The sequence below is a fragment of the Mobula birostris genome, chromosome 10, assembly GCF_030028105.1.
Source record: "Mobula birostris isolate sMobBir1 chromosome 10, sMobBir1.hap1, whole genome shotgun sequence".
Lineage (NCBI taxonomy): Eukaryota > Metazoa > Chordata > Chondrichthyes > Myliobatiformes > Myliobatidae > Mobula > Mobula birostris.
Genome location: NC_092379.1, coordinates 34566563 through 34638651, shown reverse-complemented (window position 1 = coordinate 34638651; position 72089 = coordinate 34566563). Strand labels below are relative to the sequence as shown.

General features: G+C 43.7%; 1 protein-coding gene and 1 long non-coding RNA gene across 2 annotated transcripts; one reads left to right on the top strand and one right to left on the bottom strand.

The window, feature by feature from the left end:
• Nucleotides 1-20811: 20811 nt before the first annotated feature.
• Nucleotides 20812-41667, bottom strand: LOC140203953 (uncharacterized). The gene is made up of 3 exons (XR_011887461.1): nt 41034-41667; nt 38742-38899; nt 20812-22374 (listed from the first exon to the last, which is right to left on the bottom strand). It is a non-coding gene; the product is annotated as an uncharacterized lncRNA (long non-coding RNA).
• An 11482-nt stretch (nt 41668-53149) lies between these two features.
• LOC140203565 (uncharacterized) lies at nt 53150-53935 on the top strand. Its single transcript, XM_072269610.1, has one exon. It carries the CDS (start codon nt 53150-53152, stop codon nt 53933-53935), a length of 786 nt encoding a protein of 261 aa, XP_072125711.1.
• The last annotated feature ends 18154 nt before the right edge of the window (nt 53936-72089 follow it).

The window sequence follows — 72089 nt, the reverse complement described above, 5'->3', positions numbered from 1 at the left end:
TCCCCTCTTCCCTCTCTCACCTTATCTCGTTGCCTGCCCATTGCCTACCCCTTTTTCTCTTCCATGGTCTTCTGTCCTCTCCTATCAGACTCCCCCTTCTCCAGCCCTGTATCCCTTTCACCAATCAACTTCCCAGCTCTTTACTTCACCCCTCTCCCTCCCAGTTTCACCTATCACCTTGTGTTTCTCCCTTCCCTCCCTCCACCTTTTATCTCTATTCCTCATCTTTTTTGCTCCAGTTCTGCTGAAGGGTCTCGGCCCAAAACGTCAACTGTACTTTTTTTCCATAGATGCTGTCTGGCCTGCTGAGTTCCTCCAGTATTTTCTGTGTGTTGCTTGGATTTCCAGCATCTGCAGATTATCTCTTGTTTGTGAATGGCTCTGTCTATGGCATGGTTTCTCAGCCCTTTTTTTATGTTACCTGCCCTTGCCATTAACCAAGGGGTCCGTGGATCCCAGGTTGGGATCCCCTGGTCTGGGGCAGTATCCTTGTAAATCTCCTCTTCAATCTTTCCAGTTTAGGGGCAACTTTCTTATAGCAGGATAACCACAACTGAACACAATATTCCAAATGCAGCCTCATCAATGTCTTGGGCAACAGCAATATAACATACCAACTTCCATACTCAGTGTCCTGACTATAGAAGGTCAGAGTGCCAAAAAACTTCTCCACTGCCCTGTCTACCTGTGAGAATACTTCCAAGGAAATGTACTTGTACTTTGTTTTACAACCACACGATCCCTCCCAGTCTACCCACCCTCTTCCCCAGTGCCTCATTATTCACTGTGAAAGTCTTACTCTCAACTGTCTTCCCAAAGTGAACCCCTCACAGTTAGCCATAGTCATAGTCATACTTTATTGATCCCAGGAGAAATTGGTTTTCGTTACAGTTGCACCATAAATAATAAATAGTAATAAAACCATAAATAGTTAAATAGTAATATGTAAATTATGCCAGGAAATAAGTCCAGGGCCAGCCTATTGGCTCAGGGTGTCTGACCCTCCAAGGGAGGAGTTGTAAAGTTTGATGGCCACAGGCAGGAATGACTTCCTATGACGCTCTGTGTTGCATCTCAGTGGAATGAGTCTCTGGCTGAATGTACTCCTGTGCCCAACCAGTACATTATGTAGTGGATGGGAGACATTGTCCAAGATGGCATGCAACTTGGACAGCATCCTCTTTTCAGACACCACTGTCAGAGAGTCCAGTTCCATCCCCACAGCATCACTGGCCTTACGAATGAGTTTGTTGATTCTGTTGGTGTCTGCTACCCTCAGCCTGCTGCCCCAGCACACAACAGCAAACATGATAGCACTGGCCACCACAGACTCGTAGAACATCCTCAGCATCGTCCGGCAGATGTTAAAGGACCTCAGTCTCCTCAGGAAATAGAGACGGCTCTGACCCTTCTTGTAGACAGCCTCAGTGTTCTTTGACCAGTCCAGTTTATTGTCAATTCGTATCCCCAGGTATTTGTAATCCTCCACCATGTCCACCCTGACCCCCTGCAAGGAAACAGGGGTCACCGGTACCTTAGCTCTCCTCAGGTCTACCACCAGCTCCTTAGCCTTTTTCACATTAAGCTGCAGATAATTCTGCTCACACCATGCGACAAAATTTCCTACCATATCCCTGTACTCAGCCTCATCTCCCTTGCTGATGCATCCAACTATGGCAGAGTCATCAGAAAACTTCTGAAGATGACAAGACTCTGTGCAGTAGTTGAAGTCCGAGGTGTAAATGGTGAAGAGAAAGGGAGACAAGACAGTCCCCTGTGGAGCCCCAGTGCTGCTGATCACTCTGTCGGACACATCCAAATTAATACTACTTGCCAGTGTTCGGCCCATTTACCCAACTGATGATCACTCTGTAATTCTGATTACTATCTTAACTATCAATAACTCCACTTATTTTAGAGGTATTCTCATACAAATCATTGATATAGATGACAAATAGCACTATTCTCTAGGAAACACCACTAGTCATGGGCCTCCAGTCCAAACATCAATCAAATAAAGGCACAACATGAACTATCCTCAAGTCTTTCAGCACTTCACTTGTCACTAACGATAAAGCATATATTACAATTTCTTCTCTAACTTAGCAGTGTCCTTGCATACATGTAATCTGCCTCCAGATATTTATCTCCTTCCAACATTTTAAGACATTCAGCATGTCCTTGCTGTATAACAGACTATCTCCAAGACATCCCCATTAACCATTTCAAGTTCTGAAGTTTTCATGCCTTTCTGCATGGAAAAAATGGAGGAGGAATATTCACTGGGGGCAATGCCCCACACACTGAGGGAGTAGGATTAATGTTATCAAAACAAGCAAAGGGATCACTTTTGGCTTGGGAAACATCAGGACCCAGGATCATGTCTGCATCCTTCCACACCAGTAACAGGAGAATAAAGCTAAACATTGTGTTAGCCTATGCCCCTACAAATGACAAGGATACCATTGTCAAGGAGACTGCAAGTACTCCTGGAGAAGCTGAAAAGAAAAGACATCACCATCCTCATGGGACATTTTAACACTAAAATTGGAAATGACAACACAGGATTTGAAGAAATAATGGGGCAGCATGGACTTGGAGACAAAAATGGAAATGGAGAGCTATTTGTAGACTTCTGTGCATTCAACAAAATATTAAGCAGTGGAAGCATATTTCCTCACAAGCAGATCCACAAGGCAACATGGATTTCACCAGATCATCGAACAGGAAACCAGATTGACCATATCTGTATTAGTAAGAAGTTCAGAAGATCCATGCAGGACGTCAGACTCCTCAGAGGTGCAGACGTGGCATCAGATCATCATCTTGTTATTGGTAAGCTTCAGCTCAAACTTAAAAGGAACTATGCTGCAACAAGCAAAATGAAAAGCTATGCAACACAATTTCTGAAGGACCAGGGGGAAAAACAACAATTCAACTGAGTATTGCAGAACAGATTTCAAGCCTTGGAGAACCTAAATGAAGAATCAAGTGTGGAGGGGATCTGGGAACAAGCCAAAGATGTCTGGGCCAGTACATGTGAAGAAGTAAGAAAGACCGCCAACATAAACCATAGATTTCTGCAGAAACACTCAGAAAAATAGAGCAAAGAAAAGCAAAAAAGATGCACTTAACAAAAGCAAAACAAGAGCATCAAAGACTGTTGCACAGAAAAACTATATAGAAGCAAATAAGAAAGTGAAAGCAAGCATCAGAATGGACAAAATAAACTATATTAAAGACCTAGCAAAAGAAGCAGAGCAGGAAGCATCAAAAGGGAACATGAAGGGACTGTACAACACAACCAAGAAACTCTTTGGCAAATTTCAACCAGTGGAAAGACCAATTAAGGATAAAGAAGGACAAGTTCTGACAGGAGTTGAGGACCAGACCAAAAGATGGGCCGAACACTTTGAGCAACACACATCAAAGTTGCTGGTGAACGCAGCAGGCCAGGCAGCATCTCTAGGAAGAGGTACAGTCGACATATCGGGCCGAGACCCTTCGTCAGGACTAACTGAAGGAAGAGATAGTAAGAGATTTGAAAGTGGGAGGGGGAGGGGAAGATCCAAAATGATAGGAGAAGACAGGAGGGGGAGGGATGGAGCCAAGAGCTGGCCAGGTGATTGGCAAAAGGGATATGAGAGGATCATGGAACAGGAGGCCCAGGGAGAAGGAAAAGAGGGAGGGGGGGAAAAAACCCAGAGGATGGGCAAGGGGTATAGTCAGAGGGACAGAGGGAGAAAAAGGAGAGAGAGAGAGAAAGAATGTGTGCATATAAATAAATAACGGATGGGGTACGAGGGGGAGGTGGGGCATTAGCGGAAGTTAGAGAAGTCAATGTTCATGCCATCAGGTTGGAGGCTACCCAGACGGAATATAAGGTGTTGTTCCTCCAATATGAATATGGCTTCATGTTTACAGTAGAGGGGGCCGTGGACAGACATATCAGAATGGGAATGGGATGTGGAACTAAAATGTGTGGCCACTGGGAGATCCTGCTTTCTCTGCCGGTTCATATCACCTGTCCAGCTCTTGGCTCCATCCCTCCCCCTCCTGTCTTCTCCTATCATTTTGGATCTCCCCCTCCCACTTTCAAATCTCTTACTAGCTTTTCCTTCAGTTAGTCCTGAAGAAGGGTCTCAGCCCGAAACGTCAACTGTACCTCTTCCTAGAGATGCTGCCTGGCCTGCTGCGTTCACCAGCAACTTTGATGCGTGTTGCTTGAATTTCCAGCATCTGTAGAATTCCTCGTGTTTGCCGAACACTTTGAACAGCTTCTAAACAGACCATCACCACCAGAACCACCTGTCATCCCACAAGCAGAGAACAACCTAGAGATAGACCGTGGCACTCCTACCAAAGAGGAGATTAGAATGACAATCAAGCTCCTAAAGGATAGTAAAGCTGCAGGACTTGATGGTATGCCTCCAGAGGCATTCAAGAGCGGTATAGACATCTCTATTGAAATGATGCACAACATCATAAAAAAGGTCTGGGAAGCAGAAGAAGTACCCAAGGACTGGAGAACAGGACATCTAGTTAACATCCCTAAGAAAGGAGATCTCCAGGAATGCAAAAACTACAGAGGGATAATGTTGCTTTCAGTGCCAGGGAAAGTTCTGAGCAGAATCATTTTAGAGAGATTGAAAAGTGTAGTGGATGAGAAGCTCAGAGATGAACAAGCAGGATCTCGACAAAACTGATCAGTTTACAACTCTTAGGATCATCATTGAACAGTCGCTGGAATGGAACACATCACTGTACATTATTTTGTAGATTATGAAAAAGAATTTGACAGCCTGGACAGGGAGAGATTGTGGAAACTAATGAGGAATTTTGGGATTCCAGAGAAGTTAACTAACTTGGTAAAGAAGATCTATGAAGATATGGAATGCAGAGTAATCCATATAAGTCAGTTGTCAGACACTTTCAAGGTGAACACTGGGGTACGACAGGGGTGCTTACTGTCCCCTTTTCTCTTCCTGCTAGCAGTGGGCTGGATTATGAAGCAAACAACAGATGGCAAGAAGGATGGAATACAGTGGACATTTTTCAGACAGCTACATGATATTGACTTTGCTGATGATTTGGCTCTACTGTCACAGAGCCATGCCCAGATGCAAGAGAAAACAGACATTCTGGACTCCATATCGCAGAAAATAGGGCTACACATCCATGCAGGAAACAACACAGTTATCCTGAGAAATGCTCCTCTGGAAGAAGTTGAGTCATTTGTCTATCTGGGAAACATTGTCAACAAGGAAAGAGGTACACATGAGGATGTAAAGACCAGGATCCAAAAAGCCAGAGGAGCCTTCACAATACTACGTCCAGATTGGACGGCAAAAGAACTAAGGTTAAGAACCAAACAACAGGAATTCTGCAGATGCTGGAAATTCAAGCAACACACATCAAAGTTGCTGGTGAACGCAGCAGGCCAGGCAGCATCTCTAGGAAGAGGTGCAGTCGACATTTCAGGCTGAGACCCTTCGTCAGGACCAAATTAAGAACCAAGTTGAGAATCCCCCGATTATGAGAACACTCAGTCCTTTTTTATTGTCATGTAGAAATGCATACATGCATTAAGAAATGACACAGTATTTCTCCGGAGTGACATCGCAGAAAACAGGGCAAACCAAAGACTAACAGACAGAACCACATAATTATTACAGTGGTTTGTCCTGTTCTGGTTGTGCAGATGCTGGAAATTCAAGCAACACACACACAAAATGCTGGTGAATGCAGCAGGCCAGGCAGCTTCTATAGGAAGAGGTACAGTCGACATTTCGGGAATCACCTTATATTCCGTCTGGGTAGCCTCCAACGTGATGGCATGAACATTGACTTCTCTGACTTCTGTTAATGCCCCACCTCCCCTTCGTACCCCATCCCCTATTTATTTATTTATTATTTTTCTTTTTCCCCCCCCCCCTTTTTTCTCCCTCTGTCCCTCTCACTATAACTCCTTGCCCACCCTCTGGGCTCCCCTCCTCCTTTCTTTCTCCCCAGGCCTCCCGTCCCATGATCCTCCCCCTTCTCCAGCCTCGTATCCCTTTTGCCAATCAACTTTCCAGCTCTTGGCTCCATCCCTCCCCCTCCTGTCTTCTCCTATCATTTCAGATCTCCCCCTCCCACTCTCAATTCTCTTACTATCTCTTCTTTCAGTTAGTTCTGACCAAGGGTCTTGGCCCAAAATGTCGACTGTACCTCTTCCTATAGATGCTGCCTGGCCTGCTGCGTTCACCAGCATTTTTTGTGTGTGTCAAAGAAACCCTAATTGGCTACGAGGTGTGCATTCACAGGTGCGTGTCTGCAGCCGTTTCTCAGCTGCCCGGCTGTGAGAGCACCCAGACTCAGTGGCAGTATCCAGGTTTAGACAACTCCCAATTCCCCATTTGGCGCAGCTCCCAAGGTGCCAGAAGCCTGTGCCCACTGGAAGTCCCAGATGAGTGACTTGTCCAGGATATGTCAAGCCAGAACCCAAGAACATTCCTCTGGGCCGTACCCCTTTGAATGAACAAGGTGCTAGACACTATCTTGCATCCAGCAAGATGCCAGGGAGCATCACACAGAATAGATCGGGGCCCATCCACCAAGTGAGATGGGGGGGGGGTGGAGTTGACTAGAGGAAGGGGAAAAGGGGAAAGTAAGTCACCAGCTTGAGTTGGGAAACATAGAACACTGGGTGAATCTTCATGGACGATGGTAAGTGCAGCATATAGGAGGCTCTGTTGATAGCCTTCTCCATTATAAACAGCCCTGTTTAGCGTGGGGCCAATTTGCAGATCTCCACTCTCAAAAAAAGATCTCTAGAGTCAGCCAGACTTTTTTTCTTTTGCTTGACAGGACCCGACTACCAGTGGAGATGATCAGTCCGCTGGGCATATTGTTTCTGGGTGTGCAACAGAGAAGCCCTGGCCTGTCTCCACATGCGTTTGCAGTGTTGGACCAACTGTCGAACAGCAGGGTGGCCCAAATCAATCTCTTTATCAGAGTGGTGGTTCATTTTGGCATTCATAGGGGAATAATGCCAGTGGAGGAGGATAGAGATTATTGTGGATGATCTCTGCCCAAAGAGATGACATAGGGTCGAAGGTGTTGAATCATTGTTATAGAGCTAAGGAACTACAAGGGTTAAAAAAACCCTGACGGGATTTATACACAGATCCCCAAACAGCAGTGTGGTCCACAAATTACAACGGGAGATAGAAAATGCATGCCAAAAGGGTAGTTACACTAGTTATGGGAGATTTCAATATAGAGGTAGACTGGGAAAATCAGGTTGCTGCTGGATTCCAAAAGAGGGAGTTTCTGGAATGCATACGAGAGGGCTTTTTAGAGCAATTCATAGCTGGGCCCACAAGGGTATCAGCTATTCTGGACTGAGTGCTGTGCAATGAATCGGAATTGATTAGAGGGCTTAAGGTAAAAGAACCCTTAGGAGAAAGTGATCATATAATGATTGAATTCACCATGAAATTTGAGGAGAAGTTGAAGTCAGATGTATCAGTATTACAGTGGAGTAAAGGGAATTATAGAGGCATGAGAGAAGAGTTGGCCAGAATTGATTGGAAAAGAACACTGGCAAAGGATGATGGCAGAGCAGCAATGGCTGGAATTTCTGGAAGGAACATATAAATCCCAAAGAGGAAGAAATAGGCAGGATTTCACTACCGTGGTTAACAAGAGAAGTCAAAGCCAACACTAAAGTCAAAGCAAGGGTATATGATAAAGCAAAAATTAATGGGAAGTTAGAGGATTGGGAAACTTTTAAAAACCACAGAAAGCAACTAAAAATGTCATTAACAAGGTAAAAATGGAATATGAAAGTAGGCTAGCCAATAATACAAAAGATGATACCAAAGGTTTCTTTAGATACATAAAGTGTAAAAGAGAGACCGGAGTGGATACTGGAATGCTGAAAAACAATGCTGGAGAGGTAGTAATAGCATTGGTAGGAAATAGCAGATGAACTGAAAAAGTATTTTGCATCAGTCTTCACTGTGGAAGCAGTATGGTGTAAGTTCCAGGTGTCAGAGTCATGAAGTTACCATAACTAGAGAGAAAGTTCTTGGGAAACTGAAAGGTCTGAAGGTAGATAAGTCACCTGGACAGATGGTGTGCACCAAGGTTCTGAAAGAGGTGGCTGAAGAGACTGTGGAGGTATTAGTAATGATCTTTCAAGAATTCCTAGATTCTGGAATGGTTCTGGAAGACTGGAAAATTGCAAATGTCACTCCAAGAAGGGAGAGAGGGAGAGGAAAAGAAATTATAGGCTAGTTAGTCTGATGTCAGTTGTGGGAAGATGTTGGAGTCCATTGTTAAGGTTGAGGTCTTGGAGGCATATAATAATATAGGCCATGATCAGCATGGTTTCCTCAAGGGAAAGTCTTGCCTGTTGGAATTCTTTGAAGAAATAACAAGCAAGATAGACAAAGGTTGATGTTGTGTACTTGGAATTCCAGTAGGCCTTTGACAAGGTGCCACACCTGAGGCCACTTTATAAGCTATGAGCCCATGGCATTACAGGAAAGATTCTAGCATGGATAAAGCAGTGGCTGATTGGCAGGAGGCAAAGAGTGGGAAGAAAGGGAGCCCTTTCTGGTTGGCTGCCAGTGACTACTGATGTTCCACGGGGGTCTGTTTTGGGATTGATACTTTTTACATTTTACTTCAATGATTTGGATGATGCAAATGATGGCTTTGTTGCAAAGTTTGCAGACAATATGAAGATAGGTGGAAGGGCAGATAGTTGGTTCAGTGAACTTGGCCTTTTCTCCTTGGAGTGACAGAGGGTGAGAGGTGACCTGATAGAGGTGTATAAGATGATGAGAGGCATTGATCTTGTGGATAGCCAAAAGCTTCTTTTCCAGGGCTGAAAAAGCTAACACGAGGGGGCATAGTTTTAAGGTGCTTGAAAGTAGGTAAAAGGGGGATGTCAGAGGTAAGTTTTTCCACACAGACAGTGGTGAGTGCATGGAATGCACGCCACAAAGGTGGTAGAGGCAGATACAATACAATCTTTTAAAAGACTCTTAGATAGGTACATGGAGCTTAGAAAAATAGGGGACTATGCAGTACGGAAATTCTAGGCAGTTTCTAGAGTAGGTTACAGGGTCGGCACAACATTGTGGGCCAAAGGGCCTGTAATGTGCTGTAGATTTCTATGTTTCTATGAATATTTCTTTACTCAGTTATTTAATTTTCCCATTCCTTAGTCTTCTTTTATTGCATTTGAAACATTTCCTATCCCGAGACCCTCTACAATGTTACAAAACTTTTCTTTAATCTACTGCTGCATTTAACTTTTCTGCCTAATCCCCATAGTTTCCTGTTAGATTGTTGTGCCTTAAAATATTGTGTTGTCTATATGGACCTCAGTAAAGCCTTTGACAAGGTTCCACACGGAAGGTTCAATCATTAGATATTAATATTGAAGTAGTAAAATGGATTCAGCAGTGGCTGGATGGGAGATGCCAGACAGTAGTGGTGGATAACTGTGTGTCAGATTGGAGGCCAGTGACTAGTGGTGTGCCTCAGGGATCTGTACTGAGTCCAATGTTGTTTGCCATATACGTTAATGATCTGGATGATGGGGTGGTAAATTGGATGAGTAAGTATGCAGATGATACTAAGATAGGTGGAGTTGTGGATAATGAAGTAGGTTTTCAAAGCTTGCAGAGAGATTTAGGCTAGTTAGGAGAGTGGGCTGAAAGATGGCAGTTGGAGTTTAATGCTGATAAATGTGAGGTGCTACATTTTGGTAGGACTAATCAAAATACGGCATACATGGTAAATGGTAGGGCATGGAAGAATGCAGTAGGACAGAGGGATCTAGGAATAGCGGTGCTAGTTCCCTGAAGGTGGAATCTCATGAGGATAGGGTGGTGAAGAAAGCTTTTGGTATGCTGGCCTTTATAAATCAGAGCATTGCGTATAGGAGTTGGGATGTACTGTTGAAATTGTACAAGGCATTGGTGAGGCCAAATTTGAAGTATTGTGTACAGTTTTGGTCACCGAATTATAGGAAAGATGTCAACAAAATAGAGTACAGAGAAGATTTACTAGAATGTTACCTGGGTTTCATCACCTAAGTTACAGAGAAAGGTTGAACAAGTTGGGTCTTTATTCTTTGGAACGTAGAAGGTTGAGGAGGGACTTGATAGAGGTATTTAAAATTAAGAGGGGGTAGATAGAGTTGACGTGGATAGGCTTTTTCCATTGAGAGTGGGGAAGATTCAAACAAGAGGACATGAGTTGAGAGTTAAAGGGCAAAAGTTTAGGGGTAACATGAGGGGGAACTTCTTTACTCAGAGAGTGGTAGCTGTGTGGAACGAGCTTCCAGCAGAAGTGGTTGAGGCAGGTTCGATGTTATCGTTTAAAGTTAAATTGGACAGCTATATGGACAGGAAAGGAATGGAGGGTTATGGGCTGAGTGCAGGTCAGTGGGACTAGGTGAGAGTAAGAGTTCGGCATGGACTAGAAGGGCCCAGATGGCCTGTTTCCATGCTGTAATTGTTATATGCTTATATGGTTATATGCACCGTAGAAAGCATTCTTCTTGGGTGCTTCACAACTTGGTATGGAAGTTGTCCTGTCCAAGACCGGAAGAAGCTGCAGAAGATTGTGAACACAGCCCAGCACATCACACAAACCAATCTTCCGTCCTTGGACTCACTTTACACCGCACGCTGTCGGAGCAGTGCTGCCAGGATAATCAAGGCCACGACCCACCCAGAAAACACACTTTTTGTCCTTCTTCCCTCCAGGAGAAGGCTCAGGAGCTTGAAGACTCGTATGGCCAGATTTGGGAACAGCTTCTTTCCAACTGTGATAAGACTGCTGAACGGATCCTGATCCAGACCTGCCTCTTGGTTTTTTTTTGCACTACCTTACTTTCCCTTTTCTATTTGCTATTTATGATTTATAATTTAAATTTTTACTATTTACTATCGATTTGTACTCCAGGGAGTACGAAACGCAGGATCAAATATCGGAGTGATGATTATACGCTCTAGTACCAATTGTTTGGTGACAATAAAGTAAAGATCCCACAATGCACAAGTGAGGTGTGGTGCCCAGCTTCTTTCATGTGACTAATTCAACTGAGAAACCAGTTGTCAGCCAAAATGATGTCACAAAACGGGCAAGGGTACTGGATGTAGCAGAAGATGTAGGAGCAGGCAACATCCCAGACGTAGTACTGAAGATTGCTACTGCAGAACTAACTATGCCTCTACCCAAGCTATTCCGGAAGAGTTAAAACTCTGGGATCCACCTGACAACATGGAAAATTGCCTAGGTATACCCTGCTCACAAATAGCAGGACAAATCTAATTCTATTTGTGTGCAGAAGAGGTTAACCAGAATGCTGTCCAGATTGGGGTATTACCAATAGGGAAGAGATTGGACAAACTTGGATTATCTTCTCTGGAATGTCAGAGGCTGAGGGGAAAACTGACAGTGGCTCATAAAATTTCAAAACACAGCTAGGAAAGAAAATCCTTTTTCCCACTGTAGAAATTCAAATATTAGAGGACATGGCTTTAAAATGTGTGGGTAAAATGTAAATGAGATGTGTAGGGTTAGATTTTATTAAAGTAGGGGATGATCAGAGCCTGGAATGTACTGTTGGTGTGGTAAGGGAAACATATATACATGAAAGTGTGATTTAAAAGGCATTCAGACCAGCACATGAACGCGCAGACAATGAAGGAACATAGATAAAAGTTATAGTTAATAAAAGGATTGAGTTACATTTGAATTGATGAGGGATAATGTCCCTGTGGGCAGATTAGCTACAGCTGTTGGGGAGTGTTTAAAATAGGTTCACAGGGATTGGGATCCAGAGTGATTGGTTAAATAATGGTTTGTGTAGAGAGACTGTGAGGAAGGATAGGCAGTAGATAAAAGATAAATGCAGGCACATAGTTTTAGTTTAACTTGGTATCATAGTTGGCACAGACATCATGGGCTGAAAGGGCCTATCCTGTGCTGTACTTCTCTATATTCTATGTACCATCTAAGTAGTTCACTCTTAGTCACAAAAGGTGTCATTCACAGTGCTCTCAAGTGACACATTCTCAACCAATTCATTTAAGCCCTTGACATCAAAGAAACATAAAGAAAACATTCCACACAAAGAAAGATGGTGAGTTGTTATTGTTGTTGTTCAAAGTCAATCATCCTAGCCCCAGATCATCACCTTAGGATTTCATCAGGGCGATCTCTCATTTCCGAACATCCTCAGTACTGACTTGTCTTCTAGAGGGTGAAAAACAAATCCTCCATATCTCTGTTCTAGAGATGAGGATATGTATTCTGAGGCTATGACCTCCAGTCCTAGACTCTGCCACTATTGGAAACATACGGACAGTAGTTTTTTTGATGGACTCTAGATCAATGTCTCTTTGGGGCTTTTGATATTGCTTGCATGGTGGGAGGTTGGGGGTCAGTGTTTTTGCTGGAGCAAGTGAGGCTGGGGGAGGGGAGTGTCAATACTTCTGCTGATGCTTGTGCGTGGAGGTACAGATGTTGGGGGAGGGGTCTAATGTTTCTGTCATTCATTATTTTCTGTTTCATGAATGCCTGCGAAGAGTAATAATTTCAGGTTGTATGTTGAATACATTCTCTGTTAGTAAATTGAACCATTTGAATCCTCCCCAGATCCACTCTATCGAGGCTTTTCAATATTCGATAGGTTTCAAAGAGATTGCTCCTTATTCTTCTGACCAGTGTACACAGCCCAGCACCATCAAATGCTCATTAAAGTGCATAACTAGGCAGCCTTTCTCACTAAATTAACTCCCCAGAATGGGTCAGTCCTAATATTTTGAATTCTTTGCATTAAGCCCAGAAAATGCTGCATCAATATATGGACAGCTATGGAGGCCAAGTCATTGGATATTTCTAAAGCAGAGGTAAGTTTCTTGTTTAGTCTGTCTGTTCAGGTACCATATTCGATGCGGACTTTGATGACCATGGTTTTCCATATAGATCTATCCTTCGTTTTTTGGCTGATTTCCATCTCCTCGATGTGTAGCCACCTGGCTATGCTTTTGATGTACGTAAGCCGAGGTCTTCCTCTAGGTTTACTCCCCTCAATCTTTCCAGAGAGTATGAGTTTTTCTAGTTCATCTTTCCACATGATGTGTCCTAGTAAGGGCATCAAAAATTACAGGGAGAAGGCAGAAGAATGAAGTTAAGAGGGATAATAAATCAGCCGTGATTGAATGGTGGAGCAGACTCGATGGGCCAAATGGCATAATTCTGCTCCTATGTCTTGTGGTCTGAAATGGAGATATTCATTAATAACTGCAGGATGTTAATTTCTATTCACAAATCCACCCCAACATGCATCAGTCCTTGATGTTATTCAAACATGGGCTGCAAAGTTACCAGTAGATTTCTATCACAAAAGTGCCAGGTGATAACCAATCCTAATTTGTTATATTCGCTATATCCCATATTGAATGATGTAGGTGACCATGGACTTTCATGACCATGTTTGTACTTGGCAAATTTTTCTACAGAAGTGGTTTACCATTGCCTTCTTCTGGTTAGTGTCTTTACAAGACAGGCAACCCCAGCCATTATCAGTATTCTTCAGAGAATGTTTGCCTGGCGTCAGTGATCACATAACCAGGACTGTGATATGATCATCCACCATCTGCTCCATGGCATCATGTGACCCTGATCAGAAGGAGTGGGTGGTACTCCTTTCCCAAGGGCGACCTGCAGGCTAGCAGAGAGAAGGAGCACCTTATACCTCCATTGGTAGAGACGCATTTCCACCTTGCCACCCTAAATAGGTGAAAACTTAATCATCTCCCTTTGACATTCATTCAAAAGTTTAAAGTTCAAGTTCAACATTCAAAGTACGTTTATTATCAAAGTACATATACAGCATACATCATTGGAATTCATCTTCTTGCAGGCAGCCACAAAACAAAGAAACAGAACAGAACTATCAAAGAAAACTCCCACACACAACCATCAACACACAATGTGTGAAAAAAGGAATTGAACAAACAATAACAAGTAAACGAATAACATTAACCACAGAGTCCCCAAAAGTGAGTCCTCAGCACTGTGCAAGTGGCCACAGGCGCAATGTTAGTTCAGCACTGAAATGTCCTGATCAAATCACACAAATACTACAAAAAGAAGTAAAGAAGAACACAAGGAACATGAACTGCGGAGTCCCTGAAGCATGTCCACAACTGCGGAGCTTGTTCAATGCTGATGCAAACCTGTCCAGAAGACTGATGGTTGCAGGAACCCAAGACTCCTGCAGACAGCAGCAAGAGGGACTGGTCAAATGCCGGCAGATGGCGCTATTCTCACCTTTGATCATTTTAATCTTGCTCAACACTTAGTCAGCGTGGAGTAATGGAGCCCACCACAGGTTTGTTTTCCGCCTTTAGGAATAGACGTAGAATCTCACCCTCAGGAGACCGCAGAAGTGCCAGGTCATTCAGTTGGCCCAAAAATAGATTCTTAAAAGGGAAATCAAAGGCTGCAATCAATCTCAGTTTGGAAGAAGAAGAAATACAATATCCAGTAGTTTTGTAAGCTGTCTGAAAGATGGTGCAGTTGTTCACTGGTGTCTTCTTGCCAGAAGTATAATTAACATCTTGGGTATTATCATTGACAAGGAACTCATCTGGACCAGCCACCTAAATATTATGTTACAGAAGCAGGTCTGAAGCAAATACACTGCAGTGGCTCATAACATAACACCCGAAATCCTTTTTACCAGTTACTAGGGGCAAGTTATTAGTGTGTTGCAATACTTTCTACTTGTCTGCATGAGTATAGCTGCAACAACAGTCAAGAAGCTCAACAACCCCCAGAACAGAGCAGCCAAATTAAATGGTACCCATCAACAACTTTATGTAGTTATTCTGCATAAAGTCATGCAGTTATGCAGTGAGTACCATCTACAAAACACCCAGCAGTACTCATCTCAATTCATCTAGCTGCACCTACCACAGGATAAAATATTTAAGAAATTTTGTAGAAGCAAATATTTAAGAATTTTATAGATGAGTACTTTAAATGTCACAGCATATAAAGCTATGGACTGAATGCTTGCTGGCCATGGGACAAGTTGCTGTGCTGCATGGATCTATGTCCAGACACCAAGTCACACACAGTCCTGATCTGGTAATAGTTGCCAATAGATCTAAATCCTGGAACTACCTACATTAACCTAAAGGACATTAGCAAATCAAGAATGTGGTTTACTTTCAATATCTCACACACATCTAGTGATGGGAAAAAACAAGTACTTAGCTGAACTACTTCTCGCAGCTATTACAGCCAGTAGTCTTTTTGGATATGATTTTATTAGTTTTGCACAACATGATGATGCTTCACAATTTTGGTTTTTAATTCTTAGTAAATCGTTGACAGGTTTTGGAATTTTTCTTTTGATTTAACATTATGCATAACCGTTTGTACATTAGCTCAAAAAATCCTACTTCTATATAGTTTAAATTTAGAAAATGAGACAGTAAAATGTGAAAGCAGTTGTGGGGGCAGAATGCGTTTTCACAGCACTGTATATGAACTGATTTTCTTATCGTTACCTTCTTTCAATTAATGTATTTATAATTTCTTGAGATTCTCCTTTACTTTTTCTGCAAACAATATAAAACCGCAAGACATTAAGAGCAGAATTAGGCCATTTGACCCACTGAGTCTGCTCCACAATTCCATCATGCCTAATTTATTAACCCTCTCAACCCCATTATCTTGCATTCTCCTCATAACCTTTGACACCCTGACTAATCAAGAAGCTCTCAATAGTGTGCGCCTCTGACAACAAAGTCCAACTGCACATGGTTACTAAGCCCAGTGGAACCATTTCTACTGAGGGGTAAAGGTGGGTTACTGGTGCCTTAAAACCAGTCACTTTGGGTGGATGGGGCTCGTCAACAGTGATTAGCCACTCATGTAGAAGAAAACCTATAATCTCAAGCTTCTTACGATGATCTCAGAGCTAGTGTGTTGATTCAAAGGGACATTAGGACCACGTGTGTCCTTTGTTTCATGGAATCCTGGTTAACCCCTTCTGTACACAATGTAGTGATTCAGATCGACGGGTTTACTAAGAACCAAGGACATCATTGTGGACTTCAGGCATGCCAGGGGTCACACTCACGTCCCCATCTACATCAACGGAACTGTAGTGGAACGTGTATCAAGCTTCAAATTCCTTTGTGTCCACATTTCCGAGGATCCCACCTGGTCCCAGAACTCCTCCATCCTGATCAAAAAGGCGCAACAGTGCCTTTATTTCCTGCGGAGCATGAAGAAAGCTCACCTCTGTCTCAGGATACTGACGGACTTTTACCGCTGTACCATTGAGAGCATACTCACCAACTGCATCTCAGTGTGGTATGGCAATTGTCCCATATCGGACCGCAAAGCACTCCAGCGTGTGGTGAAAACTGCCCAGCGGATTATCGGCACCCAATTGCCAACCATTGAGAACATCTACCATAAACGCTGCCTGGGCAGGGCAAAAAGCATTATCAGGGATGCATCTCACCCTAACCATGGACTTTTTACTCTCCTCCCATCCGGTAGGCGCTACAGGAGCCTCCACTCCCGCACCAGCAGGCACAGGAAGAGCTTCTTCCCTGAGGCTGTGACACTGCTGAACCTCTCATCACAGCACTAAGCAGTATTGCACCCATATTGTACTGTCTCAGTACTTTTCTATTTGTGTGCTGTAGCACTTTTTTTATTCGCAGTTATTTTGTAAATAGCACTATTCTTTGCATTTCTGGTCAGATGCTGAATGTATTTCATTGGCTTTGTATCTGTACTCGGCACAATGACAATAAAGTTGAATCTAATCTAATCTAATACATGGTCAGGATAGATCAAAAGCAGAGGCAGAGGAGTATGCCTCATTATCAACTTCTATTGGTGCACAATTACATCAGTGCTGCCCAATTCTGCTCACCAGACCTGGAATATCTTGAAGTTAAGTGCCATCCATTTCACCTACCATGGGAGATTTCCATGATCACTCTGGTAGCAGTATACATTCCACCTCAGGCCAATGTCAATCAGGTTTTAGATGATCTGAGAATGGGATCAACATGCATGAAACAGCACAACCCAATGCCTTCATCATCATTTTGGGGTATTTTAACCAGGCCAGTCTGAAAATTACCATCAACAGATCTCTTGTAATACCAGAGGAAACAACACACTGGACCATTGCTACACTAACATCAAGAATGCCTACCGTGCTATTCCATGCCCTCACTTCGGGAAGTCTGATCACCTGGCTGTACTTCTACTCCCTGAGTATAGCCAGAAACTGAAGACTGCAGCACCAGTAGTGAGGACCAAAAAGGTATGGACAAGAGCAACACAGGAGTGCCTACAGAACTGCTTTGAATCGATGGTCTGGACCGTATTCAAAGATTAATCTTTGAATCTGGATGAGTATGCTGCAGTTGTTACTGACTTCATTAAAACCTGTGTGGATGAGTGTGTGCCTACAAAGACCTGCTGTACATTCTCAAACTAGGAGGATGAACTAGGAGGTACGCCATCTGCTGAAGGCTAAATCTGTGGCATTCAAGGCTGGCAACCCAGGTCTGTACCAGAAAACTAGGTATGACTTGTAGAGGACTACTCCAAGGGCGAAGAGACAATTTTGAACAAGGTTGGAAATGGATGTACGACAACTCTGGCAAGGTTTGCAAGACATTGCTTCCTTTAAAGCAAAACCCAATAGTATGACTGGCAGCGATGTTTCACTACCAGATGAACTCAACACCTTCTATGCCAGCTTCGAAAGGGAGAATATAACTACAGACGTGTAGATCCCTGCTGCACATGGTGATCCTGTAGTCTCTGTCTCGGAGGCCAATGTTAGGCCGTCTTTAAAGAGGGTGAACCCTCGCAAGGTGGAAGGCCCCGACAGAGAACCTGGTAAGGCTCTGAAAACCTGTGCCAACCAACTGGCATTCAAGGACATTTTCAACCTCCCACTGCTACGGGCGGAAGATCCCATCTGCTTCAAAAAGGCAACAATAATACCAGTGCCTAAGAATAATATGAGCTGCCTTAATGATTATCGCCCAATAGCACTCACATCTACAGTGATGAAATAACTTGAGAGGTTGGTAATGACTGGACTGAACTCCTGCCTCAGCAAGGACCTGGACCCACTGCAATTTGCCTATCGCCACAATAGGTCAACAGCAGACGCAATCTGGATAGCTTTTCATATGGCCCTAGACCACCTGGAAAATACAAACACCTATGTCAGGATGCTGTTCATCAGCTATAGCTCAGCATTTAACACCATCATTCCCATAATCCTGATTGAGGTTACGGAACCTGGGCCTCTGTACCTTCCTCTGCATTGGATCCTGGACTTCCTAACCGGAAGACCACAATCTGTGAGCATTGGTGATAATATCTCCTCCTCGCTGATGATCAACACTGGTGCACCTCAGGGGTGTGTGCTTGGCCCACTGCTCTATTCTCTCTATGCCCATGACAGTGTGGCTAGGCATAGCTCAAATACCATCTATAAATTTGCTGATGATGCAACCACTGTTGGTAGAATCTCAGATGGAGATGAGAGGGCAGACAGGAGCAAGATATGCCAACTAGTGGAGTGGTGTTGCAGCAACAACCTGGCACTCAATGTCAGTAAGACGAAAGAGCTGATTGTGCACTTCAGGAACAGTAAGACAAAGGAACACATATCAATCCTCAGAGGGATCAGAAGTGGAGAGAGTGAGCAGTTTCAAGTTCCTGGGTGTCAAGATCTCTGGACACCTAACTTGGTCCCAACATATCAAGCAACACACACAAAATGCTGGAGGAACTCAGCAGGCCAGGCAGCATCTATGGAAAAAGTACAGTTGATGTTTCAGGCCAAAACCCTTTGGCAGGACTGAAGGAAAAAAGCTGAGGAGAAGATTTGAAAGGTGTGGATGGGGAGAGAGAAATGCCAGGCGATAGGTGAAACTTGGAGGGAGAGAGATGAAGCAAAGAGCTAGGAAGTTGATTGATGAAAGAGAAAGATGCCATGGAAGAAAGAAGAAGTGGGGGGGGAGCACCAGAACGAGATGATGGGTGGGCAAGGAGATGAGGTGAGAAAGGGACAAAGGGATGGGAGATGGTGAAGTGGGGTTGGGGGGGGGGGGTTTAGGTATTACTGGAAGTTTGAGAAATTGATGTTCGTGCTACTCAAATGGAATATAAGGTGTTATCTCTCCAACCTAAATATGGCCTTATTCCGACAGTTATCGATGCAGCTATAAATAAGTTAAGACAGTGACTATACTTCATGAAATTTGAAGAGATTTGGTATATTAACAAAAACACTCCAAAACTTATTTTGATGTGCCGTGGAGAGCATCCTGACAGGCTGCATCACTGTCTGGTATAGAGGGGCTACTGCACAGGACCGAAAGAAGCTGCAGAGGGTCATAAATTTAGTTGGCTCCATCTTGAGTACTAGCTTACAAAGTACCCAGGTCATATTCAAGGAGCAGTGTCTCAGAAAGGCAGCGTCCATTATTAAGGACCCCCAGCACCCAGGGCATGTTCTTCTCTCATTTTTACCATCAGGAAGGAGGTACAGAAGCCTGAAGGCACACACTCAGTGATTCAGGAACAGCTTCCCCTTTGCTATCCGATTCCTAAATGGACATTGAAACCGTGAACACGACCTCACTTTTTAAATATATATCATTTCTGTGATTGCACAATTTTTAATCTATTCAATATACATATATAGTAATTGATTTATTTATTTTTTTCTTCTATATTACATATTGCATTGAACTGCTGCTAAGTTAACAAATTTCATGACACATGCCAATGATAATAAACCTGATTCTGCTGCCTTGCAGCTATACTCACTCATGGGGAAGGCCTTGGGAGTAAATCCCAAGGAAAAATCCGGAGCGGAGACCCTAAGTAAGAACTACAATTGAGTTAAACACTGACTAGCTACTCCTGTGACGCCACTGGTGACGTCTCTGCCATTCTTCTGGATCCATCAGTTGTGTGTGGGGGGCGAGGGCAGCAGCTTGCTCTTCGTATCGTACTGCTCTGGCTTGCGTTTCACATAGACAGCTTGGACGCAATAACCATGGTCCACTCTGACCAACGGAGGGCCTCACTATCGTCTGGCTAAAGAAATTCCTCCTCATCTCTGGACATCTCTCTAGTCTGAGGCTGTGCCCTCTGGTCATAGATTCACCTACTACAGGAAAAATCCTCACCACATGCACTGTATCCAGAGCATTCAATAGGTTTCAATGAAGTACCCTCTCATTCTTCTAAATTCCAGTGAGTACAGGCCCAGAGCCATCATACACTACTCACACATTAACGTTTTCATTCCCAGAATAACTCTCGTGAATCTTCTCTGGACCCTCTCCGATGCCAGCACATTGTTTCTTAGATAAAGGGCCTAAAACTTCTCACAATACTCCAACTACAGCTTGATCAATGCCTTATAAAGCCTCAGAATTACATCCTTTCTCTTATATTCTAGCTCTCGCGGAAGGATTGTTGGCTTTGCATTTGCCTTCTGCTCTGTAATGTAACTTCAGAAACTAATAAATAGAAAAACACAGGACCCTGGGGATGTGTGTACTTAATTTCTCTTTCAGTGAGGCACTCACATATGACCTGATGGCGTAATGATGTATGCCATTCAAGTACTTTTACATAAAACCCACAATAAATTATGGAAACATAGAATGCTCAATCAAACAATATATTTACAATATTAATCATTTATTACTCAAATGTTATATACACTACACTCCCCCTTGTTTAGCATCTCAACTACAAACACTTATATAGTATACTATATAACTACAATATACACATCAGCAGCATAGTAAATTTTAAACTGTCCCAATCAGGCCTAAAGATTTAAACACTGTACAGGATTTCTTACTCTTGTGGGATACCTTTCGAGACGGGGGTCACTCTGCTTGGCGGGTAAGACTTGCGGCTGTGAAACCATTTCAGGTTCTGGGGCTTTCTCCCTGGTGGTTGTAGGAGTTGACACTGAGACTGCAGGAAGATGTTCTGACAGCTCTGGACATCTTTTTTCTCTTTGCTCTCCTCAACTGATTAACATGTCATCTCCAGATGACTTCAGAAGCAATCTCCACCGTGTAGGAGAGTGGTCCAGTCTGTCCTTAATGTTTCCAAGTACCCACTTTTGAACACCTCTGTAGTACTTCACCAGGACCGCTTGTCCAAGAGTGAAAAATCAAACCTCCTTGTTTGAGGAGCCCTCAAATTGTCTCAGCTGCTTGTCTTGCACACTCCTTCTGAGACAGGGTTTGAGAAGGTCCAAGCTTGAGCAATCCAGAAATAGCAGAGTGTGTGAGTTGTTGGTTGTGGAGTGTATTGCATAGCAATACATAAAGAGGAAATTTGCGAGCTTCTGATTCAGTGTAGTGTTCTGCTGACATTGCTCACAGTGTGTTTCTTTGACCTTTCCACCAAGTCTTTTGTAGCTGGATGGTACAGTACAGATGTACTATCTCTCATTCCAAACATGTTCCGCAACAAACTATGGTCCATTGTCACTGACTATGTATTCTGGAACACCAATCCTTGAGGAAAGGTTTCTCACCACATCAACAAGTTGTGAGGCTGTAATGGAGGCTATTGGGAACATTTCTGGCCACTTTGTAGCTGCATCCAAGAAATTTGTGCCCATGAATGGTCTGGCAAAATCTCCTTAACTCCTCTACCAGGGCAATGCATGCCATTCCCAGAGATGGAAAGGTGGTGCTCTTGGCATCTTCGGGAAGTACTGGCATCCAGAACGGTGCATGGCAAGCTGCTCTATCTACTGATCTATTCCAGCCCACTAGACAGAACTTCAGGCTAATGGTTTCATTTTGACCATGCTGAGATGACCGACATGTAACTCCTCCATCACTTTAGCACTCAGCTTAAATGGTACAACAAATCTGAATCCCCACATTAGGCAAGCTCCATCAAGGGCAAGTTCATCCTGGTAAAAATGGGGGAGTCGGAACCTCTGCTCCACATTCCAGGCATTTTGGGCAGCTATGTAGACCTGGCTCAGTGAGGGGTCTTTCCTGGTTTCCCTTTGGATCATTTGTGCCGAAAAAAGGAAACTTTCAATTTACATTACGGAGAACACGTGCAGAGGAATGTCCTCTTTTGTAAGTTTTTCAGGTATTTCCTTCTTCAAGGGTAACTGGACAATCGATCAGCATTTCCATGACTAGTTGCCTTCTTGAATTCAATCTTGTAATTGTGTCCTCCAAGAAACAGAGCCCATCTCTGCATTCATGCTGCTGCTGGTAATGGAATACTCTTCTGTGGATTGAAAATAGACACTAGTGGTTGATGTTCAGTAATGCGGGTAAACACTCTCCCATACAAGTACCAGTTCAAATGTTTTACACGCCAAACCAGACTCTATCAATCTCTATAACTAGCGGTAAGGGAATGTGATGCAAAGGCTACGGGGTATTCACTTCAATCACTCATAACTTGTGACATGCCTGCACCTGCACACAAGGCGAGGTGTCACAGGCAAGCTTCACTGGATGACGTGGATCATAATATGCAAGTTCACCCTCTAATGTCACCATTTCCTTCACCTTTTGGAAAGCCACCACACTTTGCTTTTTTGTCCTTTCTTCCCAGTTTGTAGGAATTAGTTCAAGGATTGCAGCATAGTAGCCATGTTTGGCAGGAACCTGTCATAATAATTGACATATCCTTAAAAGGACCAGAACTGTGATGTGTCCTTTGGCATTGGGGCATCTTACTACTGCTTGAAATTTCTCAGCACACTTGTGCAATTCTTGTGTGTCAATGGTATGACCACAGTAAGTGATGCTTGGTTTAAAGAATTTACACTGGTTGCACCACGTTCTGAACCCATAATCTTGTTTTTTTTTAAACATTGCCTTGAAATTTCTGAGATACTCCTTGTCATTCTCACAAATAAAAACAATGTCATCCAGGTACACAGAGTGCCTGGGCAGCCTTGCACACCTGGTCCATAGGTTTCTGCCAGACTGCAGGTGCAGATGCTACTCCAAAAATAAGTCTATTTTAGTGATAAAGCCCCCTTGTGAGTGTTTATGAGGAGAAACAGTTTAAACTATTCTTCCACCTCAATTATGAGGTAGTCCTTAGCCAAGTCCACTTTGCTGAAATGTTTCCTTCTAGAAACGTTTGCAAAGATATCCTCCACTCTGTGCAAAGGATAGGTAATCTACTTTCAGTACTGGGTTGATGATGATCTTACAATCACCACAGATCCTGACAGACTTATTCTTCTTGGCTACTGGGACCAATGGCATTGCCCATGAGCTCCGTTCAACCTTGAAAAGAATTCCTTCCACCTTCTGTGTGATCTAGTTCACTGACTACTTTATCACAGATAGAATAAGGAACCAGACAGGCTTTGTAAAACTTGGGTGTGGCATTTTCATTTAATACTACTTTACCCTTCATATGTTTGTGTTTTCCAAAGTAATCCTTTCAGCTGATGTGGTAACATCCAGCACCTTGCTTAATTCACTTTCAGTTGACTCTATTGCAGGAGATATGGCATGTAAATAATTCATGTATCTCCTATCTGGTTACAGGTGTCCCCTGCTTTTCGAACGTTCGCTTTATGAAACCTCACTGTTACGAAAGACCTACATTAGTACCCTGTTTTCGCTTTCAGAAGGTGTTTTCACTGTTACGAAAAAAAATCAGTGCGCGATAAAAGGCAACGCGCGCTCCAAGCAGCCGCTCTCCCCGGATTCGGAATGGCATTGCTTTAACACGTGCCTGTGAGCAGCCGTTTGCAAGATGAGTTCTATGGTGTCGGAAAAGCCTAAAAGAGCTCGTAAGGGTGTTACACTTAGCGTAAAACTAGACATAATTAAGCGTTTCGATCGTGGTGAACAAAGTAAGGACTAAGTGAGTTTGGCTTGTGGAAGCTGACGAACATGATGTTGAAGAGGTTTCAGCATCCCATGACCAAGAACTGATAGATGAAGAGCTGATGCAATTGGAAGAGGAAAGGATAACAATTGAAACTGAATGAGTAATGATATAGTACGACTTTAATTTTGAAAGGGTACGTAGGTTTAGGGGATATTTGCAGGATGGTTTGAGTGTTTACAAAGAACTGTATGATAGAAAAATGCGCGAGGATCAGCAGTCAAGCAAGCCTTCCACATCAGCCACAGCAGACGACGAACCTTGACCTTCAACTTCGAGGCAAGCAGTCATAGGCAAAGATGAGCTGCCTGCTCTAATGGAAACAGACGACGAGATGACACCCCAGTGTCCCACCACCCCAACGGCCCAGTGTCCCACCACCCCAACCCTCAGGCCACGGACAGATACCGATTCACAGAGAATGCAACGGTAGCCGGGAGGCACACAGCACATCTTTAAGAAAAAAGCCGAAATAAACATGCTAATTAATTAGGTGCCGCCAACACGTAATTGTCGGCCCAGATCAGTGCCGATTGCCCATTGTGTCACCTCTGATCTGGGCCGACAATTACGTGTCGGCGGCACCTAATTAATTAGCATGTTTATTTTGGCTTTTTTCTTAAAGATGTGCTGTGTGCCTCCCAGCTACCGCTGGACTCCTGCGTGCTTCACGGCAATGTATGGGTCAGCGGCCTGGAGGGTGGGGGCCACTGCACCACCCCAACCTGCGACAACTCAGTCTAACAGACCATCATCTGTGTGCTCGGCGCTGTCTTCCCGGTTCCAGTAAGTGATACTACACTGTACATACATTATTTCTACTTTATATCGGCTGTGTATTTTTACGTGTTAATTGGTATAATTTGGCAGTTTCATCGCTTAAAGGTTACTGGAGAGAGTGTTTTTACCAACAGCGCCTGCGTGAGATTTTCGCTACGGAGAACAGTTCAGTAATGATTGTGGAAAAGAATTTCTACTTTATATAGGTTGTGTATTTATCATATCATTCCTGCTTTTACTATATGTTACTGTTATTTTAGGTTTTATGTGTTATTTGGCATGATTTGGTAGGTTATTTTTGGGTCTGCAAACGCTCACAAAATTTTCCCATATAAATAAATGGTAATTGCTTCTTCCCTTTATGATATTTTGGCTTACGAACCGTTTCGTATGAACACTCTGCCTTCGGATGACGGGGGAAATCTGTATAGTTATCTAGCCCTTCTATTTTTACCACATGCAAGCCCAATGTGGTTTGTTGGTTGTTGTATTTTACTGTTATTAATGTTATTCCCACAGGAGTTATCTTTTCTCCAGTATAAGTTCTTAGTTGGATAACTGCAGGCTTCAGTTCAATGTCTTCGAAATGCTGTTCAAACTAATTTTGTGGAACAACTGAAACAGCTGAACCAATGTCCAATTCAATTTTAATTAATTTGACATCCACTTCTGGTGCAAATCATATTACTTGTCTTTTGTCAGTTTTTACATTGTACAAATGTCAAGGCTACCCAATCCTCATAATTCACCCTCATTATTAATAGATTTTTCAATCAGTTTTATTGAATCTGCTTTGACTATTTTTATTTTTTGTTCTCTTCCCTGTGTCGTTCATTTATTCTTGTCTGCCTGACATGCTCTTTGCATGTATCCTACTTTGTTGCATCTTCTGTAAGTTTCACTTTTTAGTCTGATTTTGCCCCTGACCCAACAATAAAACAATTTGTTCAGTTCTGCTTAGAGGGTGCAATTTTGTTTAAACTCAATTTCATTCCTGACTGCAACTCAACTGTGTCTCTGGCTGCTGTTTCCATTTGTACAGCAATTTCAACTGTTTCTTTAAATGTGGGTTCTGCTTCAATTAGGAGCAGTTTTTCAATACTTCCTAGCCAGATTCCACAAACTAAATGATTTCTCAGTGCATCATTAAGTCCATCACAGAACAGATAATGCTCAGACAATTTCTACAATTGAGCCACGTAAGCTGAAACAAACCTCCCTTCATTTTGATTCCGCTTATGAAACTTAAAGCATTCTCCAATCAATAATAATGATATGAAGCTGGGTGGCAGTGTTAGCTGTGAGGAGGATGCTAAGAGGATGCAGAGTGACTTGGATAGGTTGGGTGAGTGGGCAAATTCATGGCAGATGCAATTTAATGTGGATAAATGTGAAGTTATCCACTTTGGTAGCAAAAATAGGAAAACAGATTATTAACTGAATGGTGGCCGATTAGGAAAAGGGGAGGTGCAACGAGACCTGGATGTCATTATACACCAGTCATTGAAAGTGGGCATGCAGGTACAGCAGGCGGTGAAAAAGGCGAATGGTATGCTGGCATTTATAGCGAGAGGATTTGAGTACAGGAGCAGGGAGGTACTACTGCAGTTGTACAAGGCCTTGATGAGACCACACCTGGAGTATTGTGTGCAGTTTTGGTCCCCTAATCTGAGGAAAGACATCCTTGCCATAGAGGGAGTACAAAGAAGGTTCACCAGATTGATTCCTGGGATGGCAGGACTTTCATTTGAAGAAAGACTGGATGAACTGGGCTTGTACTCGTTGGAATTTAGAAGATTGAGGGGGGATCTGATTGAAACGTATAAAATCCTAAAGGGATTGGACAGGCTAGATGCAGGAAGATTGTTCCCGATGTTGGGGAAGTCCAGAACAAGGGGTCACAGTTTGAGGATAAAGGGGAAGCCTTTTAGGACCGAGATTAGGAAAAACTTCTTCACTCAGAGAGTGGTGAATCTGTGGAATTCTCTGCCACAGGAAGCAGTTGAGGCCAGTACATTGGCTATATTTAAGAGGGAGTTAGATATGGCCCTTGTGGCTATGGGGATCAGGGGGTATGGAGGGAAGGCTGGGGCGGGGTTCTGAGTTGAATGATCAGCCATGATCATAATAAATGGCGGTGCAGGCTTGAAGGGCCGAATGGCCTACTCCTGCACCTATTTTCTATGTTTCTATATTTCTATAATGGTTTCGGTTCTACATATTCCTGAATATGGTCACGATATCAGCAAAGATCATTACGGATGGTTTGTTTGGAGCAGTTAAACCTCTAAGCAAGTTGAATGCTTTTCCACTATTGCACTCAGTAACACTGGCACTCACTTTTCATTGGCGATTTCATTTGCTTCAAAATACCGTTCAATTCGTTCAGTGTATGCATCATCCAGCTATCTGTTGTCCAATTGAACATACCTATTTTTCTGATGTAGCCAGCCATTTTTGCTTTTTTAAAATTTATTGTTGTTACTGTTTGTGAACTGTTATGAACTTACGCATTTTGTACATTTTCTGCCTTTTTTTTTTAAATTGACCATCTCTCTCCACTTGGAAGAAAAAATGTGCTGCACTTTTTTTTAAAAACTCAAATGTCTGTCTCTCTCTCCTGAAGAAAACATGCCATACTTCAACAGGTATGTATACAGTCGTCTTGGGTTCATTTTAAAACTTCTTCTTTGCCACTGTTATGTTTTGTAACTTCACAAACTAAACAAAAGAAAAATATGGAAGCCCAGAGATGCACTTACTTAGTTTCTGCTTAGTGATTTTTGTATTTTCTCCCCATTTAGAAAATGTCCTATACTCTTATCCATTTACCAAAGTACAACCCTACACTATACAGTGGCATCCAAAAGTTTGGGCACCCCTGGTCAAAATTTCTGTTACTGTGAATAGTTAAGTGAGTAGAAGATGAATTGATCTCCAAAAATCATAAAGTTAAAGATGAAACATCCTTTTCAACATTTCAAGCAAGATTAGTGCATTGTTTTTGTTTTGTACAATTATAGAGTGAAAACAAGGAAAGGAGCACCATGCAAAAGTTTGGGCACCCCAAGAGATTTGAGCTCTCAGATCACTTTTACCAAAGTCTCAGACCTTAATTAGCTTGTTAGGGTTATGGCTTGTTCACAGTCATCGTTAGGAAAGGCCAGGTGATGCAAATTTCAAAGCTTTATAAATACCCTGACTCCTCAAACCTTGTCCCAACAATCAGCAGCCATGGGCTCCTCTAAGCAGCTGCATAGCACTGAAAATTAAAATAAATGATGCCCACAGAGCAGGAGAAGGCTATAAGAAGATAGCAAAGAGTTTTCAGGTAGCCGTTTCCTCAGTTCATAATGTAGTTAAGAAATGGCAGTTAACAGGAACGGTGGAGCTGAAGTTGAGGTCTGGAAGACCAAGAAAACTTTCCGAGAGAACTGCTCGTAGGATTGCTAGAAAGGCAAATCAAAACCCTTGTTTGACTGCAAAAGACCTTTAGGAAGATTTAGCAGACTCTGGAGTGGTGGTGCACTGTTCTACTATGCAGCGACACCTGCACAAATATGATCTTCATGGAAGAGTCATCAGAAGAAAACCTTTCCCGCGTCCTCACCACAAAATTCAGCGACATAAGTTTGCAAAGGAACATCTAAACAAGCCTGATGCATTTTGGAAACAAGTCCTGTGAAATGATGAAGTTAAAATAGAACTTTTAGGCCACAATGAGCAAAGGTATGTTTGGAGAAAAAAGGGTGCAGAATTTCCTGAAAAGAATACCTCTCCAACTGTTAAGCACGGGGGTGGATCGATCATGCTTTGGGCTTGTGTTGCAGCCAGTGGCTCTGGGAACATTTCACTGGTAGAGGGAAGAATGAACTCAATTTTATACCAGCAAATTCTGGAAGCAAACATCACACTGTCCGTTAAAAAAAAAGCTGAAGATGAAAAGAGAATGGCTGCTACAACAGGATAATGATCCTAAACACACCTCAAAATCCACAATGGACTACCTCAAGAGGAGCAAGATGAAGGTTTTGCCATGGCCCTCACAGTCCCCCAACCTAAACATCATTGAAAATCTGTGGATAGACCTCAAAAGAGCAGTGCATGCAAGACGGCCCAAAAATCTCACAGAACTAGAAGCCTTTTGCAAGGAAGAATGGGCGAAAATCCCCCAAACAATTGAAAGATTGTTGGCTACAGAAAGCGTTTACAAGCTGTGATACTTGCCAAAGGGGGTGTTACTAAGTACTGACCATGCAGGGTGCCCAAACTTTGGCTTCAAGCCCTTTTCTTTTTTTGTTATTTTGAAACTTTAAAAGATAGAAATAAAAAAGTAATCTTGCTTAAAATATTAAAGAAATGTGTCATCTTTAACTTTATGCTTTTTGGAAATCAGGTCATCTTTTACTCGCTTAGCTATTCACAGTAACAGAAATTTTGACCAGGGGTGCCCAAACTTTTGCATGCCATTGTATTCAATCTACCACTTCTTCGCCCAATCTATATATGCCCTTCTGAAGAGTTGCTGCTTCCTCAACACTACTTGCCTCTCCACCTTTCTTGGGATCAGCTGCAAACTTGTCCACAAAGACATCAGTTCCATTTACAAAATCATTCACCTATAACTTGAAAAGAAGCTGTCCTAAGAGTGGTGTCCCGAGGAACACCACTCATAGCCAGCAGCCAACCAGAAAAGGCTCCCTTTATTCCCACTCTTCTTAAGTAACCTCATGTGTACCCATCTGAAAATCCATGTAAATAATATCCTGACTGTCAATGTTGCCTGTTATTTCCCCAAAGAATTGCAACAGATTTGTCGGGCAAGATTTCTCCTTTAAGGAAACGATGCTGACCTTGGCCTATTTTGTCATATACCTCCAAGTTCCCCGAAACATAATCCTTAATAACAGAGTCCAACACCTTCCCAACCACTGAAGTCAGGCTAACTGGCCTCTAATTTCCATTCTTCTGCCTTCCTCCCTTCTGATGGAAAGCATCAAGTTGGATAAGTCACTGGAACTGGACAGGATATACCCCAGGTTACTGTGAGAAGCGAGGGAGCAGATTGTTGAGGCTCTGGCAATGATCCTTGCATCATCAATGAGGACAGGAGAGGTTCCAGAGGGTTGGAGGGTTGCGAATGTTGTCCTCTTTTTCAAGAAAGGAAGTAGGGATAGTCCAGGAAATCATAGGCCAGTGAGTCTTACTTCAGTGGTTGGTAAGTTGATGGAGAAGATCCTGAGAGGCAGGATTTATGAACATTTGGAGAAGCATAATATGATTAGGAATAATCAGCATAGCTCTGTCAAAGGCAGGTCATGCCTTACGAGCCTGATTGAATTTTTTGAGGATGTGACTAAACACATTGATGAAGGTAGAGCCATAGATGTAATACACATGGATTTTAGCAAGGCATTTGATAGGGTACCCCATGCAAGGCTTATTGAGAAAGTAAGGAGGCATGGGATCCAAGGTGACATTGCTTTGTGGATCCAGAACTGGCTTGCCCACAGAAGGCAAAGAGTGGTTGTAGACGGTACCATATTCTGCATGGAGGCTAGTGACCAGTGGTGTGCCTCAGGGATCTGTCCTGGGACCCCTACTCTTTGTGATTTTTATAAATGACCTGGATGAGGAAGTGGAGGGATGGGTTAGTAAATTTGCTGATGACACAAGGTTGGGGGTGTTGTGGATAGTGTGGAGGGCTGTCAGAGGTTACAACGAGACATTGCTAGGATGCAAAACTGGGCTGAGAAGTGGCAGATGGAGTTCAACCTAGATAAGTGTGAGGTGGTTCATTTTGGTAGGTCAAATGTGATGGCAGAGTATAGTATTAATATCTTGGCAGTGTGGAGGATCAGAAGGATCTTGGGGTCCGAGTCCATAGGACACTCAAAGCTGCTACGCAGGTTGACTCTGTGGTTAAGGAGGCATATGGTGCATTGGCCTTCATCAATTGTGGGACTGAGTTTAAGAGCTGAGAGGTAATGTTGCAGCTATATAAGACCCTGATCAGACCCCACTTAGAGTACTGTGCTCAATTCTGGTCGCCTCACTACAGGAAGGACGTAGAAACCATAGAAAGGGTGCAGAGGAGATTTACAAGAATGTTGCCTGGATTGGGGAGCATTCCTTATGAGAATAGGTTGAGTGAACTCGGCCTTTTCTCCTTGGGGTGATGGAGGATGAGAGGTGACCTGATAGAGGTGTACAAGATAATGAGAGGCATTGATCATGTTGATAGTCAGAGGCTTTTCCCCAGGGCTGAAATGGCTAGCATGATAGGGCATAGTTTTAAGGTGCTTGGAAATAGGTACAGAGGAGATGTCGGGGGTAAGTTTTTTTACACAGAGAGTGGTGAGTGCGCGGAATGGGCTGCTGGCAGCGGCGGGGGAAGCAGAAACGACAGGGTCTTTTAAGAGACTCCTGGATGGTTACATGGAGCTTAGAAAAATAGAGGGTTATGGGCAAAGCCTAGGTAGTTCTAAGGGAGGGACATGTTCAGCACAGCTTTGTGGGCCGAAGGGCCTGTATTGCGCTGCAGGTTTTCTATGTTTCTATCCATAGAGCCAAACTGTTATTTTACCCAGTACCATCAACTTGCACCTGGACCACAGCACTCAATATCTCAAAACACTTATCCAAACTTATCTTAAATTTTGCAATCGAGCTTGCATCCACAATTTCTGCTTGCAGCTCATATCGCACTTTCACCATTTCCCTTATAGTAACTCAAGGAATTTGCTTGCTCCCAGATGCCAAAGCATATCAAAGTCCTCTGTTTTTCTGACGATAAACTTGTAATCCTTCATCAACTCAGGTTCCCTAATCCTGCCAATCTGGCCTTTCACTCCAACAGGAACATACTGTTTTACACTAGTGTTGTGATGTGAATTTTGATTTTTTTTGCGCACTTGTATGTTATGTCTAATTTAAGCTAGCTGCTCCAAGTGTAAGTTAACTCACATTTGTCAGCTTTGTAAAATACTGTCCTCCTGCTGCAAAAAGCAAATTCCATGGCATTTACACTCTGAGCCCAAGCCAAGAGTAAACTTTAACTCGAACTCTTCCTGAAGAATGTATCTGATTTTTAAAAGCCACCACATCAGCTGTTGGTTTACCTATAAACAGCCTCTCTCTATTAATCAGAATCAGGTTTAATATCATCAGCATATGTCATGAAATTTGTTGTTTTTGCAGCAGCAGTACAATGCGATATAATAAAAACCATGAACTATAGTAAGTATATATAAAAGTTAAATAAATAGTGCAAAAAAAGTACTGAGGTAGCATTCATGGGTTCAATGTCCACTCAGGAACATGATGGCAGAGGGGAAGAACCTTTCAGGCTCTTGCACTTCTTTCCTGATAATAGCAATGAGAAGAGAGCATGCCTTGGGTGATGGGGATCCTTAATGATGAATGCCGTCTTTTTGAGGCATCGCCTGGATATTACGGAGGCTAGTGCCCATGATGGAGTGGACTGAGTTCACGACTTTCTGTAGCTTCTTTTGAACCTGTGCAGATGACCCTCCCATACCAAACTGTCAGGCAGCCAGTTAGAATGCTCACGGTGGGACAACTGTAGAAAACTGTGAGTGCCTTAGGTGGTATAGCAAATCTCCTCAAGCTCCTAATGCTGCTCCATTTTCTTTATAACTGCATCGATACGTTGGGTCCACTTCAGGTTAGGTCCTCAGAAGTACTGACACCCAGGAACTTGAAATTGCTCACACTTTCCACTTCTGATCCCTCTGTGAGGATACATCAAGAGTAAAAGGATAACTAGGGAGAGACTGGATCAACTCAAGGATAAAGGGAGGAGACATTTGCTTGGATTCAGAGAATGTAAGTGAGATACTTAATGAGTACTTTGCTTCAGCATTTACCAAGGAAGAGGATATGGAGGACCAGGAGATCAATGCTGAGTGCATAAATACGTTAGGGCATTTACAGGTCAAGGTGGAGGTAGTGTCAGGCCTCCTAACAAGTATTGAAGTGGATAAGGCCCCAGGACCTGATGGGATTTACCACAGGTTATTGAATGAGGCAAGAGACGCGATTGCTGGGCCCTTGAATAGTATCTTTTGTCCTCTCTAGCCAGAGGCTAGGTCCCGGAGAACAGGCAAGTGGCTAATGTTGTACCTCTACTTAAGAAGGGAACAAGGGAAAATCCTGAGTACTATAGACTGGTGAGTCTCACGTCAGTGCAGGGAAATTGCTGAAGAAAATTCATGGGGATAGGGTATACAGGCATTTGGAAACCCACAGCCTAACCAGAGAGAGCCAGCGTGGTCTTGTGTGAGGCAGGTCAGGCCTTACCGACCTAATCTTGAGTTTTTTGACAAAGTATGAGTAAGGTGTTTGACAAAGACCCTCATGGGAGGCTAATCCAGAAGATTTAGATGTATGGGATCCTTGGCAAATTGGCTGTTTGGATTCAGAATTGGCTTGCGCATAAAAGGCAGAGGGTAGTGGTTGAAGGGACTTATTCAAGCTGTAGGTTTGTAATTAGTAGAGTTCTGCAGGGACTGTGCTGGGGCTTCTGCTGTTTTGTGATTTATATAAATGACCTAAATGAAAATGTCTATGTGTGGTTAGTAAATTTGCTGATAATGCCAAGATTGTGGACAGTATACAAGACTGGCAAAGAATACAGCACAATATAGATTAGTTACATATATGGGCTGAGAAATGGCAGGTGGAGTTTAACCCAGATGAATGTGAGGTATTGCACCTCAGTAGGGCAAATACAAGGAGACAGTACACTGCTAAGTACAATAAGTACAAGCCTTAACAACAGTGTTGCTGAGCAAAGAGATCTCGGAATCCAAGTTCGTAACTCCTTGAAAGTGGCTACACAGATCGATAAGGTGGTTAAGAAGGCTTATAGGTATCCCTGCTGCCCTCCAACTCTTAGACCATGTGCTCAACCACATCTGCTATCACAGCCATGTATCCTTCCTGGGTACATGTCTTTGCCACCATCTTGTATCACATGGCTTCCAGACCAGTTTTGAAGTTTCTCAGTTTGGACCCTCTGAGGACCCCAGGTACTTGCATGCAATAGACTGCTTCTCCCGCCATGTTCTACACATCATACTTTCTGTCATGAGGAGGTACCTGGGGACCCTATCCAAGTCGATTCCACAACCGGGGTTCTCTTTCTGCCGCCTGTCCGATACTTTACCCTCCATCAGATCCATGCTTTCAATTGCTGGTTCTTAGCCTTTCACATGTCCAGCAAGGATCGTCAGATCCCCCATCTACAGACTACAGGACCTACCATCTCCAACACTGGCAGGCATAGATGTCCTTAGACCATGATCCCTGCTGCCGACCTCAACGGTTCTAACAATCCTGAGCAGATTCAGAACCCAAACTCCACCACCATCGATGCAGGTTCTAATGACCCCAGACATTTTCAAAGCGCCTATTGCACAACCTCCAACTCTGACTCCAGCCTAGACCTTGACCAGTTTTATTTATCAACTGTTTTATTCCCCCTTGTTCCCTGGTTCAGTCCCTTCCTACCTTTTACCATGACACTTCACATGCTCTGGACCTTCTCAATGCCTTCAAGTTCCCTGGCCCCAATCATCTCATTTGTACCATGGATGTCCAATCTCAATACACCTCCATCCCCCATCAGGAGGGCCTTAAAGCTCTCTGCTTCTTTCCAGATAACACAGTCCCAACCTGTTCCCCTCCACCACCGCTCTCCTCCATCTGGCTGAACTGGTCCTCACCCTCAGCAATTTCTCTTTCAGCTCCTCCCACTTTCTCCAAACCAAAGGTGTAGCCATGCACACTCATGTGTCCCAGCTATGCCTGACTTTTTGTTGGGTGCATGAAACAGTCTATGTTCCAAACATACACCATATCACTCTCCAACCTTTCCTACCCTACATCGACGACTGCATTGGGGCTGCTTCCTGCACCCATGCCGAGCTTATCGACTTCATCAACCATGCCTCCAAATTCCACCCTGCCCTCAAATTTACCTGGTCCTCCCCTTTCTCGATCTCTCTGTCTTTATCTCTGGAGACAGCATATCTACTGATATCCAATAAACCCACCGATTCTCACTGCTACCTGGACAATAACTCCTCCCACCCTATCACTTGCAAAAATGCCATCCCCTTCTCTGTTCTTCCGTCTCCGCTGCATCTGCTCTCAGAAAGCTTTTCACTCTAGAACGAAGGAAATGTCCTCCTTCTGCAAAGAAAGGGCCTTTCCTTCCTCCACATCAACACTGCCCTCATCCCATCCTCCCACCACGCCACAAGGGATAGGGTTCCTCTTGTCCTCACTTAATACCCCAGTAGCCTCCCCATTCTGCATGTAATTCTCCATAATTTCTGCCATCTCCAATGGGATTCCACCACCAAGCACATCTTTCCTTCCCACTTTCCATAGGGATCGCTCCATACGCAACCCCTTGTCCATTCATCCCTCCTCATTGATGCCCGTACACCTCCTCCCTTACTATCATTCAGGGCCCCAAATAGTCCTTTCAGGTGAGGCGACACTTCACCAGAGAGTCTGTTGGGGTCATCTACCATGTACAGTGCTCCTGGTGTGGCCTCCTGTATATTGGTGAGATCCAATGTAGATTGGGAAACTGCCTCGCCGAGCACATATGCTCCGTCCGCCAGAAAAAGCAGGATCTCCCAGTGGTCACTCATTTCAATTTTCTATTTCCCATTCTCAGTCTGACGTGTCAGTCCGTGGCTTCCTCCACTGCTGCGGTGAGGCTGCGTCCAGGCTGGAAGAGCAACACCTTATATCTTTTGTCTGGGTAGCCTCCAACCTGATGGCATGAACACCGAATTCTCCAGTTCTTAGTAACTGCCCCTCCCCTCACCATTCCCCTCTCACTTCATCTCCTTACCTGCCCATCACCTACCTCAGGTGCTCCTGCCCCTTCCCTTTCTTCCATGGTCTTCTACCTTCTCCTATCAGATGTCCCTTTCTCCAGCCCTTTATCTCTTTCACCTATGAGCTTCCCAGCTCTTTACTTCACCCCTCCCCCTCTCCCGGATTTACCTATCACCTACCACCTTGCACTTTTTCCTCTTCTTCCCTACCTTCTTGCTCTAACTTCTAATATTTTTTTCCAGTTCTGATGAAGGGCCTTGGCCCAAACCATCAACTGCTTACTCTTCCATAAATGCTGCCTGGCCTGCTAAGTTTCTCCAGCATTTAGTGTGTTGCCTGGATTTTCAACATCTGCAGATGTTCCTGTTTTATAGAATGCTTGCTTTTATTAGTTGAAGCATTGAGTTCAAAAGTCAGGAGGTTATGCTGCAACTTTATAAAACTCTGCAGTATTGCATACAGTTCTGGTCGCCTGCTATAGGAAGGATGTTGAGGCTTTGGAGAGGTGCAGTAATGGTTTACCATGATGCTGCCTGTTTTAAAGCCATGTGCTATCATAAGAGACTGGATAAACTTGGGTTGTTTTCTCTGAAGTGTCGGAGGCTGAGGGGAGATCTGATAGACGTTTACAAGATTATGAGAGGCATAGATAAGAGTGTACATAGGTTATCTGTTTCACAGGGTTGAAATGTCTAATACCAGAGGGCACGCATTGAAGGTGAGAGGGGTTGGGTTCAAATTGGATGTAAGGAGTAACTTTCTTACTCAGAGAGTCATGGATGCCCGGAATGCGCTTCCTTTTAACAGGGTGACCAAAACTGACCATGATAGTCCAAGTGTGGCATCACGAAAATCTTGTACAATGGCAAAATAACCTCCCATCTTTGTTTTTCCCAGTGTGCTGATTAAGGCCAGAATGTCAAAAATTTTCTTTACTCTCCCATCTACCTGTGACTCTGCTTTAAGGGAGCAAAGCACCTGTATTTCAAGTTTCTACTGTGCTACAACAGTACCCAGAGCACTTTCATTCATTGTTAAATCTAATTTGATTTGTCCTTCTAAAACATAACACCTCACTATCAGAAGTAAATTCCATTTGCCATTCCTCAGCCCACCCACCCAGCCATAAGGATCCTGCTGCAATCATTGATACTACCCTTCACCTTCACTGTCATTTGCAAATTTTACCAATTACTGTTCTTATACTCTTATCCAAACCATTAACGTAATGACAAGAATGTAATGATGAAGCTTTGCAAGGCATTGGACAGGCTGCACTTGGAGTATTGTGAGTAGTTTTGGGCCCCTTATCTAAGAATTACCTTATATGTTGTGTGTGTTATACATATACTGTGTTGTGAATGTTGGTTTGAAGCAATGTTGTATTATTTAGCAGTAAACATTTATAAGGCTGAATGACAGTAAACTTGAACATGAACTGGAAAGGATGTGCTGTCATCGGAAAGAGACTAGAGGAGCTTCATGAGAATGATCCCAGGAATGAAGGAGATAAGTTACGCCTGTACTTAAGCTCCTGGCTTGTACTCACTGGAGTTTAGAAGAATGAGGGGGTAATCTCATTAAACCCTATCGAATATTGCAAAGCCTAGATACAGTGGACATGGAGAGAATGTTCCCAATAGAGGGAGGACTTTGGACTACTTGGTACAGTCTCAGGATTCAAGGACATCCCTTTAAAGTAGAAAAATTTCTTTAGCCAAAGGGTGGTGAATGTAGAATTCATTGCTACAGATGGCTATGGAGGCCAAGTCATTGGGTATATTTAAAGGAAAAGTTGAAAGGTTTCTTGATTACTGCAGCCACCAAAGATTACATGGAGAAGGCAGATTAGGGTTGAGAAGGATAACAAATCAGCTATGATCGAATGGTAGAGCACTCGATGAGGTGAGTAGCCTAATTCTACTCCTATGTCTTATGGTCTAAATAGCAACAGGCCCAGTATCGATACACACTAGTGTGCAACAGAGCCCCATTTTGAGAAATATTCTTCCACCATCATCCTCTGTTTCTGGACATCCAGCCAATTCTGTCGTCCGGTTCACTTGTATGTCATGTGATCTAACCTTCCAGAACAGCCTATCATACAGAATCTAATGAAGTCCATGTGGTGCACTGCAAGAATCGGTGACTGGTCAACTATTGCTTGTTGTTTTCATTAACTACAAACTGTATTTGGATGAGGCCAAAGTTGCATGGTTGGTACTTCTGCAGATGACACAAAAATTGGTGGTGTAGTGGACATTGATGAAGGTAATCCATGATCACAACAGGCTTTGGATCAACTGGGAAAGTCCAACAAGTATGAATTGGAGCACTTTGACAAATCTAATCAGGGCAGCTCTTACACAGTAAATTACATTGCCATGGAGAGTGCAGTACAACAATAAGGTCTAAGGCTTCTCTGAAATTTGTGACACAGGTAGGCAAGTGGTGAGAAAGCGTTTGGCATGCATGGCTTCATCAGCAAGAGCACTGAGAAGAAGAATTGGGATGTCATGTTCTAACAACACAAGATGTTGGTTTGACACGCTTGAAATATTGTGCACAGCTCTGGTTGTCTAACTGTGAGAAGGATGTCAAAAGGTGGAAAATGACTTTAATGTATGGCTGAAATCAGATGACCTTATACAACAGACATCTTTTTGTGAATCCTATATATTGACTTCAAAATTTACCTTGTCCTATTCAAGAACATTAACTTGCGGACCATTCATAACTTTTTCTATATCAAAGATTTCCAAGACACATTTAATAAATTCTTCCCCATCCATGGCCTTAACACTATGGCAGTTCTAGTCAATATTAAGAGTTGTTAAAATCTCCTACTAGTACAACCCTACTTTTCTCCCAGCTATCCACAATCTCCTCTATATTTACTCCTCTAATTCCTCTAACTGTTGGGGGAGGATGCTATAGTACAGTCCACCAAAATGATCACCCTCTTCTTATTTCCACCCACAGAGTCTCACTGAATGATCCCCCAGGAATATCCACCCTATGTATTACCATAATCTTCTCATTAGCCAAGAAATCAACACCCCTTCCTCTCTTACCTCCACCTTTTTGACACTTGTTGCATCTGTTTCTGCCTCTTTCTTTGATTTTCCGTTACTCAAAGTGCTTTACTGTATTCAATTCCAAGCTGCAGCGGTGAGAGTTTTTCCTTAATGAAATACAACCAGTCAAGTGTATAGCGCCATGCGTGGCTGAGCTGTAATGGGAGGAAGGAGAACAGTCAGTAGAGCAATGATTAGAGAAGCTTCTAAACATGGGGGGAGGGGGAAAGACAGGTATTCCTATTGTTGCAGAACTGATTCCAAGATGAGGCATTGCTTCCTGATTAACCTGCATCACAAGGGTGTGTGCTTAGCTCTCTGTTCTACTCAATTTATACATATAATGTGTGGTTAAGTACAGCTCCAACGCCACATTTAAGTTTGCTAATAACACTACTGTTGTTAGCCACATCAAATGTGGTGATGAATCAGAGGGAGACTGAAAACCTGGCTGGATAGTACAACAAAAACAGCCTCTCACTCAAAGTCAGTAAAGAGCTGATTATTGACCGCAGGAGGAGGAAACGTAAGGTCCATAAAGCGGTCCTCATCAGGTGATCGAAGTGGAGGTTGGTAACTTTAAATTTCTTAGCGTTATCCTATCAGAGGGTATGTTCTGGGACCAGCCAGTAAGTGCCATCACTAAGGAGGCACGGCAACACCTCTACTACCTTAGAGGTTTGCGTAGATTCAGAATGTCATCTAAAACTTTGACATATTTCTAGATGCACAGTGGAAAGTGAATTCAGTGGCCACTTTACTAAGTACGCCCGTACACCAGCTCATGCAAATATCTGATCAGCAAATCATATAGCAGCAACTTAATTCAGGCATGGGCAAGAGGATTAGTTGTTGTTTGGATCAAACAGCAGAACGGGGAAGAAATGTGAGCTCAGTGACTTTGACTGTGGAATGATTGCTGCTGCTCAACAGGGTGGTTTGAGTATCTCACACACTGCTGGCTTCCCGGGATTTTCACACACAATAGACTCTCTTCAGAGAATGGCGTGAAAAACAAAAAAGACATCCTGTGAGCAGCAGCTCTCTGGGGGGGGGGAGCCTCGTTAATGAGAGAGGTCCAAAGAGAATGGCTAAACTGGTTCAAGCTGACAGGAAAGTGACAGTAACTCAAATATGCACGTGTTACAACAGTAGTGCGCAAAAGAGCATTTCTGAACGCACGGCACATTGAACCTTGAAATTAACGTGCTACAGCAGTGGAAGACCAGCAATATACACTCAGTGGCCACTTTATTAGGAAGAGGAGGTACCTAATAGAGTGACCGCTGAGCCAAACTTGACTAGCTGCATCATGGCCTGGTATCAAAACACCAGTGCACATGAATGGGAAAAGCTGACAAAATGTGGTGAATACACCCCAGTCCATCACAGGTAAATCTACCACTGGACAGATCTGCAAGGAACACTGCTACAATAACAAGGACCCTACAATCCAGGCCATGCACTCTTCCTGCAGGCACCATTGGGAAGCAGGCACCTTATGCCCAACACCACCAGGTTCAGGAACAGTAATTACCCTTCAATCATCAGGCCCCTGAACCAGTGTGGACAACTTCACTCACCTCAATTTTGAATGGATCCCACAATTTATTGACTCACTTTCAAGGACTCATTAATTCATGTTCTCAGCTTTATTTATTTATTTGCACATTGCTGTTTGTCAGTCTTGTTTGTGTATTTTTTATTGATTCTATTGTATTTCTCTGTTCTACTGTGAATGCCTGCAAGAAAATGAATCTCAAAACCAATCTCAACTCAATTGAATCTCAATCTACGGTGTCACTCACATACTTTGATAATAGATAACACTTTGTACTATTTTGAACATTCTGTGGTCAATGATGTGGAATGCTGCAAGCAAATTTTAAGGTGTTGGAAAAGAGATTAAGAATCAGAAACTCAAATTTGGAAATTTTAACTGGTACAGGAAAAGAGGCTGGTGTAGGTGAAGAGGAGGTGGAGGGAGGGAAATAAGATGGATGAAGTATATAGATGCCGGAAGGGCTGCAGTTCAATAGAGTTGCGGGTCAAGGTTCTTACAGGAAAGTTTGCTGGTGCTGTGGGAGAAGGTTTAAACTCATTTTCTAGAGGGTCTGGTGGGTAGCACTGAAATTGAGGGGGAAAAGTGCAAAACATTAGAAAAGATAAAAAGCACAAAATGAAAATTTAGTTTCTAAGCAGAACCAGAGTCAGTAAATGATAATCACATATGATATCACACAGCCGCACAGCACAGAAATGAGCTGTTCTGCGTGTTCTGTAGCCTACCTTGCCTCAGTAATTACAGTGGTTGCCAGATGCTGGTAATACCTGCCTTCACCATCTTCTCAGGCAGTACTTTGCAGATTTCCAACTACCCTTTAGGTTCAAAAAGTATTCCTTAGATTCCCTCTAAACTGTTTACGTCTCGCTTTAAATCTGTGCATTCTGGTTTTTACTAGTACAGTAAATGTTTTCTTTTATTATCTATCGAATCCTGTACTTCATAGTTAGTAAGCCAAAAGATCAGCTGTAATTCATTAGCAAATGGACCAAAGAGCCGATCCTTGCTACTATTCCTAGAACATAACACAAAGAACCACCCAGGTGACGCCCAAACCCAACACCGGGTACCAGAGGTAAAAGATGGAAACGCGCAGGCGCAGAACAGCTTGCCACCAAAGCCCCCGCCCCCCCCCACGTGGAGCATGCGCAATGTGACTACAAAAAAACAAAGCGGAGCGGCTGTGGCTCTTAGCAATGTCGAGCGCGCGACTTCACGTCTTTAAACAGGGCGGCAGGGCCAGGCGGACTGTCCATGAGTTCCCCGGTATCATTCAATCTACGCTGCAGCACCTCTCCCATCCTACCCACCAATTCCTAGTTTCTTCTCCTGTTACCACTGAGTCCGACTCACAACAAAAGACCGGCCCAAGGCGCTTCCAGAATGCACCACGACCCCGGGAAGCATGCGCACTTTCCGCCAGGAGAATCAATATGAGCGGTTGCTACGCGCAGAGAATTGTGGATTCTGTGACAGCCATTAATCCATGGCTTGGTATGTTTTTCATTGGATGTTGTTCCTGTTTTCCGATGGCATCATCTGCAAATTATATGTAACTTTCCTCTTGCCTTCATTTTGTATTCCCAGAAGATTTTTTCTCATGTTTTATTTCCTATACCGCGCCTAGAGCAGAATCAATAAATTGTAGTAATAGTTCAAATAAAACTGCAGGTGCCCGAAAGTAATATGGATGTAAGTGGGAAGGACTGGACGAGAGGTACCGGCTTGGTTTGAGTCACTATGGGAAGAAATAAATACGATGGGCCAAAAGCAGACTGAAGACGAGGCTAGTGAATAGTCCAGATAGTGTTTAAAAGGGCATACATCGTTTAAGCCTCTCTTCAGAGACTTGTGATTCAATACTTTTAAAGCCATGGGTAACAAAACCAACATTGATTTCCATTGCCTTCCACTGCCTCAATTCATGACGTGAGATTACTTGTATATTAAAGAGCTGTAAGACTTTTACCAAGTGGTTTGAGGGATTGGAAGACATAATGGGGAGTTAGGACTAGTGATTATTCTGTATTTAATGGCTCTTCAGGCATACAATCCAAGTAATTTTCTCTTTCCATTTCCTGTGTTCCAACGGAAGTAATGTGATCTAAATAAATACTTTCTCACAACAAAACTTTATGACAAATCTTTATCAAACAAAATTTCTACCCGTGTTCATTCTTCATGTAATGTAACCAAAAATGTATGTTATAATTAGGTTGTGTTTTAACTAATGTTATATAGAATCCTACAAAAATCAGCCCACCATTTATTGTTTGCTTATCTATTAATGCAAAGCACCCATCTTATAAGCAGTCCTTATTCTGCTATGTTTAAAAAACAAGTTTGTGCTGGATCCCAAGAGGGTTTCAGTGCTTTGTGACTTGCTGTGGAGAAGACGAATTTCAGGGGTGTATACTGCATACATACTTTGATAATAAATGTACCATGAACTTTGTAGAATGCCTACGTGCTGGCTTTTTAGAATAGCTCATGGCTGATCAGCTATTCTGGATTGTGTATTGTGCAATGAATCAGATTGATTAGAGAGCTTCAGATACAGGAACACTTAAGGGATTGATCAGAATATGATAGAATTCACCTTGCAGTTGAGAAGAAGAGGTTAAAGTTAGATATATCAGTATTATAAAAGATTAAAAGTAATTACAGAGGCATGAGAGAGGATCTGGCCTAAAATAGTTTGGAAGGTAACACTAACAGAGGTGATGGCAGAGCAGTAACGGCTGGAGTTTCTGGGAGCAATTCAGAAGGCACAGGATAGATACATCCCAAACAGTTAGAAGTATTTTAAACGCAAGATGACACATCCATGTCTGACAAGAAGTCAAGTCCAGCATAAAAGCAAAAGAGAAGCAAAAATTAGTGGGAAGTTAGAGGACTGGGAAACTTTTTAAAAACCAACAGAAGGCATCTAAAAAGGCATATAGAAGGAACAAATAGAATATGAAGGTAAGCTAGCCAATAATATTAATAAGTTTCTTCAGGTATCTAAAGTGAACAAGAGGTGAGAGTAGACATTGCACTGCTGGAAAATGATGCTGGAGAGGTAGTAATGGGGACAAGGAAATGGCAGATGAGCTGAATAAGTATTTTGCATTAGTTTTCACTGTGGTTGATACTATCAGTATGTCAGAAGTGAGTAAAGGTGCCATCAGTAGGGAGAAGGTGCTTGAGAAACTGAAAGGTCGGAAGGTAATTAAGTCACCTGCACCAGATGGTCTACACCACAGGGTTCTGAAAGAGGTGGCTGAAGTGATTATGGAGCCATTAGTAATGATCTTTCAAGAATCAAATGATTCTGGCATGGTTCTGAAGGACTGGAAAATTGCAAATGTCACTCCACACTTCCAGAAGGAAGAGGAGTAGAAGAAAGGACATTATAGGCCAGATGTTGGAGTCGATTATTAAGCATAAGGTTTCAGACGACTTGGAAGCACATGATAAAGTAGGCCAAAGTCAGCATGGTAATTCTTATGTGATATATCTGTTGCAACAAGCAGGATGTCATGTACTTGGATTTTCAGAAGACCTTTGACATGGGCTTCTTTAAAAAGTTAAGAGCCCATGTTTTTATGGGGCAAATCCTAACATGGCTGATTGGTGAAGAGTGGGACTGCCTTTTAAGTTGTATGTCAATGATTTGGATGATGGAATTGATGGCTTTGCGGCCAAGTTTGTGGGTGATATGAAGATAGGTGGAGAGGCAGATAGTGTTGAGGAAGTAGGGAGGCTACACAAGGACTTAGACAGATTAGTAGAATGTGCAAAGAAGAGGCAAATAGAATACAGTGTCAGGAATTGTATTGCCGCACACTTTGTTAGAAGAACTGGAAGCGTAGTCTCTTTTCTAAACGGAGAGAAAGTTCAAAAATCTGTGGTACAATGGGACTTGGGAGCCCTCATACAGGAATCCCAAAAGGTTAATTTTTGGGTTGAGTTGGTGGCAATGAAGGCAAAGGCAATGTACACATTCATTTTGAGTCATCAAGAATATAAAAGCAGCAATGTAATTTTGAGGCTTTATAAGGCACTGGTGAGACCTCACTCGGAATATTATGAGCAGTTCTGGGCCCCTGATCTCAGAAAAGATGAAAACCTGAGAGGTTTCAAACGACATTCACAAAAATAATTCCAGGACTGAAAGTCTTATCATATGAGGAGTGTTGATGGCTCTGGGCCTGTACTCACTGGAATTCAGAAGAATGTGGGGTGACCTCATTGAAAATGTTGAAAGATCTCAATAGTGGATGTGTTTCCTATGGTGGGAAAAGGTAAGACCGGAGGGCACAGCCTCAGAATACAGGGACATTCATTTAGAACAGAGATGAGGAAGAATTTCATTAGTCAGAGAGTGGTGAATCTGTAGAATTTGTTGGCACAGGCAGCTGTAGAGGCCAAGTCATTAGGTATGTTCATGGCAGATGTTGATTAGTCAGGTCATGAAGGCATGCAGGGAGAAGGTAGGAGATTGGGGCTGAGAGGGAATTGGATTGCCCATGTTGAAATGGTGGAGCAGATTTGGTGGGCCAGAAGGACTAAGTTTTCTCCGACATCATATGGTCTTATTTCAAAGTTCAAAGTGAGGCCAAATTTGGAGTATTGTCTGCAGTTCTGGTCACCTAACTATAGGAAGGATATCAGTAAGATTGAAAGAGTGCAGAGGAGATTTACTAGGATGTTTGCCGGGTCTTCAGGAGTTGACAAACAGGGAAAGATTGAACAGGTTAGGACTTTATTCCTTGGAGCGTAGAAGAATGAGGGGAGATTGGATAGAGGTTTACAAAATTATGAGGGGTATAGACACAGTAAATGCGAGTGGGCTCTTTCCACTTAAATTAGGAGAGATAAATAAGAGAGGATGCCACGTGAAAGGGAAAAGATTTAGGTGGGCTTCTTCACTCAGAGTGGTGGGAGTGTGGAACGAGCTGCCATGTGACATGGTAAATACAGGCTCACTCTTAAGTCTTAAGAATAAATTGGATAGATACATGGATGGGAGGGGTCTGGAGGGTTATGGACTGGGTGCAGGTCAATGGGACGAGCGGAATAAAGTTTTGGCACAGACTGGAAGGGACGAATGGCCTGTTTTCTGTGCTGTAGTGTTCTATGACATGTATGTCACCATATAGAATGCTGGTATTTGTTTGCTTGTGGGTACTGTATACACAGTAAATCCAAGAAACACAATACAATCAATGAAACACAGCCCCCAACAGGACCAACAAACTACCAATGTGCAAAAGACGACGTGTGCAAACACAAAGGATATGATAATATTAAGCAATAAATATCAAGAACATGATATTTCAGTGGATGGATGGACCAGTAGAGAAAAACATGGGTTGTGGGAACAATTCAGTGATGGGGTGAGTGAAGTTATCCTCTCTGGTTCAAGAGCATGATGATTGAGGGGAGTAATAACTTTTCCTAAATCTGGGTGTTGGTCCTGAGGCTCCTGTACCACTTCCCTGATTGCAGCAGTGAGAAGAGAGCATGGGCTGGTTGGTAGGTGTCCTTGATGACAGATGCTGCTTTCCTGCAAAAGCACTCTATGTCGCTGTGCTCAGTGATGGGCATGAGAGACCATAAGACACAGGTGACGAATTAGGCCATCTGGCCCATTGAGTCTGCTCTGTCACTTCCTTCTCAACCCCAGTTCTCAGCCTTCTCCTCGTAACCTTTGATGCCATGTCCAACTAAGAACCTATCAATCTCTGCCTTAAATACACACAACGACCTGGCTTCCACAGCTGCATGTGGCAACAAATTCCATAAATTCACCACCCTTTGGCTAAAGAAATTTCTACGCATCTCTGTTTCGAAAGGACACCCCTCTACCCTGAGGCTATGCCCTCTTGTCCTAGACTCTCCCACCATGGGAAACATCCTATCCACATTACTCTGTCTAGGCTTTTCAACATTCAAAAGGTTTCAATGAGATCCCCTTCATACTTCTGAATTCCAGTGAGTACAGACCGAGAGCCATCAAATGTTCCTCGTATGATAACCCTTTCATTCTTGGAATCATCCTCGTGAACCTCCTCTGGACCCTCTCCAATGCCAGCACATCTTTTCTAAGAGGAGGGACCCAAAACTGTTCACAAGGTGAGGACTCACCAGTGCCTTACAAAGCCTCAGCATCACATCCTTGCTCTTGTACTCTAGACCTCTTGAAATGAATGCAAACATGGCATTTGCCTTCCTCAACACTGACTCAACCTGCAAGTTAACCTTCAGGGTGTTCTGCACAAGGACTCCCAAGTCCCTCTGCATCTCAGATTCCTGGATTTTCTCCCCGTTTTAAAAAATAGTCCGCACATTTATTTCTACTACTGAAGTGTATACATTTTCCAACATTGCATTTCATTTGCCACTTTCTTGCCCATTCTCCTAATCTAAGTCCTTCTGCATCCTACCTGTTTCCTTAACACTGCCTGCCCCTCCACCAATCTTCGTATCATGTGCAAACTTGGCAACAAAGCCATCTATTCCATCATCTAAGTCATTACATACAACATAAAACAAAGTGGTCCCAACACCGACCCCTGCGGAACACCACTGGTCACTGGTAGCCAACCAGAAAAGGATCCTTCTATTCCCACTCGCTGACTCCTACCAATCAGCCAATGCTCTAACCATGTTAGTAACTTTCGTGTAATACCATAGGCCCTTAACTTGGTAAGCAGCCTCATGTGTGGCACCTTATCAAAGGCCTTCTGGAAGTCCAAATATACAACATCCACTGCATCCCCTTTATCTATCCTACTTGTAATCTCCTCAAAGAATTCTAACAGGTTCGTCAGGCAGGATTTTCCCTGAAGGAAACCATGCTGACTGTATCCTATCTTGTCCTGTGTCACCAAGTACTCCATCACCTCATCCTTAACAATTGACTCCAATATCTTCCCAACCACTGAGATCAGGCTAACTGGTCTATAATTTCCTTTCTGCTGCCTTCCTCCTTTCTTAAGGAGTGGAGTAACATTTGCAATTTTCTAGTCCTCTAGCACCATGCCAGAGTCCAATGATTTTTGAAAGAGGTGATTTGATGGGAGGAATGGGGCTTGTTTTTGCTATTGTTTGTTGCTTGTTCTGCTGAGCATAGTGAGCACATTATGTTGCCAATGGAATGTGTGGCGACACTTGGCAGCTAGCCCAGCACAGATTCAGATGTGTTGGTTGTTAATACTGTTGATGGATTTCACTGTATGTTCAAAGTATGTGTAACAAATAGACTTGAATCCTGACAGAGATGTACAATATGATAATAGGCATATATCTATTGAGTGGTTAGCAGCAGGCTATGTAGGAGGGAAGGAGTATATTGATCTAAGAGAAGGTGGCAAGGTTGGCAAAACATCATAGGCTGAAGGGCCTGTACTGTTATATGTTCTAATCCATCAAAATTAATTCCAATAACTTGTCTACCACCAAAGTTAAACAGACTGACAAATGACAGAGATGCTGGAGACACTTGGCAAGTTGGGCAGCATCTGTGGAAAGGTGAGCAATTTTAGGTCGAACTCCCTTTGTCAGAATTGGGAAAGAGAGGAGAAAAGTAAACTTCCAGCTTGCAAATTCAGGAAGGAATAATAAAGAATTCAGGTAGGTCAAAGGGAATAGTTGTAACAAGCTGGGCCGGGTTAATGAGGGCTCTATGCATTGATTATTCTTCTTGGTCCATCTTAAGAGTTACTGTAGGGCTGTGAAACATGTCAGCATGTTATGCTGTACAATACAGAGTGAAATAACCAATCTTACATATGGATGACTTGCACTGAAAATATTCAGATTAGATAATGACAGAGATAGAAATTTACATAAAGTTAAACTTGTTCATTATGCCTGGAAGGCTGCAATGTGCCTAGACAAGAGGCGTTCTTTCTCGGACTTCCTTTCAAGTCATAAACAGATCAGCCATATAGACCGTAAGACAATGGAGCAAATTAGGCCATTCAACCCATCTTGTCTGCTCTGCCATTCCATCATGGGTGATCCCAGATCCCAGTAAACCCCATACACCTTCCTTCTTGCCATATCCTTTGATGCCCTGACCAATCAGGAAACTATCAACTTCCGCCTTAAATATATCCGCAGACTTCACCTCTTCCGTAGTCTATGGCAGAGCATTCCACAGATTCACTACTCTCTGGCTCAAAAAATTCTTCTTTGCCTCTGTTCTAAAGGGTTGCCTCTCAATTTTGAGGCTGTGCTCTCTAGTTCTGGATACCCCCACCATAGGGAACATCCTCTCCACATCCACCCTATCTAGTCCTTTCAACATTCGGTAGGTTTCAATGAGATCCCCCACCACATTCTTCTGAGTTCCAGTGAGTACAGGCCCAAAGCTGCCAAATGTTCCTCATATATTAACCCCTTCGTTCCCAGAATCATCCTCGTAAACCTGCTCTGGGCTCTCCCCAATGACAATTCATCCTTTCTGAGATATGGGGCCCAGAGCTGTTGATAGTACTCCAAGTTTGACCTGACTAGTGTCTTAAAAAGCCTCAGCATCATCTTCTTGCTTTTATATTCTGTTTCCCTTGAAATAAATTCCAACATTGCATTTGCCTTCTTTACCACAGATTCAGGTTAATATAGATGAGGGATGGTGTACTCAAGAAGCAGGCAATCAAAAGCTCTGGGTTGCAACTGTAGATCGCATGCAAGTCAGAGAGTGGAGACCAGACTGTGAATATCGAATGTAGTACACTCGGTGGGTAGTCGTGCAAATGAATTGCTGCCTTAACAGAGCAGAGTTTGTCTTCAGGTCATAGGAAAGGAAGAGAAGAAAGTACAGTTGTTTCACTTTGTTTTTATGCAGGGATCTGTAAGGTGTGAAGTAGTTGGCGAGGCTGAAGTGAGGACCGGGGGTCACAAAGGGAATGTTCACCTCAAAAAATGCAGACAGTCAAGAAGAAAAAAAATAGGTCTCAGGTGATATCTTGCTGGAAGTGGTGGAAATTGTGCAGTGAGTTGAATACAGAAACTGGTGATTTGAGAGTTAATGACTGCACAAACTGTATTCTTGCCCTGCCCAAGAGAAAGATGTCTCAGGTGCAAATATACAGAAGGTATCATTCTCTGAACAAATCTTCTTCGGCTGTCCATCGATTTTGATGTTGACTGAATTCACGCCTTGCACGGTAATAGAACATAGAATAGTACAGCACAGTACAGGCCGTTCGGCCCACAATGTTGTGCCGACCCTCAAACCCTGCCTCCCATATAAGCCCCCACCTTAAATTCCTCCATATACCTGTCTAGTAGTCTCTTAAACTTCACTGGTGTATCTGCCTCCACCACTGACTCAGGCAGTGCATTCCACGCACCAACCACTCTCTGAGTAAAAAAAACCTTCCTCTAATATCCCCCTTGAACTTCCAACCCCTTACCTTAAAGCCATGTCTTCTTGTATTGAGCAGTGGTGCCCTGGGGAAGAGTCGCTGGTTATCTACTCTATCTATTCCTCTTATTATCTTGTACACCTCTATCATGTCTCCTCTCATCCTCCTTCTCTCCAAAGAGTAAAGTCCTAGCTCCCTTAATCTCTGATCATAATGCATACTCTCTAAACTAGGTAGCATCCTGGTAAATCTCCTCTGTACCCTTTCCAATGCTTCCACATCCTTCCTATAGTGAAGCAACCAGAACTGGACACAGTACTCCAAGTGTGGCCTAACCAGAGTTTTATAGAGCTGCATCGTTACATCGCGACTCTTAAATTCTATCCCTTGACTTATGAAAGCTAACACCCAATAAGCTTTCTTAACTACCCTATCCACCTGTGAGGCAACTTTCAGGGATCTGTGGACATGTACCCCCAGATCCCTCTGCTCCTCCACACTACCAAATATCTTGACATTTACTTTGTACTCTGCCTTGGAGTTTGTCCTTCCAAAGTGTACCACCTCACACTTCTCCGGGTTGAGCTCTATCTGCCACTTCTCAGCCCACTTCTGCATCCTGTAATAAGACAGACGGTGTCGTGTCCCCACCATACAGTCTCTCTGGGATTCCAGATCTGATGGCAAGTGGTACACAGGAGTGTAACAGACTTAGCGGATAAGGAAGCTGCCCGGCAGTGACAACTAACTAGTCTACTGATGCCATCCATTGATCAGCACTATGGTACCTCCGCATGCCACCAAGGTGGCTGTACTATTGACCCTTTTGGATCCATCTGCCACAGACACTATCGGACGCCCTGCTACTGGTGTCCTCATTGGGTGCAGCCTTTGCCCGAAGGGGCATAACCTACAAAGTAGCAAAGACTTGCTTACCTCCTTGACTTAGCTAGCCACGATCCTACTGCTAGATCTAGTCTAGTAGTATACCGATGGAACGTCACCTTCACGGCTCGGTTAGACCTGCCAGAGAACGAAGCTTTGCCATACTTCGCTGATGTTCGGCCAGTGTCACTCCTACACCACGGTGAGGCGCCAAGCTAGGGTTTTGTAGGACAAATATACCAGAGATGAATGATCCAGCAGAATAAATGGACTTGTTGTACGAGGTGGGTTAGGAGGAAATGTTGAGGGATGTGCTGACATTGGACAGGGTCCAGAAGAGGTTTTGAGAATAATCCCAGGAATGAAAGAATGAAAGGATTAACATGAAGAGCATCTGTACTCTGGGCCTGTACTCACTGGAGTTTAGAAGAACCAGGGGAACTCTCATAGAAATCTATTGAATATGGAAAAGCATAGAAGACTGAATATGCAGAGGATGTTTCCAATAGTGGGAGGGTCTAGTAGCAGAAGACACATCTTCAGAACACAAGGATGTCCCTCACAACACATGAGGAGGAAGTTCATTAGCCAGAGGGTGGTGAATCTGCAATTCATTGCCACAGATGGCTGAGAGGCTGAGTCATTTGGGTATATTTAAAACAGAGGCTTTTAAAGTATGGGCTCGAGATTAGTAAGGGTATCAAAGGTTGTGAGGAGAAAGCTGGAAAACGGGGCTGAGGGGGAAAATGAATCAGCCATTATTATATGATGGGCAGCGTGGATCAATTCTACTCTTATGCTCTTAAGTTAATTATCAGCCTGTATGTTTATAATGGATGTTTGTTGCCGTCTACCTTCTGAGGTGGAGATGACTATCGAGAAAGGGTGAAGAAGAAATGTGCTATGTGACGTTGAGAGCAGTGTGGAAATTGCCAGCAAGAGGAAAAACGTCATGGCAATGTGATAGATACTGTGATCTAAAGTAAACGATAAACAGCTGGAAGAGCTCAGTGGGTCTCATTCCCATGTCGGACTGAGTGTAGATAACCGCTAGTTATCTTCCACGCATAGAAGTGAGAGGGAGGGGTGAGTTGGGGATGGCTAGATAATGGGTGAAAGCAGAGGAGTGAAAGGGTCAATGGATAAATAGAGGCAGGTAGGGGTTGGGGAGTGGGGGTACAGACAGATTTACAGGTGATGGTTGGAAAACAAAAGAGAGGAAAAACACATTTTAAATGCTGGTGAACACAACAGGCCAGGCAGCATCTATAGTTAGAGGTACAGTCAACGTTTCGGCCTGGCCCGAAACATCGACTGTACCTCTTCCTATAGATGCTGCCTGGCCTGCTGCGTTCACCAGCATTTTTTGTGTGTGTTGCTTGAATTTCCAGCATCTGCAGATTTCCTTGTGTCTGCGTTTTTAAAAACACATTTTTTTGGGCAGGTTGAGCAGTGTATAAAGCTGGCAGGTGATGGGTGGACACATGTAATGGAGGGGTGATGAGGCAATGGAGCCAGCTGGGAAAAAGGATAGGATGGTAGGGAAAAGAACTCTCTCCTTTATGTCTCACATCCTGCCTATCATCCTTTGCCACTTCTACCATCTACAAAGTGATACCACCACCAGCCATACCTTCCCCTCTTCACCACCCTCTCCCCACTTTCTTCTTTCTGTGGAAACCTTTCTGAACCTGAATTCCTTCCACCACCCTTTCCTGTCCCCTGGTACTTCCCCTGCAACTCTAGGAAGTGAAACACTTGCCCCTATTCCTCCTCCCCCACTGGTATCCAGGGGCTTAAATAGCCCTTACAGGTGAGGTGAAGAGTCACCTACACCCTCTGTAACCCAGTGACCTCCTCTGCATTGGTAAGACCAACACAGAATATGCAACTATTATACAGTGTACCTGGGCTCTGTCTGTATTGGTCATCTTGAACTTCCGTTTGTATGCCATTTCAATTACCCTTTCTATCCCCTGTCTGTCCTTGGTCTTACCCACTTCGTGTGAAGTCAAACACAACTAGAAGAAGAATACCTATTCTAGCAGCGTAATGGGATGAATAATAGATTTTCCACTTTCAGCTAACCCAGTCCACTAAGGTTCTTTCTCCTTTAGTAACCTTTTTCTTTCTTTGCCCTCATTACCTTGCATCATCTTCCCCCATCTGGTTTCAACTGCTCATCTTCCCTTCCTTAATCTGGTTCCACTTATCACCTACCACCTTTTACACAATGGCAATTATTATCCTGCACCATCTCTTTTAGATTGGAAGTTGCCAATTTAAGAAACAGTAAAAATTCTGATTTCGTTGTTGAGTAGATTTCCTCTCCACGCTCTTCCAACTTGTTTCGTCCTCCTGAAGAGCATTGGTCAGTTTTTTCTTCATTATTTTTGAGAATTTGGCATCTGACATCATCACATTCTTTTTGCTCATTTGAGTCCTTGTTCTTTTGTTCAAACTCTTGTTCTCTTTTTTTTCCTCCTGCTTTAAATTCACTCTGTAGGGTTTCAGAAGGTGAAGATTTGTGGACAGAATCAACATTCTCACTTAATCCACTGAGACTCTAATGTTGTCATCATCCTGTGAACATGGAAGCAAAAAGCCCCATTCACAGTGGGGAGAAACCGTATTCATGTTCACTGTGTGGACGAGGCTTCAGTCGAGCATCTGGTCTGTCAAGGCACAGGCACAGTCATGTCGGGGAGAAACCATGTAAGTGTGGAGATTGTGGGAAGGGATTCAGTTACCCCTTTGAACTGGAAATTCATCGGCGCAGTCACACTGGAGAGAGGCCATTCATCTGCTCGGTGTGTGGTAAAGGATTCACTCATTTTTCTGCCCTCCTGAAGCATCGGCGTGTACACACTGATGAGAGACCTTTCAACTGCCCAGATTGTGGGAAATGCTATAAAAGTTCAGGAGAACTTACATGCCATCAGCGCATTCACACTGACGAGAGACCATTCAGATGCTCTCACTGTGGGACTGGTTTCCGGCGATCATCCGACCTCACTGTGCATCAGCGTACTCACACTGGGGAGCGGCCATTCACCTGCTCCGTGTGTGGGAAAGGGTTCCCTCAGTCGTCCCAGCTCACAGCTCATCAATTAGTTCACACTGACCAGAGGCCTTTTAAATGTTCTGGCTGTGAGAAAAGTTTTAAAAGCAAAAAGGTTCTGGTAACTCACCAGCAAGTTCACACCGGGGAGTGGCCGTTCATCTGCTCTGCTTGTGGGAAAGGATTTGCTCGTTCCTCCCACCTACAGAAGCATCAACGAGTTCACACGGGAGAGAGACCATTCTTCTGCTCTGTGTGTGGGAAAGGGTTTGCTCAGTCCTCCACACTACTGAGACACCAGCAAATTCACAAATAGTTGCTGAGATTGGATTCTGCTGTTCTTCACACAGGAATGACTGCTCTTCATTTGGCTTTTGTCTTCTAATTCCACTGGACTGAAATTTAAGATTCTTGTTTAAACATTGAATAGTAGAGCTAATAGGACTTGATGTTTCAATCCCTATGATAAGTCGGCACTCTCGATGTTGGCAGCGGGCCTGGAGTGGTGACAGGGAGGGTAGGTTCCTCATCGGGGTCATCAGGTGGGCACCCTCCTTTGACGTTTTATCGATAAGCCCACGACGTCTCCAGAGGGCTCAACGGTGCTACCTGGCATCCCAGATACACCCCCCTCAGTTCCATACCCTCCTGTCGTCATCTTGCAGCCCAGTTGTTGTCTTTCCTTTTAATCCAGATCCAATTACTGCTTTCCTCTACTGCATTTGACAAGGATTTGATTGCTTGTTGGAGTGAATAACCCCTCAACCCCATCTTCAAAACAGTTAGTAACAATAATGTGTTTTTATCTTTTCCACCTGAGGTCCTGTGGCTGTCTGGAATCGGAACTAATCGGTAGAATTGTGTCCTCGAAGACAAGTTCAACCTGGCTCCAATAGTATGATGAAAGTGGTCATCAGAAACCAGAAGTCATGATACATGTCGGTACCAACGACACAGGCAGGAGAAGGGATGAGGTCCTGAAGTGTGAGTTTTGGGAATTAGGCAGAAGGCTGAAGAACAAGACCTCAAGGGTGGTATTCTCAGGATTGCTGCCAGTGCTACGTGACAGTGATGGTAAGAGTTGGAGGAGATGGCAGTTGGAGGAGATGGCAGTTGAATGCGTGGCTGAGGAGCTGGTGCAGGAGCAGGATTTTAGATTTTTGGATCCAAGAGATTTGGATGATCTTCTGGGGAGGGTGGGACCTGTACAGATTGGATGGGTTGCACCTGAACTCGAGGGGGAGCAATATCCTTGCAGGTAGGTTTGCTAGCATGGTTCAGGAGGGTTTAAACTAATTTGCAAGGGGGATGGGACCCAGAGCGATAGAACAGTGGAAGAAGTGCGTGGAGTAAAGCCAGATTTAACATATAAAAGAAGCTTTGAGGAAAGAGAAGCAGAGTAAAGGGTGTAAAGGAATTAAGGTAGAAGGGCTAAAGGGCATGTACTTCAATGCAAGAAGCATCAGGAACAGAAGTGATGAACTGAGAGCTTGGATACATACATGTAATTATGATGTAGAGGCCAGTACAGAGACCTGGCTGGCACCAGGACAGGAATGGATTCTCAATATTCCTGGATTTCAGTGCTTTAAAAGGGATAGAGAGGGGGGAAAAGGGGGAGGAGGGGTGGCATTACTGGTCAGGGATACTATTACAGCTACAGAAAGGGAAGGTAATGTAGCAGGATCCTCTTTTGAGTCAGTATGGGTGGAAGTCAGGAACAGGGAGGGAGCAGTTACTCTATTGGGAGTATTCTATAGGCCCCCTGGTAGCAGCAGAGATGCCGAGGAGCAGATTGGGAGGCAGATTTTGGAAAGGTGCAAAAATAACAGGGTTGTTATCGTGGGTGACGTTAACTTCCTAATATTGATTGGCATCTGATTAGTTCCAAGGGTTTAGATGGGGCAGAGTTTGTTAAGTGTGTCCAGGACGGATTGCTGTCACAGTATGTTGACAGGCCGATGAGGGGGAATGCCATACTAGATCTAGTATTAGGTAACGAACCGGGTCAGGTCACAGATCTCAGTGGGTGAGCATCTGGGGGACAGTGACCACCGCTCCCTGGCCTTTAGCATTATCATGGAGAAAGATAGAATCAGAGAGGACAGGAAAATTTTTAATTGGGGAAAGGCAAATTATGAGGCTATAGGGCTAGAATTTGCAGGTGTGAATTGGGATGATGTTTTTGCAGGGAAATGTACAATGGACATGTGGTCGATGTTTAGAGATCTCTTGCAGGATGTTAGGGATAAATTTCTCCCGGTGAGGAAGATGAAGAATGGTAGGATGAAGGAACCATGGGTGACAAGTGAGGTGGAAAATCTAGTCAGATGGAAGAAGGCAGCATACATGAGGTTTAGGAAGCAAGGATCAGATGGGTCTATTGAGGAATATAGGGAAGCAAGAAAGGAGCTTAAGAAGGGGCTGAGAAGAGCAAGAAGGGGGCATGAGAAGGCCTTGGCAAGTAGGGTAAAAGAAAACCTCAAAAGGCATTCTTCAATTATGTGAAGAACAAAAGGATGACAGGAGTGAAGGTAGGACCGATTAGAGATAAAGGTCGGAAGATGTGCCTGGAGGCTCTGGAAGTGAGCGAGGTCCTCAGTGAATACTTCTCTTTGGTATTCACCAATGAGAGGGAACTTGATGACAGTGAGGACAATATGAGTGAGGTTGATGTTCTGGAGCATGTTGATATTAAGGGAGAGGAGATGTTGAAGTTGTTAAAAATACATTCGGATGGATAAGTCCCCGGGGCCTGACAGAATATTCCCCAGGCTGCTCCACGAGGCGAGGGAAGAGATTGCTGAGCCTCTGGCTAGGACTTTTATGTCCTTGTTGTCCACGGGAATGGTACCGGAGGATTGGAGGGAGGCGAATGTTGTCCCCTTGTTCAAAAAAGGTAGTAGGGATAGTCCGGGTAATTATAGACCAGTGAGCCTTATGTCTGTGGTGGGAAAGCTGTTGGAAAAGATTCTTAGTCATAGTCATAGTCATACTTGGGGCGTTTAGAGAATCATGGTCTGATCAGGGATAGTCAGCATGGCTTTGTGAAGGACAGATCATGTCTAACAAGCCTGATAGAGTTCTTTGGGGAGGTGACCAGGCATATAGATGAGGGTAGTGCAGTGGATGTGATCTACATGGATTTTAGTAAGGCATTTGACAAGGTTCTACACAGTTGGCTTATTCAGAAAGTCAGAAGGCATGGGATCCAGGGAAGTTTGGCCAGGTGGATTCAGAATTGGCTTGCCTGCAGAAGGCAGAGGGTCAAGGTGGAGGGAGTACATTCAGATTGGAGGATTGTGACTAGCGGTGTCCCACAAGGATCTGTTCTGAGACCTCAACTTTTCGTGATTCTTATTAACAATATGGATGTGGGATAGAAGGGTGGGTTGGCAAGTTTGCAGACGACACAAAGGTTGGTGGCGTTGTGGATAGTGTAGAGGATTGTCGAAGATTGCAGAGAGACATTGATAGGATGCAGAAGTGGGCTGAGAAGTGGCAGATGGAGTTCAACCCGGAGAAATGTGAGGTGGTACACTTTGGAAGGACAAACTCCAAGGCAGAGTACAAAGTAAATGGCAGGATACTTGGTAGTGTGGAGGAGCAGAGGGATCTGGGGTTATATGTCCACAGATCCCTGAAAGTTGCCTCACAGGTAGATAGGGTAGTTACGAAAGCTTATGGGGTGTTAGCTTTCATAAGTCGAGGGATAGAGTTTAAGGGTCGCGAGGTAATGATGCAGCTCTATAAAACTTTGGTTAGGCCACACTTGGAGTACTGTGTCCAGTTCTGGTCGCCTCACTATAGGAAGGATGTGGAAGCATTGGAAAGGGTACAGAGGAGATTTACCAGGATGCTGCCTGGTTTAGAGAGTATGCATTATGATCAGAGATTAAGGGAGCTAGGGCTTTACTCTTTGGAGAGAAGGAGGATGAGTGGAGACATGATAGATGTGTACAAGATATTAAGAGGAATAGATAGAGTGGATAGTCAGCGCCTCTTCCCCAGGGCACCACTGCTCAATACAAGGGGACATGGCTTTAAGGTAAGGGGCGGGAAGTTCAAGGGGGATATTAGAGGAAGGTTTTTTACTCAGAGAGTGGTTGGTGCGTGGAATGCACTGCGTGAGTCAGTGGTGGAGGCAGATACACTTGTGAAGTTTAAGACTACTAGACAGATACATGGAGGAATTTAAGGTGGGGGGTTATATGGGAGGCAGGGTTTCAGGGTCGGCACAACATTGTGGGCCGAAGGGCCTGTACTGTTTGTACTATTCTATGTTCTAGAGTGGTTAAAGACACTTCATCCTTGCTTCCTGTTGGCATGGTTGAGGGCTGACTCTGAGGTGCTTGAGCAATGCATTCTAGCTGTCCTACTCTGTAATTTAGAGCTCACTGCCATGGGAAAGAATACTCCTTTGCCACTAGTTTAAAGTTGGGAAAGATAATGAGGAATGCTGGAAATGTGTTGATAGGAAAACTACAATCTATTCTTGCAAGCAATGCATCAACTGAAAATGTCTGATTTTATTGTTAGACTATAAGACCAGGCAGAATTAGGGCACTGGCCCATCGAGTCTGCTTCACCATTCCATCATGGCTGATATGTTATCCCTCTTCTGCCTTCTCCCTGTAACCTTTGTCGCCCTGACTAACCACGGACCTATTGACTTCCGCTTTAAGTATACTCAATGACTTGGCCTTCAGAGCTATCCTTGGCAATGTTCCATTAGTTCAGCAACCTCTAGCTAAAGAAATTCCTTTTCATCTCAGTTCTAAATGGACATCCCTCTATTCTGAGGCTATGCCCTCTGATCCAGGACTCGCCCACTAAAAGACACATTTTCCCCACATCCATTCTATTTAGGCTTCTCACTGTTCAGTAGGTTTCAATGAGATCCCCTGTCATTCTTCTGAACTCCAGTGAGTACAGGCCCAGAACCATCAAATGCTCCTCGTGCATGAACCACTGTTCCCTCTCAGCTGCATTGGTGCATGGCCGCGCAGTAACTGAAATGCTTCTGTGCACATAGCCTTTGTTGGCAGCAGCTGGAATTTTCTTTTATATAATTCTAATAATTCTGAAATTATGCTAATATAATGGTGAAATACCCTGTAATTAATTGTGTTAATGAATATAATTATACATTTTCTAAATAATAAACACACCATAACCTTTACTTTGAAACATTTTAGAGGTTCAATGTATTTGTGAATTAAGTTACAGCACTGTTTTATATTGTTGGCAAGCAAGGCAACAAAGCTGTCAATTGTGTCATCCAAATCATTAACATGGCACGAAAAGTAGCGGTCCTAATAAAAACCCCTGCAGAACACTACTAGTCACCAGCAACCAAACAGAATAGGCCCCTTTTATTCCGACACTTTGTTTCCCGCCAGTCAACCCAGAATCTTGTCTTGTTAAGCAGCCTCCTATGCGGCACCTTGTTGAAGGCATTCTGAAAATCAAAGTAAACACTGATTCATCTTTGTCTATCCTGACCATCATTTTCTCAAAGAATTTCAACAGATTTGTCATGAAAGATTTACCCTCAAGGAAACCATACTTTACCCTTAAGTAAACTTGGCCTACTTTTTTGTGTGCCTCCAAGTAGCCTGAAACTTCACCCTTAATAATAGACTCCAATATCTTCCCAATCACTGAAGACTGGCTCACCAGACTATAATTTCCTTTTTTTCTGTCTCCCTCCCTTCTTAAAGATTGGAGTGATATTTGCAATTTTCCAGTCCTCTGGAACCATTCCAGAATCTAGTGATTCTTGAAAGATCATTACTAATGCTTCCACGATCTCTTCAGCTACCTCGTACAGAACCCTGGAGTGTAGTCCATTTGGACTAGTTGACTTATCTACTTTCAGCTTCCCAAGCACATTCTCCTTAATAATAGCAACTACACTCACTTACACTCTACACACTAACACTCTCAAATTTTTAACATACTGCTGATGTCTTCCACAGTGAAGACTGACACAAAATACTTAATCAATTTGTCTGCTGTTTCTGTGTCCCCTATTACTTCTCCAGCATCATTTTCTAGAGGTCCAATATCTACTGTTGTCTCTCATTTACTCATATATCTGGGGGAAAAAACCTTCTGATATCTTCTTTGATATTATTGACTAGCTTATCTTCATATTTCATCTTCTATTTTCTAATGGCTTTTTAGCTGCCTTCTGTTGGTTTTTAAAAGCTTTGCAATCTTCTAACCTCTCTAATTTTTGCAATATTATAAGCTCTCTCTTTCTCTTTTATGCTGTTTGATTTTACTTGTCTGCCACATTGCCTCTTTCCTTTAGAATACTTTTTCATCTTTGGTTGTATTGTATCTATCTTACGTATTCCGAATTGCTCTGAGAAACTCCAGCCATTATCCCTGTTCCAATCAACCCCTTCCCCTTCCAATCAACCTTGCTCTGTAATTTCCTTCACTTCACTGTAATATTGACACATCTGAGTTTCTCTCCCCCCTCTCAAACTGCTGGGTGAATTCTACCATATTATAATCTCTGACTTCTAAGGGTTCCTTCACCTTAAGCTCCCTAATCAAATCTGTCTCTTTGCACAACACCCATTCCAGAATTGCCTTCCCCTTAGTGGGTTCAACTACATGCTCTTAAAAAGCCATCCCATAGGCATTCCCTCTCTTGGAATCCAGCATTAACCTGATTTTCCCAATTTTCCAGCATATTGAAATCCCTCAGGACTATCATAACATCGACCTCATTAAATGCTTTTCTAAACATTGGCTTTAATAAATGCTTTTTCTATTTCCTATTGAAATTTACTGTATATCCCACAACCTGGCTACTGTTCAGGGGTCTGGATATATATCTTGGGGTTTCTTAAATTTATCCACAAGGATTCCACATCTTCCCATCCTGTGTCACTGATTTCAAAGAGTTTGATTTCACTTTTTTCCAACAGAGCCCACACCACCCCCTCTGCCTACCTGCCTGTCCTTTAAATAAAGGTGTCTCCTTGGATGTTAAGCTCTCAGCTATGATCTTCTTTCACCCACAACATCGTGCCTGCCAATCTCTAACTGTGCTACAAGATTATCTAAGTTATTCCATATACTGCATATTTTTGAGAGACACGGCATGGTAATGGGTCCTTCCAGCCCAATGAGCTTGGACCCCCAACTGCAAGCATATACCCAATATACTTATTAACCCAAGTGTCTTTGGACAAGTGGAGAAATGGACAGACGGATGGGCAGGCAGACAAACATTTAAATAGGCAGGGAGGTGGACGATGAGATAAATGGGCGATGGGCGGGCAAACGCATGACTAGATATAGGGACAGGCAGCCAGACGAGAGGATAAGTGGGTAGGTGGGAGGGCAGACGAATGACTAGATAAATGGGCAGGCAAATTGATAGATGTGTGGAGAAATGGGCGGGTGAGCAGAAAGAATGGAGAAATGGCTGGCCGGCCAGCCAGCCAAGTGGAAAAATGGGCGGGCGACTAGACAGACGAGTAGCGAATAGTGTGGGAGATAGGCTGGCAGGCAGGCAGGCAGAAGGAAGAGTCAGTAAATGGGCAGCTGGGTGGGCAGGTAGGCGGGCAGTGAATTGTGTGGGAGTGCGGTCAAGTAGATAAATGAACAGGCAGGTGGGTTGACGGACAAGTAGATATATAAATGTGGGGTTGGATGGACAGGTGAAGCAATGGGTGGGCTAGTGGACAGAAAGCCAATGGGCAGGTGGGTGGACAGATGAAGCAACGTATGGGTGGATATGCACCTGGACCCACAGAGCAAAGCGCAGGCAAGCAGTTGAGTAGATAAAGAGACAGGAGGGCATCCATGCTGACAAATGGAATGGGAGACCGGACGGACAAGTAGATAAATGAGCAGACAACTGAGCAGATGGATGAATACATGAATGTGACGGTGGCAGGTGGACAAGTAAAAAAGTGGATAGATGACAGAGAAATGCATGGGCGGGCTGGCGGAGGTGTAGATAACTGGCATGTGGGCGTGCAGACGGATGAGTAGATAAATGGACGGGCACAAATGCAGATGGACACATAGATATGTAGTGTAGGCCCCTGGTAAGCCTCAGGCTTGCTCAACTCGCTTTCGTCTGGGGGAGCAGCCTTCAGCCCCGCCAAACGGGGAGATCAAGTTTGTGTGGATGCTGTGTGATGTACCCCACACCGCCAATTAACAGACAGTACGCCATATGCCATTAAATGATTACACTTTATAGATCTTACTGGAACTATGTAATTAATAGAGATAAAATATAAAAGGAAAATAAAAGGCACCAACCTTATCAAAGTTCAACCACTTCGTGCACAACAGTTGGAGCTCGATTAACGGAGTCTTCTTTCCACCATTCGATCCCCTCTGACCGCCTGGGACCAATAACGGTGGTCAACCAGACACACCACATGAGTCTGTCTTCGTCTCCTCTCCTCGCCGAAGACCCTGGGCCTCGGACTCCCGCTCGGGGTCCATCCCATCGCCCAGCTTACAGCATCGCGTCTCCTCACTCTGTCTCCATCTGCCTTCTGCGCCCAAATCTACAAAACACAATGGCTTACAGACACACAAGAAAGAATAACATCTATCCCAATTGGTTCGTTCTTGCTCTTATCAATAATTTAACCCAAATAAGCAGAGAGAGCGAGAACTCCTTACATCGCAGTTATTATTACAGAAAAGCCATTTTAATTATAACATAACAAAGAAGCCATTTTGTTAGCCTACGCAGTAACATAAAAGAAGAAACCCCTTACACTCTTCCCCCCTCCAAATAAAGTCATGTCCTCATGACTTCTAAGTAACTCGCCAACCCTTCCTGCAGACACAAAAACCCAATCTAGGTACAAACGGTCACATTGCTCCCCAAACAGTAGACCTTACAGGCACTACATAGGCCAACCTATCTGGGAGTTTCCTAACCCTCCAAGACCTCCACACCTCCTCACCTAAACCCTTAAGGCTCGGACACTACTGGGGATACCTCGGGTCTGCTTGCCAACTCCTCTCTCAATCTCTCACTCGTGCTCCCACTGCAACTCAGAGCCCCCTGTCCTGTGTCCGGGGACCTGCTTTTCCTTCAGGGTCCTGCTGTAACCCAGGCTGCCCACAGCTAGCCCTCCCCACTACACCTGACTCAGTGGGGGAAGGGCCAAAAGTCTCTTCCTCAATCAAGGGGAAGTTAGTGAAAGGCAACATGTACCACACATCCCGCACATCATCCTTCGAAGCAGTGTTCTTCTTCATTCCCTCGATCGGTAGGTGCTGTTTGATTTTCTCCAAACTGAAGCACTTAGCCCGGGCTGCCTCTGCAGCCTCTTCAGCCTCCTGCTGTCGAGACATCAGCTTCTTCTCTGATTCCTCCAACTCTCGCCCCAGTCTCAGCAGTTTTGACTCACGCTTCGTGTCAATCTCCATCTGAGACGCAATTACATCACCAGCTTCTTCCAATCTGTTCTGGATCAATTTCTCGAGATTCTACTGATCCTTTCAAAGGTTGGCCATTGCTTCGTCTCTCTGGATTAATTCATCAGTACATGACCGCAGTTTCGGATCGGAATTACGTTTCCCAGTCTCCACTTTGACGAGCGTGAACTCCAGTTCTTTAGTGGTTGTCCCGAGCTCCGGCACTCGCCTCACATCATAGTCCCCCAAGGTGAATCCAAACCGTAGGCGATCATCCACATACGCCAAAACTCCAAACACCTCCACATTCCCCATGCCCCACAGATAATGTAATCAGTGGAAACGTACATAATTCACAGCCACCAATGTTGAATTAGGCATTTACTTCAAGAGGCTGGTCTGACGTGATGAGGTAATTACATAAAATATTTTTACCACACTTTGTGTTGAGGTTTTGAAGTACAATAAATGAGTTGATATGGTTTTTCTTAAACATAAAACACCTCCATAGTTTTTATTTCTGAAATCCTACATTGGTGACCCTAATGCTCTTGGATGACTCCGGAGTTATTGAACTTGTCAGCCCATGCATGAAACTGCTGGTGTTATTGGAGCAAAATGCTGTTGATTGGTTTGTACTAGAAACATAGAAAAACTACAGCACAATACAGACCCTTCGACCCACAGTGCTGTGCCAAACATGAACTGCCTTTAGAAATTACCTGGGATTACCCATAGCCCTCTATTTTTCTAAGCTGCATGTACCTATCCAGGAGCCTCTTAGGAGACCCTATTGCAGACATCCCACCCTGCAAAAACTCCATTTCAGGGAGGTAGCACCCCCCCCCCATCGACCTCCAAGGGTGTATGTGTGTATGTAATACTTTGTTTAGTGACTTTGTCCAATCTGTAAACCAAGTTGGGTATATGCAGCAAATGTGACATTAAAATAGGTACTTACATTATCATGTTTATTCTATTACAACTTTAAGCAAGTCTACTGGGAGTTTTGGCCTCATCATGTAGGACAGCAATAGCGTAGCTCCTTGGCAGCTAGCCAGCTAGTTTAAATCAGGGGTCCCCAACCTTTCTTGCACTGCGGACCGGTTTCATATTGACAATATTCTTCCGGACAGGCCGACCCAGGGGTGGGTGTTAAACGCGACTGGAATATAGGTGATAAGTCAACTATAAGTCACCTGTAAGTGGCTAATACATTCAATTTCATTTCTAAAATGGTTTATCTAACGAATTTAATATTAAACACACAGCACATATTTTCCTCACATGAATGTAGTGATAAGTCAATTACAACAGTGGTCCCAAACCTCCGGGCCATGAAGAATGCGGCAGTACAGCTGTAGCCAGAAGGCACCCAGCACATCTTTAAGAAAAAAGGCGAAATAAACAAGCTAATTGATTACGTGCGGCCCAGCACGTAAATGTCGGCCCAGATCAGAGACGATGCAATCGGCAACCGCCTCTGGTCTAGGCCGACATTTACATGCCGGGCAGCACCTAATCAATTAGCTTGTTTATTTTGGCTTTTTTCTTAAAGATGTGCTGGGTGCATTCCGGCCACTGCTGTGTTCTCTGCGGCCCGGAGGGTAGGGACCACTGAATTATAAGTCACTTATAAGTCAATAGCATCATAACATTTTAAGTAACGTTTGGATATTAAACACACAGCGCATATTTTCCTCGAATGAACATATAAAATCATTGCAACAATGCCAATATCATTAAATCAGTGGGAGCCCTGGGCTTGTTTTCCTGCACAACACGGTCCTATCAGGGGCGATGGGAGACAGTGATACTCAAAGGGGGTTCCTTATGTCCAGTCTATTCTGCAATTTAGTTTTCGTTGCATTCATTGAAAACTGCTTCGCAGAAATATGTTGGAAATGGAAGCAACGTTTTCAGTGCTTTCGTGGCTACCTCCGGATATTCAGCCTTGACTTTGATCCAGAATGCCAGAAGAGATGTTATGTCAAACATACTTTTCAGCCCACCATCATTTGCAAGCTCAAGGAGTTGATCTTTTTCCCGTGCTAACATGGATGATTCACTGGGAACATTCACAAATGGGTCACGGACCCATTCCTTTGCACGACTTGGGTCACTGATGATCTCGCATGCATTAAAATTCAACAGTGCGTGACAGGGAGTGAGGAAAGGTGCAGCTGACTCATATCGTTTCATATCGCCAAATCATATTGTTTCCTCGCGGCCCAGTGTTTGGGGACCACTCTTAGCACAAAGAGAGACCAATCAGAATGCTGGCTCTCCCTCTCCCTCTCAAAAAAAATCTATTTCTGGGATATTGTATATAACTTCCAGGCGTCAGGGAGCCACTATCGATATGCAGGAGACTCCCGGAACTTCCGGGAGAGGTAGAATGTCTGCTATTGTACCGACCTCCACCACCATGGCCGGCAGCCCATTCCATGCACTCACCACTCTGCATAAAAACAAGCAAAAAACAAACAGACAGACTTACTCCTGACATCTCATCTGTACCTACTTCCAAGCACCTCAAAACTGTGCCCTCTTGTGATAGTCATTTCAACCCTGGGAGAAAGCCTCTGACTAGTCATACGAACAGTGCTTCTCATCATCTTATCCACCTCTGTCAGGTCACCTCTCATCCTCCATCACTCCAAGAAGCAAAAGCCAAGGTCACTCAACCTATTCTCATAAGGAATGCTCTCCAATCCAGGCAAAATCCTTGTAAATCTCCTCTGCACTCTCTCTATATTATCCACATCCTTCCTGTAATGAGGTGGCCAGAACGGAACATAGTACTCCAAGTGGGGTCTGACTGTGACAGCCATTACAGATGTCAGGTGATTTCATTCCTTATGCCACAAACAGCCTGGTCAGCCTCTCAGCAGTGTCCCACCCCCCTCAGTAAATTCAATTTCTTTGCACCTGTTCCTACCTCCCATCATGGTGTACAGCAGTCTTGTGTACCTGTTGACGTACATTGTGCCTCATTTGTTTTTGTCTGCCATGATGCAAACCAACATCCCCGTACTACTGATGCTTCAGACTATGCTGTGGGTCCTGAGTGTAGACAGTTTGCTATTTTAGCAAGCTCCCTATAGTCCTTCACAGGTGCGTTAGTGAGGGCTAGGTGAACTTGGTCAGGCATTTGCTAAGTGAAGAGTTCTTTAAAAATAAAACAAGGATAGTGATTTCCCAGCAGAGACAAGGTATGGTCCATTAGCTCCAATAGCTTAGCACCGCTGAGATCAGGTGAGGGGAGTAACTGTGTGGCGCACTCAGACTCTGATAGTCCAAAAACCTGGAAAAGTGATCTCTACTTAAAGTGTTCAGCAGGTGTTCAAGCAGACTTATCACTCTCGCAGCCATGGAACTGCTGAGCAGCGTTACCACATAGAAAAATTTGGTGGTGTTGCCAGAGGGCGAATTGAGCCTCTGCTTGTATGAACCAAGCAATGGTATTTTGCTCCCAAATCTCCGGCAGTTTCAGAGCAACTGCATTGGCCGACATGTTCAATAACTAGAGCCTTCTTAGAGCATTAGGGTCACCAAAGTAGGTTTTCACAAATAAAATGAAGTGAGGCGTTTTGTGTTTAATGAAACCCATATCACATTTTATTGAACTCCGGAACTTAAACACAAAAACATGCTAAAAATCATTACGTATCCACATCGTCACGTCGGACCAATCTCAAAGTGAAACCCCAACCCAATGTAGGTGGTTGTGAATTATGTGCATTTCTCAAAGATACTTTAACCTGCAGTACAAACCAAGCCCCAATTTGCGCTGTGAGAGATCTCTGCCAAGAGCACCAAATATTTGTATGTGGAAGCATCACTTGGAAACTCCACAGCTGCAGGAGTGATGAGTGCATGAACACGATAAATGCTGAGTGCTGTAATCACCTTTTACAGACGTTTGGACTATCTGAGACTCAGCATGCCAAACAGTTGCTCTCCTTGCCCAGCCTCAGCAATAATAAGCCATCAGAGCTAATGGACCATATGCTGTCTCTCCTGGGAAATCACTATCCTTGTTTTATTTTTAAATAACTCTTCATGCAGCAAATGCCTAATAGTCCACGTTAGCAGTGTAGCGGTGCATCATTCCTCCTCCTTCCTCTCCCTCAATAAGCCCGGTCAGCAAAGCCCCCAACATGAGGACACCCGCGGCTGTGAAACGGATGACACTGAGCCTGTGCTTTTACCACACTTGCTTTGGTAGGAAGTGCTGGCTGACTTGCAGCTTCAACAGTGCCAGCACTTTGGGACATCAGAGCTCTGTAAACACTGTGGGTTCCAGTTTCTAGGGTCATCTACTGTTCATTACGGACTCCCTTTCAGGGCAACACTTCCTGTGTGACACATGCTTAAGTAAATGTGCTGCCAGCATCACCTATTGAATGAGAAGGCAAAGAGAGAAGAAACCTCACTGGAGACGGCCAACAGCAGCAAAATCCAGACTTGTGGGGCATGTCTGGTGACCCTCTGCTTCAGTACACAATGTTAAACATGGGACATTGTCCTAGCTAAAGTGGCTAGACCTCTGCTCAGTGCAGATATCCTGTGTGCCCAAGGATTATTCATCTATCTTAAGAACTGCCAGCTTGGGCATGTTCAAAGGTTTAAAGCTTCATTTGTTATCAAAGCATGTATCCATATACAAATCTGAGATTCATCTTCTGATAACCACAAAACAAAGAAAGGACATGAAAGTCATTCAGAAAGAGACATCAAACCTACCCCTGCACAAAAAAATAAAAGCGTCTCAATAATCAACCCCCCCCACCAATAACAAAACACAACAGAAAATCAGCCCCCCCCCAACAAACCCTCCCCCCCACGTAACAAAACGGTAAGGGGCAGAATACGCTGGTGGGAGTTGTGTACAGGCCACCTAACAGTATTAGTGAGGTTGGGGATGGTATTAAACAGGAAATTAGAAATGTGTGCAATAAAGGAACAGCAGTTATAATGGGTGACTTCAATCTACATATAGATTGGGTGAACCAAATTGGTAAGGGTGCTGAGGAAGAGGATTTCTTGGAATGTATGCGGGATGGTTTTTTGAACCAACATGTCGAGGAACCAACTAGAGAGCAGGCTATTCTAGACTGGGTATTGAGCAATCAGGAAGGGTTAATTAGCAATCTTGTCGTGAGAGGCCCCTTGGGTAAGAGTGACCATAATATGGTGGAATTCTTCATTAAGATGGAGAGTGACATAGTTAATTCAGAAACAAAGGTTCTGAACTTAAAGAAGGGTAACTTTGAAGATATGAGACGTGAATTAGCTAAGATAGACTGGCAAATGACACTTAAAGGGTTGACGGTGGATATGCAATGGCAAGCATTTAAAGATCGCATGGATGAACTACAACAATTGTTCATCCCAGTTTGGCAAAAGAATAAATCAAGGAAGGTGGTGCACCCGTGGCTGACAAGGGAAATTAGGGATACTATCAATTCCAAAGAAGAAGCATACAAATTAGCCAGAAAAAGTGGCTCACCTGAGGACTGGGAGAAATTCAGAGTCTAGCAGAGGAGGACAAAGGGCTTAATTAGGAAGGGGAAAAAAGATTATGAGAGAAAACTGGCAGGGAACATAAAAACTGACTGTAAAAGCGTTTATAGATATGTGAAATGAAAAAGATTGGTTAAGACAAATGTAGGTCCCCTACAGACAGAAACAGGTGAATTGATTATGGGGAGCAAGGACATGGCAGACCAATTGAATAACTACCTTGGTTCTGTCTTCACTAAGGAGGACATAAATAATCTTCCGGAAATAGTAGGGGACAGAGGGTCCAGTGAGATGGAAGAACAGAGGGAAGTACATGTTAGTAGGGAAGTGGTGTTAGGTAAATTGAAGGGATTAAAGGCAGATAAATCCCCAGGGCCAGATGGTCTGCATCCCAGAGTGCTTAAGGAAGTAGCCCAAGAAATAGTGGATGCATTAGTGATAATTTTTCAAAACTCTTTAGATTCTGGACTAGTTCCTGAGGATTGGAGGGTGGCTAATGTACCCCACTTTTTAAAAAAGGAGGGAGAGAGAAACCGGGGAATTATAGACCGGTTAGCCTAACATCGGTGGTGGGGAAAATGCTAGAGTCAGTTATCGAAGATGTGATAACAGCACATTTGGAAAGCGGCGAAATCATCGGACAAAGTCAGCATAGATTTGTGAAAGGAAAATCATGTCTGACGAATCTCATAGAATTTTTTGAGGATGTAACTAGTAGAGTGGATAGGGGAGGACTAGTGGATGTGGTATATTTGGATTTTCAAAAGGCTTTTGACAAGGTCCCACACAGGAGATTAGTGTGCAAACTTAAAGCACACAGTATTGGGGGTAAGGTATTGATGTGGATAGAGAATTGGTTGGCAGACAGGAAGCAAAGAGTGGGAATAAATGGGACCTTTTCAGAATGGCAGGCAGTGACTAGTGGGGTACCGCAAGGCTCAGTGCTGGGACCCCAGTTGCTTACAATATATATTAATGACTTAGATGAGGGAATTAAATGCAGCATCTCCAAGTTTGCGGATGACACGAAGCTGGGCGGCAGTGTTAGCTGTGAGGAGGATGCTAAGAGGATGCAGGGTGACTTGGATAGGTTAGGTGAGTGGGCAAATTCATGGCAGATGCAATTTAATGTGGATAAATGTGAAGTTATCCACTTTGGTGGCAAAAACAGGAAAACAGATTATTATCTGAATGGTAGCCGATTAGGAAAAGGGGAGGTGCAACGAGTCCTGGGTGTCATTATACACCAGTGATTGAAAGTGGGCATGCAGGTACAGCAGGTGGTGAAAAAGGCGAATGGTATGCTGGCATTTATAGCAAGAGGATTCGAGTACAGGAGCAGGGAGGTACTACTGCAGTTGTACAAGGCCTTGGTGAGACCACCCCTGGAGTATTGTGTCCAGTTTTGGTCCCCTAATCTGAGGAAAGACATCCTTGCCATAGAGGGAGTACAAAGAAGGTGCACCAGATTGATTCCTGGGATGGCAGGACTTTCATATAATGAAAGATTGGATCAACTAGGCTTATACTCGTTGGGATCTTATTGAAACGTATAAAATCCTAAAGGGATTGGACAGGCTAGATGCAGGAAGATTGTTCCCAATGTTGGGGAAGTCCAGGATGAGGGGTCACAGTTTGAGGATAAAGGGGAAGCCTTTTAGGACCGAGATTAGGAACAACTTCTTAACACAGAGAGTGGTGAATCTGTGGAATTCTCTGCCACAGGAAACAGTTGAGGCCAGTTCATTTGTTATATTTAAGAGGGAGTTAGATATGGCCCTTGTGGCTAAAGGGATCAGCGGGTATGGAGGGAAGGCTGGTACAGGGTTCTGAATGGCGGTGCAGGCTCGAAGGGCCAAATGGCCTACTCCTGCACCTATTTTCTATGTTTCTATGTTTCTATGTAAAGGAACAAGTGATTTTTTTGTTAAAAAAAACAGAATATTGAAAAGCATAAGTTTGAAAAGGTCCACAGTCCATAAACACAGAACCACGATAATATTCTCCAATATCACCGACATTCATCGGAACAGAGGGACACCACACAAGGCAGAGGCTTATCCGCCTGCCACAGGGAACCGCACAGTGATAGGCCATTCACAGCCTTCTTCTGTGGCAGCAATCAAAAGGAAAGCAGTCAGCTCTGAACTCTCTCTCGCCTTCTGCATCTGCTTCGATGTCTCAATCTTCCTCGACACTTTAATCGGCAATTTTTGGACGCTTTAACCAGCAAAATGAGGTCGAGCATCGGCTCACACCATGTCCCAAAGTTTCTTTGCATCGAGACTGTCTGTGTATCTTCTCAGAGACAGCAAAACCTGAGTCACTCAAATTTGTAAATTGTAGATTCAACAGTCCCAGAAAAACATTTAAGGTGAAAAATGGACCTAAGAGAAGTAAAAAAGAATTTTTCATGAGCTATCTGGAAGATGTCAATTGAGGGAGCGTTGTACACTAGTGCCAGAAATCAAAGACTTTGGGTCTTTACTCTGCTCCCTCAGTAGGTTCACCATAAAGACACTGTCAAGCGCATATAAACATCACATGTGAGCTTACTCAGCTGCTGGGTAAATTTCCAAACCTCATCAAGCCCACATTATCCACTACAGTCACAAAATATGGCTTCAAGCACCACAGTTCTATAATTGCCCAGCCAGTTTCTGAACCCAGAAAAGCTGGCAACCCAGAAGGCTGAGATTGCTGACATGGAAAGATGTGGCATTGTACTTCCAAAACAGATGTGCTGATCCTGTTTGGCCTCTGAGTTTCCGTGTGTGCCATTTGAGCTGAAAAAAATGCAGCACAGACTTTCCAAAGGCTGATGGACTCTGTTTTAAAAACAACACACACAAAATGCTGGGGGAACTCAGCAGTCCAAGCATCATCAATGGAAAAAAAGTGAACACTCAACGTTTCGGTCGAGACCCTTCATCAGGACGGGGAAAAAGATAAGAAGTCAGGATAATAAGGTGGGGGGGAGGGGAAGAAGAAGTACAAGGTAGTAGGTGATAGGTGAAACTGGGAGGCGGGGAGGAGCAAAGCATGCGATGATTTCCAGCATCTGCAGATTTTCTCCTGCTTAAAAGCAACTGTTGGACCCGGTTAATGAAAACATGGGCCAGATCAAAGCGGCAGGGTCGTGTGACACTGAACCTCAAGTGACAAGATCAAGAACACAGGAGGGATAATTTCCGACTGCATGCATAATTACAGTGTGACCATAAAGAGACATATTTTTCATTGTCCCAATCCATGAAAAGCCATTAAAAAAGTCAAGATATCAAGAGGGTGAAAAGGAATCAGTAAGTTAAACCCAAGCTGAGACCACAGAAAACAAGTCACTACTAAATTCAAAATGACAGGGTTGAGTGATGCTGAATCTCCAGTAAACCCTTTTAGTTAAATCCTGGAGATTCCCACACACCCAGATAAAAAATAAAGATCAGTGTAAACTTAAAGTAGGGAAGTTACATCTTACTTTGAGATGAAGCCTAATAACTAGGTCTCAAAACATTCTACTTCCC

Coding starts and splice junctions, on each gene's coding strand:
- LOC140203565 (XM_072269610.1), top strand. CDS start 53,150: ATGGAAGCAAAAAGCCCCATTCACAGTGGGGAGAAACCGTATTCATGT.